Below are 71,309 nucleotides of genomic sequence, written 5' to 3' on the forward strand. Positions count from 1 at the left end.
TACCACCGGGTTTATCAGGGAACTGTAAGAAGAAAGAGCGTATCAGTCTGGGGGCATGAAGATCACAACTGCGCACCCACGACCGCTCCTCCGGGCCATACCCCTTCCAGTGCACCAAAAATGACAGCCGACCCCGAACCACCTTGGAGTCAAGAATCCTTTCAACAACAAACTCCCTCTGGCCACGTATCAGAAGAGGGGAAGGTCTTCCACTGGAAGAAGGATTACTAATCGCCTGTTTTAAAAGGGAACAATGAAATGTTTTATTGATACCCAAAGAACGGGGCAGATCTAACTGAAATGCCACCGGATTGATAACCCTGGTGATCTTATAAGGGCCGATGAACCGGGGCCCTAACTTATGAGATGGCTGTCTCAACTTCAAATTCTTGGTAGACAACCAGACGAAGTCTCCTAATTTGAAGCTGCAGGGTCTTTTCCGCTTATCAAAAACCCTTTTGGTCACTAATGACACAGACACAAGGGCTTTGTTCACTTTCCGCCAAATACCTCTAAGGACCAAAACCACAGAGGAACCACCAGGCGTGGAGTCCAGGGGGTCAAAAGAATTGGCCTTAGGATGATGCCCATACACACAAAGGAAGGGAGAGATCCCTGTAGCAGAGTGAGCCGCGTTGTTATAGGCAAACTCCGCCATGGACAGATGAGCAACCCAGTCAGTCTGACACTTGGAGACATAACACCTGAGGAACTGCTCCAAGGACTGGTTCACCCTTTCAGTCTGCCCATTAGACTGCGGATGGTAGCCTGACGACAAGCTGACAGAAATCTGGAGATCGGAACAAAATGCCCTCCAGAATTTGGCCACAAACTGGGATCCGCGGTCAGAGACCACATCAAGTGGCAACCCGTGGAGACGCACAACATGCAGCATAAATAATTCAGACAGGCGTCTGGCTGATGGCAGCCCAACCAGTGGAACGAAGTGCGCCATCTTCGAAAACCTGTCAACGACAACCCAGATGGCTGTCATCCCCGAGGATTTGGGCAAGTCCACCACAAAATCCATTGAAATGTGGGTCCATGGCTTAGATGGGATAGAGAGTGGATGTAATGGGCCAACAGGAACCCCTCTAGGAGTCTTATTTCGGTCACAGATGTCACATGCCCGAACCCACTGATCCACATCCTTAGCCACCGAGGGCCACCACACCGCCCTAGATAGCAACTCCCGAGTTCTGGCAATACCCGGGTGACCTGCCGACTTCTTGGCATGGAATTCCAGGAACACTCGCTGTCTTAACCTAGGAGGCACAAACAAAAGACCTACCGGAAGGTCTGGAGGAGCCTGCTCCTGTGCTCTAAGGACTTATGATAAGAGGTCCTGGGTAATGCCCACTTTAATACATGATGGGGAAACAATGGGCAACGGCTCCTCGGTGGTCTCCTGGATTGGAGCAAAACTCCGCGAGAGCGCATCAGCCTTGATGTTTTTTGACCCAGGGCGATATGTTATCAAAAAATTAAAGCGAGCAAAAAACAAAGCCCATCGTGCCTGCCTGGCATTGAGACGCTTCGCTGACTCTAAATATGCCAGATTCTTATGGTCAGTGAGAATTGAGACCACAAACTTAGCCCCCTCAAGCCAGTGTCTCCACTCCTCGAGTGCATCCTTAATAGCCAACAATTCCCGGTTACCCACGTCATAAATCATCTCGGCAGGCGAAAATTTATGGGAAAAGTAAGCACAGGGATGAAGGCGATTATCAGACACTCCCATCTGAGAAAGCACTGCCCCAATACCCATCTCAGAGGCATCCACCTCCACCACAAAAGGACGCTCTGGATCTGGGTGTCGCAGCACCTTGGCCGAAACAAATGCCCTTTTGAGACGGGCAAAAGCCGCTTTAGCCTCACAAGACCAGTGAGCAACATCCGCCCCTTTCTTAGTGAGTGCCACCAAGGGCGCCACTATAGACGAAAATCCAGCGATAAATCGTCTATAAAAATTCGCAAAGCCCAGGAAACGCTGAAGCGCCTTCAAACTAGTGGGCTGCACCCAATCCAGGACTGCCTGTACCTTGGAACCCTCCATTTGGAAACCTTCTGGGGAGATAATATATCTTAGAAATGCGATTTGCTGAACTTCAAATTCACACTTCTCCAGCTTCGCCCCAAGCCGGTGGTCTCTGAGTTTCTGGAGGACTAAGCGTACATGCTTCCGATGTTCCTCCAGGGAATGGGAGAAGATTAGGATGTCATCTAAGTATACAACTAAGAATCTATCCAAATATTCCCTGAGCACATCATTCATGAAATCCTGGAAGACTGCCGGGGCATTACAGAGGCCAAAAGGCATCACCAAATATTCATAATGCCCTGAGTGGGTATTAAAGGCAGTCTTCCATTCATCCCCCTCTCTTATTCGGATTAGATTGTACGCACCGCGTAGGTCAATCTTAGAAAAAATGGTGGCAGTACGAAGCTGGTCAAACAAGACCGAAATGAGAGGCAGTGGGTATGAGTTTTTAATCGTGATACGGTTCAATTCCCTGAAGTCGATGCAGGGTCGCAACGAACCGTCCTTTTTACCCACGGAGAAGAACCCCGACCCAACTGGAGACTGTGAAGGTCTGATAAATCCCTTAGCCAAGTTCTCCTGAATGTACTCTGCCATAGCCTGAGTCTCAGGACGTGACAGGGAGTACAACCTGCTCTTGGGAAGCTTAGCATTTGGCAACAAATCAATGGCACAGTCATAGGGGCGATGGGGAGGTAGTACCTCTGCAACTTTTTTGGAGAACACGTCCGCAAAATCTGCATAACACCCTGGCAATCCTGGCAAACTTAGCTGCGAGAGCCTGACTGGAAGGCTCAAGCAACTCCTGAAACAATCAGTACCCCAACTAAGAATCTCCCCAGAGACCCAGTCAAATTGAGGATTGTGGGCCCTTAACCAGGGTAACCCCAACACCAATGGGGCAAAAGTACAGACAGTCACATAAAAGGACAATTTTTCAGAGTGTGTGGCTCCAATAAACAAAGAAATCTGGCTAGTGCAAGAGGTAATTTTACCTTGGGATAATGGTTCCCCGTTTAACCCACAAATCTCAATTTCCGATGCCAAGGGTACTAAGGGAACAGAGTGTTTCAGGGCGAATTGGCGGTCCATAAAAACCCCGTCGGCCCCACTGTCCACAAAGGCCTCAGTCTTGGCAGTTTGACCGAGGATCTTCAAGGTCACCGGAATGATAAAAGTCTTCTTGGGAAATTCTGACTTCTGGCCTGACAGGATATTTCCCATCACCCTCAGGCCCTGAAGTTTTCCGGCTTTTCTGGGCATGATACTACCACATGACCTTTATTCCCACAGTACAAACACAACCCCTGCTGTCTCCTCCGCGTCTTCTCACGCGAGGAGTGTTACGATTCCTGTACCCCAGACTGGGGAAGATCTTATGGCAGGGATCTGAGCACAGGAACCATATACAGGTTGTGGGAGCTGGAAAGCCTAGTAACCCCTGGCACCCTAACTCCGTTGTCTCGCCCGTGTTATCAGAAATCCCCTGCGAGACTATGGTTGCTTGAGCCCATGGCAGCCGCGTTCGAAGGGCGGATTATGTCTGCCCAACCCCGATGCCCCCGCAGGTCTTAATGGGAGACAAGGGGAAGTCCGAGACAGGGTGATAACAAGGGGCCCTCTGACTAAGCAACCAAGCCAGGGGTTACAAGCTAACTTAACTAAATCAAAAGGTATGTGCGGACTAGCCGCCAGGGAAAAGGACAACCAAAGATCCACTGATCCGACACTCCTATCCGGCACCGCTGGACACCAGAGTGGATCTTGTGGAAGCGGAATCCTCCGCAAAGCTCCAGAACACAATATAAACAAAATAATAAATAATAGCGGACAAGCCGCAACACACGGCTGCGCCGCGACTCACGAACACCACCAGATGTTAAAGGTGCTTGATCAGACTCCAGGAACAGATGGTAACTTCCGAGTACAGGATCACTGAGAACAGGAACAAACGGGTAAACCGGGACTGGGAACTTTCTCTGCAGCAGACACAGGCAAACAGGAAGCTATCACCGGCGTCTGTGAGGAGTCCTGGGAGTGCTTTTAACAGAGAGTCTTCCAATCAGCTGTTTGGAGGCTGATTGGATTTAAATGCTATGCAGCTGACAAGCTGCATGGTCAGGGAAACAGATGAGTGATAATTACAACATGCCATGCAGCTGCATGCTACACAGCCAGGAAACCAGTGAAGATATAAACTTAGACCCAGCAACGGGGAACACGATCCGACAGTGGCGTCCCCGTTGCTAGGCGCCGGCCGCACTGACGAGCGGACCCTCGGCGCCTAACAGTACCCCCCCCTTGAGGAGGGGTCAAGGAACCCCTAAATCCGGGTTTCTGAGGAAATTCTTGAAAAAATGCCCTTTTGAGTCTTGGGGCATGAAGATCCTCATCTAGGACCCACGACCTTTCCTCAGGACCATAACCTCTCCAATGGACCAAAAAATAGAGCCGACCCCGGGACAACTTGGAATCGAGAACCTTCTCAACCACGAACTCCTGCTGACCCTGTACATTAACTGGTGATCTCCCCTGAGGTTTTTTACGAGGAAATCTGCTAGATGAAACATATGGTTTGAGCAAAGAGCAATGGAAGGTATTTCCGATCCGTAAAGTTTTTGGTAGCTGTAACCGGAAAGCAACTGGATTGACTTTTTTGATAATGAGAAATGGTCCAATAAATCTAGGACCCAATCTGGCTGAGGTTTGTCGAAGTTTGATATTGCGAGTCGACAGCCACACCCTGTCTCCTACTTTAAAAGTGCACGGCCGCCGGAGCTTGTCAGAAAATTTTTTTTCCCTGAAAGCTGCTTTTCTGAGAGCAATGTGCACTCTTTTCCAAATAAGTTTAAGATGAGAGGTCAGGGCCAGAGAGGAGACAGAGGAATGTTGAAAAAATGAATTAGCTCTGGGATGGAAACCAAAAACTGCAAAAAATGGAGATACATTGGTGGAGGAATGACAGGCATTATTATAAGCAAACTCTGCTAATGGAAGAAACTCAGACCAGTCATTTTGGAGTTTGGCCGAGTACAAACGTAAATATTGTTTCAGGGATTGATTCACTCGCTCAGTCTGTCCATTTGATTGTGGATGATAACCGGAGGTTAATGATAATTTCATCTTTAATGAAGCACAAAAAGATTTCCAAAATTGTGCAATGAATTGTGGACCCCTGTCAGAAACAATATCAGTGGGTAACCCATGGAGTCTGAAAACATGACGGAGGAACAAGACTGCCAATCCCTGGGCAGATGGCAATCGGGGAAGACCAACAAAATGAGCCATCTTACTAAAACGGTCCACTACCACCCATATGACTGTGCATCCAGCTGACAGAGGGAGATCCACCACAAAATCCATGGAGATATGCGACCATGGTCTAAGAGGAACATTCAATGGCATGAGTTGACCAATAGGCAAAGAGCGAGGAACTTTATGCTGTGCACAGACCTGACATGAAAAAACAAATTCTTTAATGTCTTTAGAAAGACCAGGCCACCACACTGAGCGGGATACCAATTCCAAAGTTTTAGCGACTCCCAGATGCCCTGCAACTTTGCTATCATGAAATTCCTCCAAAACAGTTGCTCTCAAAAACTCAGGAACAAAAAGACGACCAGCAGGAGTATTTCCCGGAGCTTGATGTTGAAGCAGCTTCAATTGAGAAAAAACATCCTGTGTGAGACCTGCCTGAATGACTGAAGGCGGAAGTATGGGAGTAACAGGACTGTTGTCTTGAACGGGAAGAAAACTGCGTGAGAGGGCATCTGCCTTGGTATTCTTGGAACCAGGTCTGAAGGTGATAATGAATTTGAAACGAGTAAAAAATAAAGCCCAACGAGCCTGTCGGGCATTCAGTCGCTTAGCTGATTCAATGTATTGAAGATTTTTGTGATCCGTCAAAACAGAAATGGTATAGCTCGCTCCTTCAAGCCAATGTCTCCACTCCTCAAAAGCCCATTTAATAGCCAGCAACTCCCGATTACCAACATCGTAGTTGGATTCAGCAGACGAGAACTTCCTGGACATAAAGGCACAAGGATGTAACTCAAGGGAATCTGGATCCTTCTGAGAAAGGATAGCCCCTACACCAACCTCCGAGGCATCTACCTCAACGATGAAAGGCAATTCTGGGTTGGGATGTCTAAGGACAGGGGCTGAGACAAAGGCTTGTTTCAAGGCCTGAAAAGATGCTTTAGCTTCACATGACCAATTGGTAGGATCTGCTCCCTTCTTAGTGAGTGCCACAATGGGAGCAACTAGGTCAGAGAAAGAGTGAATAAACCTTCTATAGTAGTTTGCAAACCCTAAAAAGCGCTGAATAGCTTTTAAGTTAGTGGGTTGCGCCCAACTCAGGATGGCTTGGAGCTTCTTAGGTTCCATTCGGAATCCCCGAGGGGAAATAATGTACCCTAAAAAGGATACCTCCGTGACGTGAAATTCACACTTCTCCGGTTTGGCATACAAGTGATTTTCACGTAATTTCTTAAGCACCTGACGCACCTGGGTAACATGTTGTTCTACAGAGTCAGAATATATCAAAATGTCGTCTAAATAGACCACGACGAATCTTCCCAGAAACTCACGGAGCACATCATTAATGAGATCCTGAAAGACTGCCGGAGCGTTAGATAGGCCGAATGGCATGACCAGATACTCATAGTGGCCTGATTGAGTACTGAATGCCGTTTTCCACTCATCCCCTGACCTGATTCTAATGAGATTATATGCTCCTCTCAGGTCAATCTTAGAAAAAATAACAGCCGAACGTAGCTGATCAAAGAGGACAGAGATCAGTGGCAGGGGGTAAGTATTCTTTACTGAGATCTTATTCAAGGCTCGAAAGTCAATGCAGGGTCTGAGGGAACCATCCTTCTTCTCTACGAAGAAGAAACCTGCACTTAAAGGGGATTTAGATGGCCTGATAAACCCTTTCTCAAGACTTTCTTTCACATACTCATTCATGGCCACCGTTTCAGGACCAGACAAAGCATATAACCTTCCTTTAGGCAACGTGGCACCAGGAATTAACTCAATGGTACAATCATAAGGCCTATGGGGAGGCAAAATATCAGCATTGCCCTTGGAAAACACATCCAAAAAATCCTGGTATTCTCCAGGAATATGTGCGGACCTGGCAGAAGCTACTCGGATAGGAAGTGTAATACATTCTTTATCACAGATGGTACCCCATTGTAGGATCTCCCCAGACTGCCAATCTATGATGGGATTATGGAAGGCCAGCCAAGGGTGACCCAGAACCACAGGAACTGCTGGACAATGGGTAAGAAAAAACTCAATCTTTTCTGAATGTAGAGCTCCCACCGAGAGCAAAACTGGAGGTGTACATAGAGAAATAACCCCATTGGATAAGGGACTCCCATCTAAACCATGCATGGTGACACACCTACCTAAGGTTAGCTGAGGAATACCTAAGGCCTTGGCCCATGTTAAGTCCATAAAGTTTCCTGCAGCTCCACTGTCCACAAAAGCAGAGACCGAGGAACAGAGGCTGTCATAAGAAACTTTAGCAGGAACCAACAGTGAATTATTCGAGGAGATGAGCTGTAGACCAAAGTGAACCCCCTCACTATTCACTTGGTCAGGAAGTTTCCCGACTTGTTTGGGCAACTACGGGCAAAATGTCCCTTACCTCCGCAGTACAAACACAGACCCGAATTTTGCCTCCTGGTTCTTTCTTCCGGAGACAATTTGGAGAGACCAATCTGCATAGGCTCTCCCATGTCTACAGGAACGGAAGGAACACAGGGAAAAGAAACTACAGATGCCCCTTTTTCAGTCCTCCGCTCTCTGAGCCGACGATCTATTTTAATAGAGAGCTCCATGAGTTTATCAAGGGTCTCAGGAGCGGGATACTGAAGGAGGCTGTCTTTTATAGATTCAGATAAGCCGAGGCAAAACTGACTGCGCAGGGCAGGGTCATTCCAGCCACAGTCGTTCGACCAACGGCGAAACTCCGTACAATAATTCTCTGCAGGATTCCTACCCTGTCTCAGAGCACGCAACTGACTTTCTGCGGACGCCTCTCTATCAGGGTCGTCATACAATAGCCCCAAAGATTTAAAAAAGGCGTCTACAGACGATAAGGCCGGATCGTCTGTCTTCAAACCAAAAGCCCAGGTCTGAGGATCCCCCTGAAGCAGAGAAACTACAATCCCAACCCGCTGAGCCTCCGTACCTGAGGAGACTGGTCTCAAACGAAAATACAGTTTACAAGACTCTTTAAAATTAAAAAACTGTTTTCTATCCCCAGAAAAACGGTCAGGCAGATGCATTTTTGGTTCAGGGACGACCCTCGGGGAAGTCCGTAACAGATCTTCCTGTGAGCTCACCCGGAGGGACAGATCCTGAACCATCTGGGTAAGTTCCTGAATCTGACTAACTAGGAACTGGCCAGGGTTTGGCCCAACACCGGTGGGATTCATGAGGCCGACAAAAATTCTCCCAACTGGATCAGTGAAAAAATTAACTCCTGTTGAAATTTTTTCTTTTGGGGCCGGTGATAATGTTACGATTCCTGTACCCCAGACTGGGGAAGATCTTATGGCAGGGATCTGAGCACAGGAACCATATACAGGTTGTGGGAGCTGGAAAGCCTAGTAACCCCTGGCACCCTAACTCCGTTGTCTCGCCCGTGTTATCAGAAATCCCCTGCGAGACTATGGTTGCTTGAGCCCATGGCAGCCGCGTTCGAAGGGCGGATTATGTCTGCCCAACCCCGATGCCCCCGCAGGTCTTAATGGGAGACAAGGGGAAGTCCGAGACAGGGTGATAACAAGGGGCCCTCTGACTAAGCAACCAAGCCAGGGGTTACAAGCTAACTTAACTAAATCAAAAGGTATGTGCGGACTAGCCGCCAGGGAAAAGGACAACCAAAGATCCACTGATCCGACACTCCTATCCGGCACCGCTGGACACCAGAGTGGATCTTGTGGAAGCGGAATCCTCCGCAAAGCTCCAGAACACAATATAAACAAAATAATAAATAATAGCGGACAAGCCGCAACACACGGCTGCGCCGCGACTCACGAACACCACCAGATGTTAAAGGTGCTTGATCAGACTCCAGGAACAGATGGTAACTTCCGAGTACAGGATCACTGAGAACAGGAACAAACGGGTAAACCGGGACTGGGAACTTTCTCTGCAGCAGACACAGGCAAACAGGAAGCTATCACCGGCGTCTGTGAGGAGTCCTGGGAGTGCTTTTAACAGAGAGTCTTCCAATCAGCTGTTTGGAGGCTGATTGGATTTAAATGCTATGCAGCTGACAAGCTGCATGGTCAGGGAAACAGATGAGTGATAATTACAACATGCCATGCAGCTGCATGCTACACAGCCAGGAAACCAGTGAAGATATAAACTTAGACCCAGCAACGGGGAACACGATCCGACAGTGGCGTCCCCGTTGCTAGGCGCCGGCCGCACTGACGAGCGGACCCTCGGCGCCTAACAAGGAGAGGCGGGTAGCCCCAATCTGCATAGGCTCCTCAGAAAATTCCTCAGAGTCTGAGGTTCCCTTGGGAAGGAAGGAAATCTCAGTCTCCCTTTCAAGCCTACGCTCTCTCAGCCGTCTATCCACCCGGATGGATAACTGCATGAGCTGATCCAAGCTATCAGGCAAGGGATATTGTACCAGTTGGTCCTTTATCTGGTTAGAAAGACCTCTTCGGTACTGGTGTCTCAGGGCTGGGTCATTCCACTGGGTATCATGGGCCAACCTCCGAAACTCCGTACAGTAAACCTCAACTGGCCTTCGCCCTTGCTTAAGGATCGAAATCTGAGCCTCGGCTGAGGCCGTCTTGTCAGGGTCATCATACAACAAGCCCAGTGCCGTAAAAAAAGCATCAACACTTTTAAGCGACGGACAGTCAGGCTGCAACCCATATGCCCAGACCTGTGGGTCTCCTTGTAGCAAGGAAATCACTATGCCCACCCGCTGAATCTCCGACCCAGAAGACTGAGGCCTAAGCCGGAAGTATAGCTTGCAGCTCTCCTTGAAACAAAAGAACTGCGAGCGATCTCCAGAAAAACGATCCGGGAGATTTACTTTCGGCTCCTTAACCCCTGCAGGTGCTGCTGCTGCGGGAGCTCCGCCAGCAGCCTGGGAGGTGTGCATTTTAATGGACAAATCATTAAATTGTCGAGTCAGGACCTGCACCTGATCGACCACCTGTTGCAACGTATTTTGAGGGGTATGCTCCATATTCCCACAAAATTTCAACAGGAGTATTAGGCTGCTGAATATGTTATGCACACCAGTGCCTGCAGGAAAGTACTGGTGTCAGAACTGTTATGCACTCCAGTGTCTGCAGGAATGTACTGGTGTTTGAACTGTTATGCAAAACAAATGGACTCACAGACAAACTGGGGAATATGACATAACGAACACAGGAGGTAATAGGGTAACAAAATACACACAAAGTGAACAGGGAAGCCCAGAGGCTAAGGAACTGGGTATCTCCCTTGTATTAGAACTGCTCAGATGTAAAAAGCAAGATGTTGTGTTTTAATACGTAGAGAACCCGAAATGCTGTTGCTAAGGGCAACAGCAAAACCCTAAAGGGTTACCAACGGGTGTGGCAGTAAACTCCTTGGTCAGAGATGGAATGATAGACACAAGGAGAGTCTCCACAATCCTATTTCTCACTTGCAGTGCACAGGTTTTAGCTTACTGCCACTAAACTGACCCCTGACACCTAGCAGAGTGAGACAGGATTATACAGGCAAGTCTTAGAATACAGCCGCAAACTTGCTAGGTTCACAGAGGAGTAACAGAACCCCAGCAAGCTAAACGACTGACTCCAGTCTTACTGCTAGGTCTGGATTGGCAGAGTGTAATACCAAATCCCCAGGCCTATTTGCAGTAAGCAACAAACAAATACAAAGCTACACAGTACTGGCCAACTTTCATGAACTGACTAACCAACAAAGATTCAGCAGCATCTGCTTACCCTGAAAAGAGGCCTTATAAAGCAGGTGCTGTCCACGTCCCACTCAGACCTCACAGACTGTGAGCACAAAAACCAGCACCGGATCCCCTGCCGTGCACAGAGCCTATAACCACTGCACAGCAAAAGACCCAAACCGGAGTATCAGCTGCGCTCAGGTTACTCCACTAGCACTTGTCTCCCGGTTGCCATGACGACGTGGCAGCACAGGGCAGGAGACCCTAACACTAGTATATGCATGCTCATTGTATAGTATATACATGCTCATTGTAAGTATATGCATGCTCATTGTAAGTATATACATGCTCATTGTAAGTTTATGCACGCTCATTGTAAGTATATACATGCTCATTGTAAGTATATTCATGCTCATTGTAAGTATATACATGCTCATTGTAAGTATATGCATGCTCATTGTAAGTATATACATGCTCATTGCTAGTATATGCATGCTCATTGTAAGTATATACATGCTCATTGTAAGTATATACATGCTCATTGTAAGTATATACATGCTCATTGTAAGTATATACATGCTCATTGTAAGTATGCACATGCTCATTGTAAGTATATGCATGCTCATTGTAAGTATACACATGCTCATTGTAAGTATATGCATGCTCATTGTAAGTATATACATGCTCATTGTAAGTATATACATGCTCATTGTAAGTATATGCATGCTCATTGTAAGTATATGCATGCTCATTGTAAGTATATGTATGCTCATTGTATGTATATAAATGCTCATTGTAAGTATATGCATGCTCATTGTAAGTATATGCATGCTCATTGTAAGTATATACACATGCTCATTGTAAGTATATACATGCTCATTGTAAGTATATGCATGCTCATTGTAAGTATATGCATGCTCATTGTAAGTATATGCATGCTCATTGTAAGTATATACATGCTCATTGTAAGTATATACATGCTCATTGTAAGTATATACATGCTCATTGTAAGTATACACATGCTCATTGTAAGTATACACATGCTCATTGTAAGTATATGCATGCTCATTGTAAGTATATACATGCTCATTGTAAGTATATACATGCTCATTGCTAGTATATGCATGCTCATTGTATAGTATATGCATGCTCATTGTAAGTATATACATGCTCACTGTAAGTATATACATGCTCACTGTAAGTATATACATGCTCACTGTAAGTATATACATGCTCATTGTAAGTATATGCATGCTCATTGTAAGTATATACATGCTCATTGTGTTCTGTTCTGTTGTGTTTTTATGACTAATAATGTTTTTTTTAATTCTTCATAAAGTTAGCAATGTTCCTTTCCTCCTGGTGTAGTATCTATGGATTTCCCCACAGCTGTAAGTGGATATTGTGTTATTTAATAGACTGTGAGGAATGTTTTGGTAATATATTTGGATGTTGCTTTTTAAATGTGTATTTCAGTTGGTGGCGGCAGCATACCTGAATGCCTTATCCGGCCAACTTCAACCTGCCCCTCATCCTCAAAGGCAACGGAGGCATGCAAGGCCTAGTATCTTCCGTACCCGTGTCACCCTTTTTGGAATGCCAGATAATGAGGTGGTGCGGCGCTATAGGCTGCCCCCTAGGGTGTTTCATTTTGTAAGGCAAAAAATAAAATGTAAAATGTTTGCAGACTTTGCTTATGCCCTGAGTCTTAGTGATGTAAAAGATATATATGCCAAATTTCAAGAAGATTGGATAAAATTTAGAGGTTGCACACTTTGATCAGTTTTGTAAAAGTAGGCAAAAAATAAGATTTATCAATTAATTACTTTTATTGGGAAAACTACAAATCACAAACTTAAAATAATACTAAAACTAGACACTAAGATTAATAGGTAGTATAATAGGCAAAAAATGTGTTATATCAATCAACTTTGAACAATGTAATCCCTTTTGTTCATTTGGTGATGACTTTTCTGTGATGCTCGACTACTCTCAACAAGAATTGTTTTTGTTGTTCGTCGCTGACCGATTTGTTAAACTTTTTTATCAGAGCAATTCCTCTTTCTGCGGTATCACTGACCACCTTAAGAGCATTCACATGGCTTAATAGAGAATCACTGCAGTATTCTGTCACGTCATGGATCCCAAACAATTCAAAGAACATCTTTGTTTTATTAGTAACGAAATGGCTCAGGTCTTTTCCTTCAAAAACTAGGTTTTTACCCTCTAATCGTTTCGTATCCTTTTTCTTTGCAGGTTTGGTTTCTAAATTTTCATTTATCTTTTCCTTCTCGGCCTGAGTAATACGCTCGTCCAAAAAAGCCAATCCTATGTTTGTTTCTGATACCAAAGGAGTCTCTTAGCAAATGTGAGAGCGCTGTTTTTGACGTCTGCATCTGTGTAAGTGCTCAGAAGCTGTAGCATATCCAAATCATTCTTTGGAGCCCATCGACTTACAATTTCCTCATGCCAAAAGCGAACATATATGCGGCTGACAAAATGTGCAACCCGTTTCATTCCTTTCAATTCTCGTTGAGGAATATTCACCTGTTGACTACAATATCTATGACTTGAACGTAATTTTTTCATTGCTGGAGGCAAAAACTCTTCCTCACTAGGTGCTGATGATGGAGATGAGTCTTTCAGTGTAACTGTCTTATTTATTTCAGCGATAGCTCTGTAATGTTTATTCTTATATGAATCATTTTTGTCTTCTTTTGTAACTTTGTTCTTATTTTGGAGGCGAAAACCTTGTCTACTCCACTCATTGACGAACTCATACGATCTTGTCTTTGTGACCTAAGAAATTCTTTATCTTTTTGTGATACGCTAGTCATGTCCATCACATTTTGCCGGGAAATCTCAAATAACTCAACGAGATCACCTTTCCAAATCTGTGATTTCACATTTGCTTTATCCGTGTTTCTCGATTTCTCTTTACCCAGATCTTGGTATTCTTTGTTCAGCTTCTGTATACCAGCACGGATATTCTCCTCCATCTTAACAGGGATATTTGCTTTCCTCCACACTTCTAGTAGCTTAGTACTGGTAGATTTAGCAGCATCCAAAAGTGTTTCTTTCATTTCCTTGTGATGGTAAATTAAAACTAAAAGTACTTGTTCCTTTGCAGGGAGCCGAGCTCCTAAAAATTCAGCCCTAGGTACATGTTCTAGCTTCCAAATTCCTCTTTTGGTTCCCATTTTAAAGTTCAATTACCTGCAGAAGATGAAAAAATACATGAGAAGCCCATTAGTACAAAGCACTTCAATATTAGAAATGTCACTAGTTTGAGATAATAGTGATCAATGTGTGCAACCCCTAAATATTATCCAATCTTCTTGAAATTTGACATATATATCTTTTACATCACTGAGACTCGGGGCGTAAGCAAAGTCATCACATCTTTGGAAAAATTAAACACTCTAATGGTAGTGTGCCGCCGACGTGACACCGTGCTCAGAGCTCTGGAGTGCAGGCCACTTGCAGATCACTGTAGCGCCACTGTAGGTGCCGCCCCCAAATGACCTGCGCTGTGTGCAAGGCACATATCACACACTTTACGCCCCTGATATTCATCATGCCCACTCGATATAAGTCCATTAACTAGTAAAGGAAAGTACATACTGTATTCACTATAGGATGACGTTTATGTGCAGGATAAAGAGAAACGCTGTAACTGAATGTGTCATTTACATCTCTTTATAGAACAGAATCATTGATGTCCTGAGAAATAATTAGAATCTAACCAGCAATTTACAGGACGGGGGGGGGGGGGGGGGGCTATAATTCCTTTATTGGAAGAGAACAGAAAGTAGCAGTGTCTGGGTGTAAGATATAGTCCTATTTTATAACATCTTTTCTAATCTACTTTTTCTTACTTTTAACATATTTAGTTTTGGCTGTATAATTTTAAATGATGATAAATAAAGATATATTTTATTAATTCACTAATTGTAAAGTTCTTTGTGCACCCAGAAAATGGCTTTCTTTTATGTGTGTTTGTGTTATAGTCTGTCAAGCTTCGGGTAGAACTCCCAACCCTCAAAAAATATAGGTGTTAATATACACCAGATAATACACGGGATAAAAGGGAAAGAACATTCTAGAGAAATTGTCCGTACTGCTGCGGGAGTATTCCTTGCTTTGTTTAACATACAAAGAAACGTGTAGACGTGATTATATCCACAGTGAAAGAAAGAAATAAGAAGGAACTTTTGAAGGTTAAAGACAAAAATGAGCCTGAAAATAACAAATTTCAGTGGCCATTTATTACCGAATTCTCTAGTGAACAGAAGGCAATAATTATAAAAAAACATTGGGGTGTATTAAAAAAGACCCCATGGGGGGGCGTGGCCTGACTGGAGAGAAGGCTGGAAGCAGGGATTCAGAGCTCCTGCTCATTATATTAAAAACAACGTCTGCTACTGAAACTATTAGCCCCACACTACCCTTATAACCCACCTCGTGGCTCGAGGTGCCTGCGTGCCTGGTCGCGGAGCCGGGAGATCATTTTTATGGTCTCTGCGGGTTGTGGCCTGCACCGGACGCCGGAGCCGCGGGCTAAATTTCTACAACTGACCCGCCGAGAAGCTCCAAGAGGCGCGCTGACGCCGAAGCTACTCACGGCCGCGGAAGAAACCCTGGTCAGCCCTGCAGCCTATTAAGAAGACTCTGGGACCCTACCTATATCACTACTGGACCCCAGTGAGGCGAGATTCGGGACCCGGCGCTCGAGGACGGAGAGAAGCCGCGGACCCGCACTTCCGGTGCTGCGGCGGCACAGATCTCCCTCAGCCTGTAGCGGCTCTCAGCAAGCGGCGGAGTCACCTTCCCTGCACTCCTCTCCCCCTGGAAGCAATAATCGTTGAGGCAGAGGGGAGTTGTGAAGGTGAGGGGAACTATAGGTGCTATACCTATATATGAGACTGGGGGTGATTAATGGTCTTTCATGTTACTCTCACATACAATCAACAACACCACAGTCCTTTCAAACCATACCTCCCCCCGTCCTCTACTGCTTCTATTTATACCTTACGATTGCTGTCTCCTGGATGATGTCACAGTGAAGCTGGTTACTCTCATTTCCACTACGATTGATCCTTAAAACTAACGCCATTTCTCCAGTCCGTTGCCACAAAGTGAATTACGACAACTATTCTCCCCCTCCCTGTCGCCACATGTGTGGGAGGTGAGTGTGATTATCTTCATACCTACTAATTCATTCTCAGCTGGCGTGTTTATACGGTGATGCCGCGGGCCGGATTGCCGTTATAATTGAAATACTACATTAGCGATATTATTTACCATGCTCTCCATATTTCGCTGCTTAGTCTCCCATATACAGTGGCGATAGCAATTTCATACCTGGTAAACACAATTGCATCTCTCTGACAACTTGGTGAACACAGCTTTCCATAAATGGATACATTTGACAACCCTATGTGAATTCACGCCACCCGCAGCTGTGATGTAGACATAACCCTGCTTTTCTAACCAACGGCAAGTCGTATCATCAGTCCGACCCTCATGAGCTCATAGTTCTTATTATGGACAAATTCTTTAGTTCTTCTACACCAAAACCCCAAAGATATAGGAGTGGTAGTAAACGCGGGGAACCGAGCACCACCTCTCTGCCACTATCCTCCCATCCTGTCTGCCTAGATATCGCGGTTGAAACACCACCTACCTTGGCCCCAAAGGCTCCCCCCGCTCCACCTTCCTATTCGGAAATAGTGAAAGCGATTAAAGAAACGGTGGAACCTTTATTGCAAGCTCAGGCAGATAAATTTATGACCGCAATATCAGACCTGAAATCAGAACTCGGCTCTATGACCCGCAGAATCTCGGTGAACGAGAATAGAATTGGAGCTAACTTTAAGGAAATAGAAGATCTTAAAGAACAAGTCGTATCTTTACCAACTTCACGCCAACATATGATGATGAAGATGGACGACCTGGAAAATCATTCGAAACGTAACAACCTGAGAATTGTGGGCCTTAAAGAATCACTGAAGGGCCCTGATCTTCTGAAATTTCTCCTCTCCGACTTGCCAGACCTCCTGGGTATTCCCGAAGAACTCTCCTCGATGGAAATTGAACGAGCTCATAGACTGGGCCCCCCACGTGACTCTAACCAATCTAGACCCCACCCGGTCATCTTTAAATGCTTAAATTTCAGACATAAAGAACTGATATGGTCTGCGGCTCGAAGCAAAGGACCACTCCAATGGGATCGGCAACGGCTGTTCCTCTTCCAAGGCTATTCCGCGGAAGTCTCTAGAGCTAGAAGGGAAATGTCTCCAATATGCTCTCAACTGGTGAAAAGCGGTATTCGATTTGCCCTTCTCTATCCTGCGCGGCTGCGCATTTTCACCCCACAAGGCCCGAAAGATTTCACTTCAGTAGACTCGGCTAAGGGCTTTGTAATGGAGCTTGGAGGACCCACGCGGTCACTCCTGGCCTCACATCCATCCTCCCCAAGCAGAGCTGATGATAATGATTGAAACCTGATACCGGGACTTAATCCATGTTCTTATACTGGTTGATATAGTTCACAACTCTCCTCTATTGCGAGGTGAGTTAGGTTTAACTCCTACCATGACCGTTTACGAAACACTTCATTTTCGGTATATAAGGGTCATTAGGACGTTTACTTAAGTTTATTACCTTCATATTGCCTGTTGGTTATTTTGTTATTTTCATTGTTCTACATTGCAGCGGGTTCACGCTGAAAGTCTATACTGATGTATGCTGGTGTAGACACTCTCATATGTTGTCTTTGTCTTTACCTTTCTTTCTTTCTTCTTTCCGACTTCTTTCACTCTCCTTTCCGTTTCTTTTTACCTGCAGATGCTTGGCCGGATGGGGTGGGGATTGTTTATGTTTATGATACTCTGGATTATTTACATGAGGATGTTTCTCTTCACAAGATCTCTTCCTATCCTACTCTATTCCCCTGCTGATGTTATAAATGTCACAACTTAATATAGTGTCGTGGAATGGTAGAGGTATTAATTCGCCTATCAAGCGGAGACGTATCCTTACCTATTTAAATAAGATAAAAGCTGACGTCTCTATGCTCCAGGAGACGCACTTGACCCCTCCTGACCATGTTAAACTTACCATGCTTAGACAAGAGATGGTAGCATCTTCTTCATTCTCTTCTAAGGCGAGGGGGGTCGTTATCCTCATCCGTAAGGGGGTGGAGTTTGACATACATCATCAGATTATTGACCCTCTAGGCAGATACATTGTCTTAGATGTCACCTTAGAGGGCACCAGATTAACCTTATGCAATATCTATGCCCCGGCTGTCTATGATAAATCATTTTATCTGGAAGTAACGAATGTTCTCCGCCCATATTCGCATACCTCTCTCATTGTTGCAGGGGATATGAATAGGGTGTCTTCTTTGCTTTTGGACAGGAAGGGTGCCCCGGCTCAAAGGGCCCGGCTACCCAAGATTAACCTGTATTACATGTCTGCAAAACTGGGATTGGTTGATATATGGCGTCTCCATAACCCTGTAGAATTGGACTATACTTACTACTCCGCTACCCATAACTCCTTCTCACGTATTGATTATTTTCTTGTTTCCACTGATCTGTCCCCCAGGATCATTGAGGCAGCTATTAACCCCATAACTATTTCAGACCATGCCCCTATATCGCTTGTCCTTCAAGGTAGACTCACGTTGGGTAATAATACACATTGGAGATTCCCTGCCAAGATGGCAGCTTCTCTGGACTTTAAATCTATGTTGCTGAATTCCTGGGACTCTTATACTCTTAACAACTCTGACCATTCTTCTGACCCTGCCTTGTTTTGGCAGACTGCTAAAGCTGTTTTACGAGGAGATATAATTGCATTCATGGCGAAATATAGACGGGACCAAGACGCCGCATATAGAGCAGCACAATCTACACTCACTTCCTCATTTCAAAATTTTAAATCCTCACCTACGTTAGCCAACAAGCAGAAATATAGAGACGCTAAGACCCAATTTGATCATACTCTGACACATATGGATAATAGATTCCTCATTGCAGGTAAATATAAATTTTTTCAATATGGAGATAAGCAGAGCCGCATGCTTTCAAATTTACTTAAATCCGATAAGGGACCCCAACATGTGACAGCTTTGAGGGATTCGACCTCAGCTGTGCAATCTGATGGGAAAGTAATCGCTGACATCTTCCATTCCTTTTTTAGTGATCTCTACTCACACGGCAATGTTGACCAAACTACCCCTTCTGGGAAACATTACAGTTACCTCAGATTTCCCCAGATCAATCAGACTCCCTTACGGCCCCTGTTACTGTCACTGAAGTGACGGAGGCTATTAAAGCCCTTAAACCGCTGAAGACCCCAGGCCCTGATGGCTTATCTGGGGAATTCTTTAAATTGCTCTCCCCTAAAATAGTAGACCCTCTGACAGCCTTCTTTAATTCTATTTTCTCCAACCTTACTATCCCACACTATTTTAACTCGGCACTGATCCGGGTTATAGCCAAACCCGGCAAAGACCCACTCCTCCCGTCTTCTTACCGCCCTATCTCCCTACTTAATGTGGACTACAAATTGTTTACTAAACTGTTAGCGGACCGACTAAAATTTATCCTGCCTGGAATAATCCACAGTGATCAAACTGGTTTTATCTCAGGCAGACACTCGGTGACCAATATCCGTAAAGTCCTAACGGTTCTACAATCCCTGAGGGGGGTGGAGACAGGTGATCCCACTTTCCTATTGTCATTGGATGCTGAAAAGGCATTTGATTTGGTAACGTGGGACCACCTGTTTGAGACGCTCCGACGTTTTGGATTTTCTGACCGATTTGTGGACATTTTACACACCATATACCATAATGCATCTACACAAGTATTCACTAATCGATACCTGTCTCAACCCTTAACGATTCATAGGGGGACCAGACAAGGCTGCCCCTTATCCCCTTTGCTCTTTGCGGCAGCTTTGGAGCCCCTGGCTATAGCACTGAGACAATTACCAGCCTTCTCGGGGATATCTGTAGGAAAAAGGGAAGTTAAACTTGGACTATTTGCAGATGATGTCTCTAACCCCCGTATTTCGATACCTGCTATTTTTGACACTATACACTGTTTTAGTACCTTTGCTGCTTATCGCATAAATACCCATAAATCTGAACTACTCCCTCTGACTAACATACAGGACCCTCTTCTCTATACAGACTTCTCTTTCCAATTCACATTGACTCCTACCAAACTAAAATACTTAGGTATTTATATTCCCTCAGAACTCTCCCGACTATATCAATTTAATTATACACCCATTATACAACAAATTAAAACACGCTTATACTCCTGGAAAGATCTCAAGCTTTCTCTGTTGGGTAGGATAGTGGTGATAAAGGCGGTTATTTTCCCAAAACTGGCTTATTTGCTTCAAATGCTCCCCCTCACGATCACTAAACAAGACTCCCTATTCTGCTCGCAAATATTTTCAAAATGTATCTGGAAAAACTCAAGACCTCGCATGCCCAAAGCCCAAACTTATGTTAACAAACAAAAAGGAGGACTGAGTATGCCCAATGTAACGATGTTTGCTAGATCAGCACTATTTAAGTTTGCCTCAGATTGGCTCCTTCGGTCAGATCTATCCACGAACCTGGAACTGGAAGAGGCACTGTTTTCCCCTTACTCTCCTGCAACACTGCTTCACACACCGCGGTCTAGACTACCCCAGGAAGTTAAGACTAATATTTTATTTTGGGATACGTGTAGGGCCTGGACCTCCACCCATAAGCTATTTCATACTGACCCTTTTGAGTCACCATACATACCCTTATGGGGTAACCCCAATTTCCCGTCTTCTTTAGATAATCGTCATTTTTACACATGGGAATGTAAGGGGATAAACACTATTAGGGATGTCTTTGATCCTGGGGGACAGATGCTTTCCTTCATACAACTACGCGACAAATTTTCTTTACCCCACTCCAACTTTTTCATGTTTCTCCAAGCGCGCCATTATATTAACTCTCTTAGTGACCCATTAGGCAGAATGGCCTCTACCCGAACAATTCTTGACACTCTCACGTTTTGCAGACAAAATCCATTTAAAATTCGCTATCTTTACAACGACCTGATTGAGGTGTCTGCCCCATCTTGGTCCCCTCTCACTGATTCGTGGCGACGGGAACTCCCAGAAGCTCCTGAGATGGGCGGGGTTTCTAAGAACACTAACGTGGTTCTAAAAGCTCTAAAATCCGCTACATTACAAGAAATACATTTGAGGATTGTAAACAGGATGTATATATCCCCCTCCCAAAGGCAACACTTCCGCCCTGGTGAATCGGGCACCTGCCCTAAATGTGGAGTAAGCGGAGCATCCCTCGCACATAATTTATGGTTATGTGGGAAAATTAAACGCTTCTGGTATAAGATTCTCCAATATTTATCCCGACTACTCAAATTAACTCTTCCTGGACTAGTGGGCCCGTTGTTTTTCGTTGACTTCTCACCCTGGCTGTCACGATTTGACCTCACCCCTGTGATCCCTTTGCTGACTGTGATGGTCACAGTATTCAAACAAAGAGAAGGTGTGATTGAACCCCTGGCGCACTAATCTACTAGATGCCTTTTTAAAATGATGAATGTACTGTTAATAGTACAACAATAACAATATTTATTAAAACACAGTCCCCAGCTGGGAATAGACAATACACAAACAGTAAAATGAACATGTGAACAAAGGTGGTTGATGAAAAGGAAAAAAAAAAAAAAAAAAAAATTGAAATCAGACCCCCTTAGAAGCATTGCAGAAAAACTTAACGTGTTAACACAAAGGGCAGTGGATAGTGGAGCAATCACAGAAAGTGAACAGGAATTCATTAATGTAAGTGATCCCTCCACTCCCACCATCTACGTGTTACCCAAGGTACACAAGGATGTGAACCACCCTCCAGGTCGTCCGATAATCACAGGAACCAACAGCATTACGTCCAATCTCTCTGCAATGGTAGACTCCTTTCTACAGACTATGGTAGTCACCACTAGTGCTTATTTGAAGGATACAGGAGATATATTGAGGAAACTAGAGAAGATATCCTGGGATACCAACAGCACTTTAATCAGTGCAGATGTAAGCACTTTATATACCATAATAGATTGGGACAAAGGAAAAATTGCTGTTGAATATTTTTTAAATAAAAGTGATTTTAAGGAGGAAACCAAATCCTTCTTGGTAGAAGCAATTGATTTTATCCTTCGGAATAATTATTTTTACTTCGACGGGTCTTATTACCTTCAACTCAAGGGAACCGCCATGGGCACCAGGTTCGCTCCCAGTTACGCTAATCTTTACATGGCCTATTGGGAAAGTTTGACCATAGACCATGAGAGGGTGCGGGGAGCGGGCCTGGTGTGCTGGTGGCGGTTTATCGATGACATCTTCTGCATCTGGAATGGAGACGATGAGTCTTTGGAAACTTTTAAAGAGATTTTAAATATTAACCAGTTCAATATTGTCTTAACATACAGCCAGAGCAAGGAAGAACTGGCCTTTTTGGATTTAAAGGTATACATTCAAGATCAAATCATCTGCACAAAGACGCACCGTAAACCGACGGACTCAAATGCATATTTGCACATCAACAGTGAACATCATTTCAGATGGCTCAATAATATCCCGGTGGGCCAGTATAAACGTTTAAAGAGAAATTGCACAGACCCTGTTGTTCTAAATTCTCAAATGGATGAAATGTCCAGTAGGTTCCTGGAGAAAGGGTATGATCAAGCGTCATTGACAGTGGCAAGGAATAAGGTCGATTTAATCGACAGGAGAGATCTTTTGAAAGAGAAGGAGACAAAGGCCAGCGTGGATAATCCCTACCAGTGGGCCTTTATCACCCAGTATGGTGGGAATTATAAAAAGATCGAGAAGATAATTAAAAACAACTGGCGTATTTTACTAGATGACCCAGTTCTGGGGAGTCATCTCCCACCCAGACCTGTTTTCATATACAAAAAAGCCAAGTCCATAAAGGATCATGTGGTACGAAGTAGTCTACAGGAAAGTAGCACAGTGAGGTCGTGCAATAAAGGGTTCCACCGCTGTGGGTCTTGCATTATGTGCAAATCCACCACTAAAAAAGATATTATAAGAAAAACCACCGAATTTGAATATAAAGGAAAGTCATTTAAAATTAATGACTTTATAACATGCCACTCGAAAAATGTTATCTACCTGTTAGAATGTGGATGTGGGTACATCTACATTGGAAAAACATCGAGACCACTTAAGGTGAGAGTGGCTGAGCATGTGTATAATATCCGGAAAGGACTTGATACACATCCTCTATCAGAACACTTTAAAACTGTTCATGGTAAATGTGAACGACAAATAAAGAGGTATTTGGGTATACAACACATCAAATCTAACTGGAAAAGTAATAACATAGAAACTAGACTGGCGAGAAGTGAGATGAAGTGGATATACATGTTAAATTCCATCAGACCAAATGGCCTCAACGTCGACTTTGAGTTGAAATGGTTTTTATGATTTTTTTATGATTATTTATTTACTCACATCTCCTTCTCTATTCTATTTCTTTCTATAACATTTTATAACACCTTTTATATCACATTGTTGATTTTTTAATCTTTGATTAGATTTATCGTTTATTTATTACATTTTATCTATTTCTCTCTCCCCTCTATTTATGTGGATCGATTACATGGATATCAATATGAAATCAAGTATACCCCATCTTGGTAATAGGGATGGACAGGTTGGGAATGAAGTACCACCTAGTTTGGTAGAGATGGGGTATTTTTACAAATGAAATCCTACTAATTGAACATGTAAGTGAAGGAAAAGATGTTCCTATTTACACCCACGATGATGTCCGATCTGCATATATTTATAATTGGAAGAGAATATGACAGAAGTAGCATTGAAACGTAAAAATACAACATCCGGTATTTGGAACGCATTTACCATTTGGTAACTACACACAGATATCAGATTCACCGATGGAACGCAAAAAAACAACATCCGGTGTGGCATTTGGAACGCATCACTTCCGGGAACCACACGTGAATGTTAGATTCATCAATGGAACGCAAAAGTTACATCCGGTGCGGCATTTGGAACGCTCCATTTCCGGTGACTACATACGGATGTTATATTCACAAATGGAACGCAAAAACTACTTCCGGTGCGGCATTTGGAACGCAACTACGTCATTTCCGGTTGACGAATCCGGAAATTACAGGTGTAATGGATCACTGCCCACTTTATGGCAATTAGCATGGAAATAAAAAGCCAGCATGGAAGATATCCCTTATCCAACTTTGAGAAAGGCCAATAAAAGACCGAAACGCGTTATTTGGATAAAGGAAAGAACAGGTGGAGATCCGGGAACCAGTGAACCAGTGATTAAGCTGACACGCTCGCTGCGGTGGTGCTGGGCAATTCAGCCTGGGACCATAGCTACTTCTTCCAAAGCTAGCCCACCGCGGCCGCACATCATGGTGAGAAATTTCATCTGCTTTTATGAAGGACATTAAGCACTAAAGCACTTTATGGTAACACTGGTACTCCTTTTCATCAACCACCTTTGTTCACATGTTCATTTTACTGTTTGTGTATTGTCTATTCCCAGCTGGGGACTGTGTTTTAATAAATATTGTTATTGTTGTACTATTAACAGTACATTCATCATTTTAAAAAGGCATCTAGTAGATTAGTGCGCCAGGGGTTCAATCACACCTTCTCTTTGTTTGAATTCTATGTTGGAGATTTGTGTTTATCTCCATTGTTTTTTGAACCTGGGCAGCACTATAACACTTACTGCGCTCATCTGAAAGTACCAACATTTCTCCACTTGTGATGGTCACAGTGGCAAAACAAGTGATACTGAGGCATTGGATATATAAACTGCCCCATCGGTGGGAGAATGGGAATCCGCTTTATTAGACATACTATTTTGTGAGAGACGAATGGCCACTTTCCAAATTGAAAATGGAGTTATACTCTTCCATAAAAAATGGATAATTTATATAGAGAATTTACCCCCAGCTAGATGCGAATGTATTTGGAGGGTATTCCGTGACACAACGTGGTACTGGACTAGTCGGATAGCGGGAACTATTATTTGATGCTCTGTAATTTGAAGGGTAGGGTTACTGGGTAGGCCCCAATTATGACATCGACTCTCCAAAATTATGGTACTGCACGCTAAAAGTTTCACCCCAAAACCACGATTTACTCTCCCCACCCGGAATGTATATTTGATCAACTCCCCCCCCCCCCCCCCCAGCATTATACATCACCTATCTATAGTATCTCTGTACTATTTCTTTTTCTCTACTTTCTATCTCTATTACTTTTCTTTCCTGTCTCTCCTCCTCTCTAGCAGAGATGGTATTTAGTTTATATATTATGTATGTTGCTTGATGTTGGGGATAATGGGACACCTAGGTGACCCATTCCCCCTGCAATTGCTGCTAGACACCTGAGTATGTATTACTCTATGTGATATGTTTCTGCCTTTCTTTCTTTCTTTCTTACTAAAAAACAAAAAAATCGTACAGCCTTCTATCTTCTTCATTCTATTCATTATTGAATTTGAGTATTTGTCACTGCTGAATATCCCTGTAAACTGATTCCTGGAAAATTATGTTGTGACTCTTTGGCTGTCTAATAAAGAAATTTATAAAAAAAACAAAAACCACCCCATGATCGGTACATTACTGCCTGAAAAACCAACACACATCTACAGAAGAGCACCCAGAATAAAAACAAAACTCGTGTCAAGTGCATTTTTATCTAAACCCAAAGAACCAGCAATCAAGTCCCAGGGCTTCTATAGATGTGGGGGATGCTGGGTTGCAAAAACATCAGTTATAAAGGTATCAGTAAATTTGAGAAAATGATCATTAAGGACATAGATGTCCATATAAAGGACTTTATAACACCCAAGACCCATGCATTGTCACTCCATTTTAAAGAAGTTCACGGGTGCTCTCCATAACACATTGAAGGTTTTTTTTGGAACTCGGTTAGCAAAGGGAAATATAAGGGGCGGTAATATTTAAATAATGTTGGCAAAGATAGAAATTAATTGTATTTATTCCTACAGAACCCTTCAGCCTCGGGGTCTTAATAAAGACTTGGAGTTGAAGTGGTTCCTTTAGGAAAATTTCTGATGCTCTATGTGAGTATTACTGAATGGTTCATGTGTACTAATACCCATCTTTCAGTTTATCTTAGATCCAAGTATGCTATCGACTGGGATACACAAAGGAATCCGTCATTGGGATGAATCCATGCAGAAGTTCTTCTGATCAGGAGAGTATTTGTTACGTTCCTGATGCTCAGAACTGGAGAGATGTTGCGAGGTGAGTTCAGAGCACCAGAACGTGACACTGAACTAAGGAGTGGTACGGGAATAGCCCCTAGCACCCTACCTCCGTTGTCTTACCCGTGTGGTCAATTCACGCCTGAGGGACTATGGTTTCTAGGGCCCACGGCAGCCGCGTTTGAAGGGCGGATTAGGTCTGCCCAACTCCGATGCCCTCAGGTCTTAGAGTGAGACAAAGCGTGAACCGAGACAGGATAATAACAAGGGGACCTCTAACTAAAACAAACAGAAGCAAGGGGCTACTAACTACCCTGAAACTAAATATAGATATATATACACACACATATTCCCCACACCAGAAGGGAATTTGGAAACCAGAGGAAGTCACATGATGTAATTGCAGCTTCCTGCCAGGCCACTGCCCCCACTCCACATAATGCACTGATATAAAATGTCTGCCACTATTTAGTTACACAGAAAGAGACCCCCCCCCCCTGTAATGTCACCTCACTATTCACATGATATGTCACAATCACACATAGCCACAATCACAGGTACATACAGTCACTATTGGTGGTTCTGGGCTCCGGCCAGTTCAAGGGAAATCGCACAGTCACAATGGCAGCGTGTGTACCCACCTTTACACACCAGACGGGATATTTATACACAGCGACACTGATATTATGTGGACACAAAAGTAACAACACAAGTGACACATTAACAGGAAATTGTTTCTGTCACCATAGTGACAATTATCTGGAAATAAGATAATACACAGACACATAAAAAGACTCAATGGAAATCTTTTGTTTTTAAACAACTTTATTTCATATCTTTAATACACAGATTTCTCTCTATATTTTAAACTTAAAAATACTTTACTCTACACAACAGCCTATGGGGGTCATTCAGACCCAACCGCAATAGCGGGCCGCAGCACAGTTTGCTGGTGGTGACAAAATGCACATGCGCAGCGGCCACGCAGACACACACATTGCGGCCGCATCCCTGAGTGTTGAATGCGGGTGGGCCAGGACCATTTTCCGGGGGGCTGCGTGATGTCACCTCTGCGTTCATCTCTGATTAACCCCCTATAAGCTTCCAGGGTGCACCTCATATCTCATCTTTTCCAAGTTACTACAAATGATATGAGATCGGTAGCAGCACTACTTTCAGGATTATTACACAGAACACACATAAAGGCTGACACAGCAAATAACAGTAACACATATAAGGGATTAATTAGAAATAAAGCATAATCATCATTAAGTGTAATTATCAACTGGTTCTGTGCAGGACCCATACACCTCTTTACTGCCTCCAGCATCCCCTGGTACTGCACTGTGACCATCAGCCCCGTCTCCCCCCACTACTGCCACCCGCCCTGTCTCCCTCTACTACTACCTCCCACCCTGTCTCCCCCCACTACTGCCACTGCCCTGTCTCCCCCCACTACTGCCACCATCCTGTCTCCCCCCACTACTGCCACTATCCTGTCTCCTCCCACTACTGCCGCCGCCCTGTCTACACCCACTACTGCCACTCGCCCTGCCTTCCCAAACTACTGCCACCAGGGTCTCCCCCACTACTGCTACCCACCCTGTATCCCCCCACTACTGCCACCGCCCTGTCTCCCCCACTACTGCTACCCATCCTGCCTTCCCCACTACTGCTACCTGCCTTGTCTCCCTTACTACTGCTTCCCACCGTCTCTCCCCCACTACTGCCACCCACCATCTCCCCCCACTACTGCTACCGCCATGTATTCCCCCACACTACTGCCACCCGCCCTGTCTCCCTCCACTATTGCCACCTCCCTGTCTCCCCCCACTACTGCTACCCACCCTCTCCCCCCACTACTGCCACCTGCCCTGTCTCCCCCACCCTCCCTGTCTCCGCCCACTACTGCCACCTGCCCTGTCTCCTTCCACTACTGCCACCGCCCTGTCTACATCCACTACTGCCAGTCACCCTGCCTTCCCCCACTACTGATACCCACCCTGCCTTCCCCACTACTGCTACCTGCCTTTTCTCCCTTACTACTGCTACCCACTGTCGCCCCCACTACTGCCACCGCCATGTATTCCCCCACACTACTGCCACCCGCCCTGCCTCCCTCCACTGTTGCCACCGCCCTGTCTCCCCCCACTACTGCCATTTGCCCTGAATCCCCAAACTACTGCTACCCACCGTCTCCCCCCTCTACTGCCACCCATCCTGTCTCCCCCCACTACTGCCACCCTCCCTGTCTCCGCCCACTACTGCCACCCGCCCTGTCTCCTTCCACTACTGCCACCACCTTGTCTCCCACTCTGAAACCTTAGCTCTGATTGAGGACAAGATTCTCACACAGACACTGCCTCCTGCAGTCCCCACTACTGTCAGCCCCCCTGTGTACCCCCTCTGCCACCTCAGCACTGCTTGGAGATATTACCCACAGACAGTGCCTCTGATACAGCAATAGTGTCACCCACCCTGTCTCCCCCCTGACATATCAGCACTGCTTGTGGATTTTTGGTATTGCCGGTAACAGTTTATCATCTGCAGATGGAAGTAACCAGGGCAGTAAGGAGACAGAAGCTGCTTCTGGTACTTGGCCCTGGTCATGTAGGGCTAGGAGAGTCAGTAAGATTATGTAATAGAGTCACCATCTTACAGGCAGCCGTTGAAGGTAACAGAGAATGGGTGTTATGTGGCAAGTCTGGTTGGTTTGCAAAGCTGAGCTGTAGCCCTGCCCTTTGTTGGTGAGACTACCATAAGGACCTGTTTCACCAGGACTGAGTCACAGCCAACTGGCATCACCCACACCTGGAGCTCAGCTAGACAACCATTTAGGATTGGTACTGGGTTCTCAGTACCCGGAGCAAAGGACAGGTCATCTGCATAGCAGTGGTAGATGAGGGCATGACATCTGATTATTTCACCCAGTGGTAGCATGTATATTGCAAAAAGCATAGGAGATAGGATAAGAACCTTGAAGAACATTCCATGGCAATGACGAGTATACTACAGAAGAATAAAATGGTTCTTCACCTGAGTGATGTCTATTGTGTGAAACAAGAGATGATTTATTTCTCAGAGTATGGAAATGGCCTCTCATCTGTGTGAGTTCTGTGATGTATAACAAGATGTGATTTACTTACACAACATTTCCCACACTCAGAGCAAGAAAATGGCTTTTCACCTGTGTGACTTCTCTGATGTATAACAAGATATGATTTGTGTGCAAAACATTTCCCACACTCAGAACATGAAAATGGCTTCTCACCTGTGTGACTTCTTTGATGTATAACAAGATGTGATTTACTTGCACAACATTTCCCACACTCAGAGCAAGAAAATGGCTTTTCACCTGTGTGACTTCTCTGATGTATAACAAGATATGATTTGTGTGCAAAACATTTCCCACACTCAGAACATGAAAATGGCTTCTCACCTGTGTGATGTCTTTGATGTATAAAAAGAACTGATTTCCGTGCAAAACATTTCCCACACTCAGAGCAAGAAAATGGCTTCTCATCTGTGTGAGTTCTGTGATGTATAACAAGATGTGATTTACTTGCACAACATTTCCCACACTCAGAGCAAGAAAATGGCTTTTCATCTGTGTGACTTCTCTTATGTATAACAAGATGTGATTTGTGTGCAAAACATTTCCCACACTCAGAGCAAGAAAATGGCTTCTCACCTGTGTGACTTCGCTGATGTATAAAAAGAACTGATTTCCGTGCAAAACATTTCCCACACTCAGAACATGGAAATGGCTTCTCACCTGTGTGACTTCTCTGATGTATAACATGATTTGATTTATATGTAAAACATTTCCCACACTCAGAACATATCAGTGGCCTCTCACCTGCCTTACCTGTCTGTTGGTTAATAGGCTTTGTGTTCTGTGTAAAACATTTGGCATCTATAGAACAGGGAAACACTGTATCTACTCTCCGAGCTGTAACAGATGCACCAATATCAGAGTGATCAGGAGAACATTTCCCAGGATCAGAGGGATCAGCTGATAGAGCTGGATGTATAATTGGGGTAATGGGGTTATCTCCTGGAGAATCCTGTCTACTGTCATTATCTTTTATGTCACAATCCGGGGATAACATTAGATGTCCTTCTGAGATATTCCTGCTTGTGTGTCCATCTGCTGGAAATAAAATACATTATGGAAATGTGACATTTTCTGTAACAATATTAATCTTGTAAACAATAGGAGAAGACGACTCTCTGGGACACTTAATTATAAATGTGTGTGCATAATAAAACATAACTTTTAATGAAGGCTTTATAATATTGTCTCAGACTATCATTGTGTCCACCCTCCTGAGAACACTCACAATAACAAATGTAATATTATAATAAGACTTAGATATATCTCTCTTGTACTGGTAACTAACCATGAAGTATAAATGGAGATGTAGTCACTCGCCAAGTCCTATGTCAGCACCAATGTAAAACAATGGATGGGGAACATATCGTATGAATTGGAGATTCTAGATGAACAATAACATCAGTCATATGAGCTGATGGATCAGAGAAATGTCTCCTAACGTTACTCCTGGAAGCATTGGTAAGGTAGCATTCCTTTATGTGTGTGCTCATACGCTGGTAAGCCTGTACATGTGTTACTCACCCTTATATAAGGTATATTGCTACAGCAGAGTAGGTGTGGAACAAGGTATTTTACATGCAATACACCATATAATACACTGCAATCATCATCATCATCATCTGCTAGGTTATAATCCACTCTTACACCCCTATCATCAGTGTCTTACCTCTATACTTTCAATAGTAATAAGGATGCTGTGTGTACAGTAAGTATGATATAGAGAATTACATATCAGAATCTATACAGCTGCCGCCATACTTCTGCTTCTCATACGTGTGCTACTGGCAGCAGTGAACATCTGAGTGAGAGTGCAGGGAAGACAGCAGAGTCTGATGAGAAAGAGATTGGATCTGCCTTTGCAGGGATGTACCACACCTGTCACCCATGTTAGTATATAATAATAAATAAGAGGGGCGTGGTCCATCCAGACGTGCTTTCTGTAGATCTCCTCACTAAGTGGCTTCTTATCTACCCTACCTGATAGCTCTCAGCCGCCGCTGGGACCAAGACCCAATCTATTAATTCCACCACTCCTACTGCCCTAAAGCTGCTCGCTCCGCGCACTGCCGCAGCCTAGTGACGCCTATGAAGCCACGGGCTGTATTCTGGGGCTATGTGTGCCCAGTCTTTCCTGCACGCTCCGGCCACCTGACTTGGAGGTGCTTTTGGCTCAGGCGGGAGCACTTACTCTCCTGCTAACACAGGTGCGCAGCTCCCGTTACTACTGAGGACAGAAGGGTCTGCCCACAGTCACCGGAGCCCTGCGGTGATATTGGGAGGTGAGGTGGCTGCCATTTTGGATCCTGGTACCCGGCCATCGCATGATTTGCCTTCTGCCTTCAATAATGTGTAAAATTGATATAAGCTGCTAAATAAGTGTCCTGGCGGCTGGACCGGGGTCACTACACTAAATTGAAGCAATTGCCTGGAGGTGAAACTACCTTCTATTTATATGGTACCACTATAATCTACTTCCTCTCAGTCTACATGCAGAGCCCAGTATCAAGTATCGTCTGAGTACAGCTCATTACACTCTGATTACAACCTCACAGTATATTATTTTGTGGATTTATCCACTGAATATATTTTGCCATTTGTGTCTCTCTGTGCTGAGTACTTCACGTCTGTGATCACGCTGACCTCTAGTGGAATTTCTCGGTCATTACTGTGTTATTTGACTTGCATTACATCAGGTTTACCTGAAATTTTGGCTCGGATACCCCCGTCACCCTGACTAAGAATGTCATTTTGAACTGAGTCATCTTGATGTAACCACCTGACAGCGTACTACTGCTCCTGTTATTTATAGATCATTTGTATTTTCCTATCTCTGAGAGGTCAGTCTCTTTGTAGCCGGCTTAACATGCCTCCAAAAAAGGTTAAAAGGTACCAAATCTGCCCCACCTGTCCATCTCTTTGGTACTTCGAATTCAGTTGGTCCTTCTGAGACTACTACAACATCATCTGCTTCTTCTTGTCAGATGCACAGCCCAGCTGTAATGGCTGAAGACGTCTTAGGACACTCTAGATGGTCCTGTTACTCTACGCTCTATACATTCTATGTTATCTGCATTTAAGGACTGAACTAACCTCAGAACCTAACTCTAATATTCAAGCTTTGAGGTCCAGTATCAGTGAGATTGGCACTCGTACAGACTAAGATGAAAGAGATTGTTGCGTCTCACAAAGATCTGAGTTCAGCACATGACACCCTTCCGGAAGACATGGTCTCTATTCATGATAAAGTCACTGATTTAGAAGGCTGCTCTCAGAGAAATAATAAGATTTTACTTACCGGTAAATCTATTTATTGTAGCCCATAGTGGATGCTGGGGACTCCGTAAGGACTATGGGGAATAGACGGGCTCCGCAGGAGACATGGGCACTTTAAGAAAGAATTTGGATTCTGGTGTGCTCTGGCTCCTCCCTCTATGTCCCTCCTCCAGACCTCAGTTAGAGAAACTGTGCCCGGAAGAGCTGACAGTACAAGGAAAGGATTTGGGGAATCCAGGGTAAGACTCATACCAGCCACACCAATCACACCGTATAACTTGTGATAACTTTACCGAGTTAACAGTATGAACACAACAGAGCATCAGATCAACCCTGATGCAACTATAACATAACCCTTATTCAAGCAATAACTATATACAAGCATTGCAGGAGAAGTCCGCACTTGGGAAGGGCGCCCAGCATCCACTACTGACTACGAGAAATAGATTTACCGGTAAGTAAATTCTTATTTTCTCTAACGTCCTAGTGGATGCTGGGGACTCCGTAAGGACCATGGGGATTATACCAAAGCTCCCAAACGGGCGGGAGAGTGCGGATGACTCTGCAGCACCGAATGAGCAAACACAAGGTCCTCCTCAGCCAGGGTATCAAATTTGCAGAATTTTGCAAAAGTGTTTGATCCTGACCAAGTAGCTGCTCGGCAAAGTCGTAAAGCCGAGACCCCTCGGGCAGCTGCCCAAGAAGAACCCACCTTCCTAGTGGAATGGGCCTTAACTGATTTTGGCAGCGGCAATCCAGCCGCAGAATGAGCCTGCTGAATCGTGTTACAGATCCAGCGAGCAAAAGTCTGCTTTGAAGCAGGAGCACCAAGCTTGTTGGAAGCATACAGGATAAACAAAGACTCTGTTTTCCTGACCTTAGCTGTTCTGGCTACATATACCTTCAAAGCTCTGCCCACATCAAGTAACTCGGAATCCTCCAAGTCATTACTAGCCACAGGCACCACAATAGGTTGGTTTATATGAAAGGATGAAACCACTTTCAGCAGAAATTGAGGACGAGTCCGCAATTCCGCTCTATCCACATGGAAAACCAGATAGGGGCTTTTATGTGACAAAGCCGCCAACTCTGACACACGCCTAGCCGAAGCTAAGGCTAATAACATGACCACCTTCCACGTGAAATATTTCAACTCCACGGTTTTAAGTGGTTCAAACCAGTAGGATTTCAGGAAACTCAACACCACATTAAGATCCCAAGGTGCCACTGGAGGCACAAAAGGGGGCCGAATATGCAGCACTCCCTTTACTACCATTTGAACTTCTGGTAGAGAAGCCAACTCTTGTTGAAAGAAAATGGATAGGGCCGAAATCTGGACCTTAATGGAACCCAATTTTAGGCCCAAATTCACTGCGGCCTGTAGGAAGTGAAATAAACGGCCCAGCTTCAATTCTTCCATAGGAGCATTCCTGGCCTCACACCAAGCAACATATTTTCGCCAAATACGGTGATAATGTTGAGCTGTCACGTCCTTCCTAGCCTTTATCAGCGTAAGAATGACCTCGTCTGGAATGCCTTTTTCTGCTAGGATCCGGCGTTCAACCGCCATGCCGTCAAATGCAGCCGCGGTAATTCTTGGAACAGACAGTGCCCCTGTTGCAACAAGTCCTGTCTTAGAGGAAGAGGCCACGGGTCCTCTGTGAGCATTTCTTGCAGATCTGGATACCAAGTCCTTCGTGGCCAATCTGGAACAATGAGTATTGTTCTTACTCCTCTTTTTCTTATTGTCCTCAGCACCTTGTGTATGAGAGGAAGAGGAGGAAATACATAAACCGACTGGAACACCCACGGTGTCACCAGGGCGTCTACAGCCATCGCCTGAGGGTCTCTTGACCTGGCGCAATACCGCTGTAGCTTTTTGTTGAGGCGGGATGCCATCATGTCCACCTGTTGCAGTTCCCACCGACTTACAATCTGTGCAAAGACGTCCCCACTCTCCCGGGTCTCTTGACTTGACCAAAGACCCTGGAAGTTTCTTCCTTGTATGACTGCTCCCCAACCCCGGAGGCTCGCGTCCGTGGTCACCAGGACCCAGTCCTGAATGCCGAATCTGCGTCCCTCAAGAAGGTAAGCACTCCACAGCCACCACAGGAGAGACACCCTGGCCCTGGGGGACAGGGTGATTAACCGATGCATCTGAAGATGTGATCTGTACCACTTGTCCAGTAAGTCCCATTGGAAGGTCCTCTCATGGAACCTGCCGAAGGGAATGGCCTCGTATGATGCCACCATCCTTCCCAGGACTCGAGTGCAGTGATGCACTGACACCTGTTTTGGTTTTAATAGATTCCTGACCAGTGTCATGAGCTCCTGAGCTCTCTCTATTGGGAGATAAACCCTTTCCTGGTCTGTGTCTATGATCATGCCTAGGAGAGGCAGATGAGCTGTAAGAACCAACTGTGACTTTGGAATATATAGAATCCAGCCATGTTGCCGTTACACTTCCAGAGAAAGTGATACGCTGTTCCGCAACTGCTCTCTTGATCTCGCTTTTATGAGGAGATCGTCCAAGCACGGGATAATAGTAACACCTTGCTTCCGCCGGAGCACCATCATTTCCGCCATTACCTTGGTGAATAATCTCGGGGGCCGTGGAGAGTCCAAACGGCAACGTCTGAAATTGGTAATGACAATCCCGTACCGCAATTCTGAGGTACGCCTGATGAGGTGGATAAATGGGGACATGAAGGTATGCCTCCTTTATGTCCAGAGACACCCTAAAATCTCCCCCTTTCAGGCTTGCGATTCCATCTCGAACTTGAACCTTTTCAGGTATATGTTCAGGGATTTTAAATTCAATATGGGTCCGACCGAACCATCCGGTTTCGGAACTACAACATGGTCGAATAATAACCCCCTCCTTGTTGAAGGAGGGGAACCTTGACCACCACCTGTTGAAGATACAATTTGTGAATTGCAGTTAACACTATTTCCCTCTCATGGTGGGAAGCATCTCCTCAAAGTCCAGCTTGTATCCCTGAGACACAATATCTATTGCCCAGGGATCCAACAGGGAGCGAACCCACTTGTGGCTGAACTTGCGAAGGCGTGCCCCCACCGGGCCTAGCTCCGCCTGTGGAGCCCCAGCGACATGCGGTGGATTTTATAGAGGCCAGGGAGGACTTCTGTTCCTTGCAACTAGCTGTGTTGTGCAGCTTCTTTCCTCTGCCCCTGCCTCTGGCAAGAAAGGACGCACCTCAGACTTTCTTGTTTCTTTGTGTTCGAAAGGCTGCATTTGATAATGTCGTGCTTTTCTAGGCTGTGCAGGGATATAAGGCAAAACATCAGAATTACCAGCAATAGCTGTGGAGACCAGGTCCGAGAACCCTTCTCCACACAATCCTCAGCCTTCCATATGCCTCTTAAGTCGGCATCATCTGTCCATTGCATATTCTACAGGACACGTCAAGCAGAAATCGACATAGCTTTGTCTCTAGGACCCAGTATACTCATGTCTCTTTGGGCATGTTTTATATATATATCTCTTAAGACAGCATCTTTAATATATATATATATATATATATATATATATATATATATACCCATATATATATCTATATATATCTATATATATATATATATATATATATATACACAAACTAGGGTCTCAATTTCTGCTGATAAGGTACCTGTCCACACTGCTACAGCGCTATAAACCCATGCCGACACAATCGCCGGTCTGAGTAGTGTACCAGAATGTGCACACTATCTGCAGGATCCCTGAGGATAGCTGTTACGTCAGGGCTGCCTTTTGGGCAAACGTGACACCCTAGGGGAAGATTCCCATCATGTATCCTGGCCCTAGTAGGGAAAGCATACTCCCTGAGAATTCTTTGTGGGAAACTGCACCTTCTTGTCTGGAGATTCCCGCTCTTTTTCATCCTGAGAGGAGGGAAATTTACCTCAGCTTTCTTCCCCTTAAACCTTTTTTGCCATTTTGGCTGTAACTTTGCATTATCGTAGTCGACACTGGAGTCAAACTCCGTGTCGGTATCAGTGTTTATTATTTTGGATAGTGATCATTGTGAGACTCTGAAGGTCTCTGCGACATAGGGACAGACATGGGTAGATTTCCTGTCTGTTCTCTAATCTTTTGTGCAATAAATTCACCTTAGCACTTAATTACACATATCCAAACAGGTGTCAGCGTTGTCGACGGAGACACCCTCACACACACATTTGCTCCATCTCCTCCTTAGGGGAGCCTTTTACCGCAGACATGTCGACACACACGTACCGACACACCGCACACTCAGGGAATGCTCATCTGAAGACAATTCCCCCACAAGGCCCTTTGGAGAGACAGAGAGAGAGTATGCCAGCACACACCCCAGCGCTATTAACCCAGGAATAACACAGTAACTTAATGTTAACCCAGTAGCTGCTGCTTTTATTTATTTTTGCGCCTAATTATGTGCCCCCACCTCTCTTTTTACCCTCTTCTACCGTGTAACTGCAGGGGAGAGGCTGGGGAGCTTCCTCTCAGCGGTGCTGTGGAGAAAAAACATGGCGCTGGTGAGTGTTGAGGAAGAAGCCCCGCCTCCTCGACGGCGGGCTTCTGTCCCGCTTTAATGTAAAAGATTTTGGCGGGGGCTCATACATATATACAGAGCCCAACTGTATATATGTCAAACTTTTGCCAAGAGGTCCTAATTGCTGCCCAGGGCGCCCCCCCCCCTGCGCCCTGCACCCTACAGTGACCGGAGTATGTGGGTGTAGTGTGGGAGCAATGGCGCACAGCTGCAGAGCTGTGCGCTACCTCAGTGAAGACTGGAGTCTTCTGCCGCCGATTTTGAAGTCTTCTTGCTTTTTATGCTCACCCGGCTTCTGTCTTCCGGCTCTGTGAGGGGGACGGCGGCGCGGCTCCGGGATCGGACGACGAGGGTGAGATTCTGTGTACGATCCCTCTGGAGCTAATGGTGTCCAGTAGCCTAAGAAGCAGGACCTAGCTTCAGAGAGTAGGGCTGCTTCTCTCCCCTCAGTCCCACGATGCAGGGAGTCTGTTGCCAGCAGAGCTCCCTGAAAATAAAAAACCTAACAAAATACTTTCTTACAGCAAGCTCAGGAGAGCTCACTGAACAGCACCCAGCTCCTCCGGGCACAGATTCAAACTGAGGTCTGGAGGAGGGACATAGAGGGAGGAGCCAGAGCACACCATAATCCAAATTCTTTTTTAAAGTGCCCATGTCTCCTGCGGAGCCCGTCTATTCCCCATGGTCCTTACGAAGTCCCCAGCATCCACTAGGACGTCAGAGAAAATATCAATAATGGGCATTCTGGATTCTCTTACAAATGCTGAGCTTTATGATTATGCTACGGTCCTCTTTTCAGAAACTTCCACCGAAGGCTTCTGCCGCGGACCTTCTTATTGACAGGATCCATAGACTCCCAAAGTCCAAACAGACCCCTATCCAAGCACCGAGGGACACTCTGCTCAGGGTCCACTTTTTCACCTTAAAGAACGCATTCTACGAGCCACTGTCTTCCTCATCCACAGCTGAGTGCCTGGATATTCTGCGCTATTTCCAGAAATTTCTCCTGCGACGCTGGCCAAAAGGCATCTATTCCACCCAAGGAAATGTGCAATACAAATACAAATGGGTATTTCCTACTAAGCTTATTGTAAAGCAAAACGGAGCCTTCACAGAGATACCTTCACCCGAGGATGGCCCTGCTATTCTGAAAAAATGGGACATTCCTGTTGACAGTCCTTCATGACACTTAACCTAAACCAATCCCGGAGGAGTTGTCTTCCATCTTCAAGTAATATGCTAAAGGAGTAAGACTGTTAGAGACACTCAGAGTTTGTTTCCTACTGTAACATGTGCCAACTGGGACTAAGTTACTGGGCATGGATCTATTTTTGGGCCAGATTTATTTGTTCTTGTTATGGGTTTAAAACATGTTCGTTTCTATTTCCTGTGCTATTTAATTGCTATATGGTATATGGTCTGATATTCTTTCTACTCTTACGTTTTGTTATACCTTTCTAGAATGTTTGGGTGTTCAGGCAAAGCATGACTGATCCGTCTAACATCCTGTTGCCCTTATAACAGTGTTGGTAGAACCTACATTGGATATCAGGCCATGTTCCTGGCCTTTACCTCCTTTGGATAGATTGAGATTTGATATTTCTTTGTACAATTGGTACTATGATGACTAGATTTTGCCTCTCGTATGGCAACATTGGGTAGTCAGTGGGTTTTCCTTTTAGGCCCGACCACCACCTTTTTCTACCTTTCTGTCACGGTACCCTAGTGACGGAATCTCTAGCTCCTTTATGGACGCTATTTCTGTTTGTCTCCCATTTTTGTTCCCTATTTTATTTTTTTCTGTTATTTGATCATTTGAAGTATGCACACGCCCTACAGACTCTATTGGACTTTACACAGATGATCCTAGATGGTTCATACCATGATCTGATCTCCATCATGGTGACATTTTTAAGTCTTAATATAAAAGGTCTGAATTCTATTCATAAGAGGTCTTGCAATAAAATATTTCGCTGACCAGAAGGTGGCGGTGGTAGCCACTCAGGAATCACATGTTCCATTGCACTCTGCCCCTCAGTTTACCAATAACTACCCAGCATGCTATATCTCCTGTGGTGTAGCCATCCTTTCTAATAGATCCTGCCCCTTTCACCTGGACAGCAAGTGGGTGGATTGCAATGGTAGATATTGGATTCTAGTTGGGAAGATTCATTATAAATATGTCACCCTCACTTCTCTCTATGCCCCCAATGCCAGACAGCCCCGATTTCTTAAATATTTCTTTGCAAAAGCTACAAGAAATTGCACTTCTCCTTATGGGAGATGTTACTCTTGCTCCAGACCCTCATCTTGATAGATCCACCACTACTGATGAACAGACCAGTAATGCCGCCCGTTCCTTAGCTTCCTCATAGCTCCCTTTATTAGCTGAATTTGTCCTTTGACCTAGTGTGAAGGACATAGTGAGTGGGAAGAGTATACACAGATTTTAGGCTGGCTGATTATAATAAATATATCTTCCTATTATCAGCATCTCAGATGGAAACTGTCTAGTAAGATGTTTGGTGTATTGTATTCATAAGTAGGTGAAAGGGGACAGTTGTCCAGGATAAGATAAAATAAGAATTTACTTACCGATAATTCTATTTCTCGTAGTCCGTAGTGGATGCTGGGGACTCCGTAAGGACCATGGGGAATAGCGGCTCCGCAGGAGACAGGGCACAAAAGTAAAAGCTTTAGGATCAGGTGGTGTGCACTGGCTCCTCCCCCTATGACCCTCCTCCAAGCCTCAGTTAGGATACTGTGCCCGGACGAGCGTACACAATAAGGAAGGATTTTGAATCCCGGGTAAGACTCATACCAGCCACACCAATCACACTGTACAACCTGTGATCTGAACCCAGTTAACAGCATGATAACAGCGGAGCCTCTGAAAAGATGGCTCACAACAATAATAACCCGATTTTTGTAACAATAACTATGTACAAGTATTGCAGACAATCCGCACTTGGGATGGGCGCCCAGCATCCACTACGGACTACGAGAAATAGAATTATCGGTAAGTAAATTCTTATTTTCTCTGACGTCCTAAGTGGATGCTGGGGACTCCGTAAGGACCATGGGGATTATACCAAAGCTCCCAAACGGGCGGGAGAGTGCGGATGACTCTGCAGCACCGAATGAGAGAACTCCAGGTCCTCCTCAGCCAGGGTATCAAATTTGTAGAATTTTGCAAACGTGTTTGCCCCTGACCAAGTAGCAGCTCGGCAAAGTTGTAAAGCCGAGACCCCTCGGGCAGCCGCCCAAGATGAGCCCACCTTCCTTGTGGAATGGGCATTTACATATTTTGGCTGTGGCAGGCCTGCCACAGAATGTGCAAGCTGAATTGTACTACACATCCAACTAGCAATCGTCTGCTTAGAAGCAAGAGCACCCAGTTTGTTGGGTGCATACAGGATAACAGCAAGTCAGTTTTCCTGACTCCAGCCGTCCTGGAAACATATATTTTCAGGGCCCTGACAACATCTAGCAACTTGGAGTCCTCCAAGTCCCTAGTAGCCGCAGGTACCACAATAAGCTGGTTCAGGTGAAACGCTGACACCACCTTAGGGAGAAACTGGGGACGAGTCCGCAGCTCTGCCCTGTCCGAATGGACAATCAGATATGGGCTTTTGTGAGACAAAGCCGCCAATTCTGACACTCGCCTGGCCGAGGCCAGGGCCAACAGCATGGTCACTTTCCATGTGAGATATTTCAAATCCACAGATTTGAGCGGTTTAAACCAATGTGATTTGAGGAATCCCAGAACTACGTTGAGATCCCACAGTGCCACTGGAGGCACAAAAAAGGGGTTGTATATGCAGTACTCCCTTGACAAACTTCTGGACTTCAGGAACTGAAGCCAATTCTTTCTGGAAGAAAATCTACAGGGCCGAAATTTGAACCTTAATGGACCCCAATTTGAGGCCCATAGACACTCCTGTTTGCAGGAAATGCAGGAATCGACCGAGTTGAAATTCCTCCGTGGGGGCCTTCCTGGCCTCACACCATGCAACATATTTTCGCCAAATGCGGTGATAATGTTGTGCGGTCACCTCCTTCCTGGCTCTGACCAGGGTAGGGATGACCTCTTCCGGAATGCCTTTTTTCCCTTAGGATCCGGCGTTCAACCGCCATGCCGTCAAACGCAGCTGCGGTAAGTCTTGGAACAGACATGATCCTTGCTGAAGCAAGTCCCTTCTTAGTATCTCTTGAAGTTCCGGGTACCAAGTCCTTCTTGGCCAATCCGGAGCCACGAGTATAGTTCTTACTCCTCTCCGTCTTATAATTCTCAGTACCTTGGGTATGAGAGACAGAGGAGGGAACACATACACCGACTTGTACACCCACGGTGTTACCAGAGCGTCCCAGCTATTGCCTGAGGGTCTCTTGACCTGGCGCAATACCTGTCCAGTTTTTTGTTCAGACGGGACGCCATCATGTCCACCTTTGGTCTTTCCCAACGGTTCACAATCATGTGGAAGACTTCCAGATGAAGTCCCCACTCTCCCGGGTGGAGGTCGTGCCTGCTGAGGAAGTCTGCTTCCCAGTTGTCCACTCCCGGAATGAACACCGCTGACAGTGTTATCACATGATTTTTCGCCCAGCGAAGAATCCTTGCTGCCATTGCCCTCCTGCTTCTTGTGCCGCCCTGTCTGTTTACGTGGGCGACTGCCGTGATGTTGTCCGACTGGATCAGCACCGGTTGACTTTGAAGCAGAGGTCTTCCTAGGCTCAGAGCATTGTAAATTGCCCTTAGCTCCAGTATATTTATGTGGAGAGAAGTCTCCAGACTTGACCACACTCCCTGGAAATTTCTTCCCTGTGTGACTGCTGCCCAGCCTCTCAGGCTGGCATCCGTGGTCACCAGGACCCAGTCCTGAATGCCGAATCTGCTGCCCTCTAGTAGATGAGCACTCTGCAGCCACCACAGAAGAGACACCCTTGTCCTTGGAGACAGGGTTATCCGCTGATGCATCTGAAGATGCGATCCGGACCATTCGTCCAGCAGATCCCACTGAAAAATTCTTGCGTGAAATCTGCCTAATGGAATCGCTTCGTAAGAAGCCACCATTTTTCCCAGGACTCTTGTGCATTGATGCACTGACACTTGGCCTGGTTCTAGGAGGTTCCTAACTAGCTCGGATAACTCCCTGGCTTTCTCCTCCGGGAGAAACACCTTTTTCTGGACTGTGTCCAGAATCATCCCTAGGAACAGCAGACGTGTCGTCGGAATCAGCTGCGGTTTTGAAATATTTAGAATCCACCCGTGCTGTCGTAGAACTACTTGAGATAGTGCTACTCCGACCTCCAACTGTTCTCTGGACCTTGCCCTTATCAGGAGATCGTCCAAGTAAGGGATAATTAAGACGCCTTTTCTTTGAAGAAGAATCATCATTTCGGCCATTACCTTGGTAAAGACCCGGGGTGCCGTGGACAATCCAAACGGCAGCGTCTGAAACTGATAGTGACAGTTCTGTACCACGAACCTGAGGTACCCTTGGTGAGAAGGGCAAATTTGGACATGGAGGTAAGCATCCTTGATGTCCAGGGACACCATATAGTCCCCTTCTTCCTGGTTCGCTATCACTGCTCTGAGTGACTCCCTCTTGATTTGAACCTTTGTATGTAAGTGTTCAAAGATTTAGAATAGGTCTCACCGAGCCGTCTGGCTTCAGTACCACAAATAGTTTGGAATAATACCCCTTTCCTTGTTGTAGGAGGGGTACTTTGATTATCACCTGCTGGGAATACAGCTTGTGAATTGTTTCCAATACTGCCTCCCTGTCGGAGGGAGACGTTGGTAAAGCAGACTTCAGGAACCTGCGAGGGGGAGACGTCTCGAATTTCCAATCTGTACCCCTGGGATACTACTTGTAGGATCCAGGGGTCCACTTGCGAGTGAGCCCACTGCGCGCTGAAACTCTTGAGACGACCCCCCACCGCACCTGAGTCCGCTTGTACGGCCCCAGCGTCATGCTGAGGACTTGGCAGAAGCGGTGGAGGGCTTCTGTTCCTGGGAAGGGGCTGCCTGCTGCAGTCTTTTTCCCTTTCCTCTACCCCTGGGCAGATATGACTGGCCTTTTGCCCGCTTGCCCTTATGGGGACGAAAGGACTGAGGCTGAAAAGATGGTGTCTTTTTCTGCTGAGATGTGACTTGGGGTAAAAAAGGTGGATTTTCCAGCTGTTGCCGTGGCCACCATGTCCGATGGACCGACCCCAAATAACTCCTCCCCTTTATACGGCAATACTTTCATGTGCCGTTTGGAATCTGCATCACCTGACCACTGTCGTGTCCATAAACATCTTCTGGCAGACATGGACATCGCACTTACTCTTGATGCCAGAGTGCAAATATCCCTCTGTGCATCTCGCATATATAGAAATGCATCCTTTAAATGCTCTATAGTCAATAAAATACTGTCCCTGTCAAGGGTATCAATATTTTCAGTCAGGGAATCCGACCAAGCCACCCCAGCGCTGCACATCCAGGCTGAGGCGATCGCTGGTCGCAGTATAACACCAGTATGTGTGTATATACTTTTTAGGATATTTTCCAGCCTCCTATCAGCTGGCTCCTTGAGGGTGGCCGTATCTGGAGACGGTAACGCCACTTGTTTTGATAAGCGTGTGAGCGCCTTATCCACCCTAGGGGGTGTTTCCCAACGCGCCCTAACTTCTGGCGGGAAAGGGTATACCGCCAATAATTTTTTATCGGGGGAAACCCACGCAACATCACACACTTCATTTAATTTATCTGATTCAGGAAAAACTACAGGTAGTTTTTTTCACACCCCACATAATACCCTTTTTTGTGGTACTTGTAGTATCAGAAATATGTAACACCTCCTTCATTGCCCTTAACATGTAACGTGTGGCCATAATGGAAAATACGTTTGTTTCTTCACCGTCGACACTGGAGTCAGTGTCCGTGTCTGTGTCGACCGACTGAGGTAATGAGCGTTTTAAAGCCCCTGACGGTGTTTGAGACGCCTGGACAGGTACTAATTGGTTTGCCGGCCGTCTCATGTCGTCAACCGACCTTGCAGCGTGTTGACATTATCACGTAATTCCCTAAATAAGCCATCCATTCCGGTGTCGACTCCCTAGAGAGTGACATCACCATTACAGGCAATTGCTCCGCCTCCTCACCAACATCGTCCTCATACATGTCGACACACACATACCGACACACAGCACACACACAGGGAATGCTCTGATAGAGGACAGGACCCCACTAGCCCTTTGGGGAGACATAGGGAGAGTTTGCCAGCACACACCAAAACGCTATAATTATACAGGGACAACCTTATATAAGTGTTTTCCCTTATAGCATCTTAATATGTAATAATATCGCCACAAAAATGCCCCCCCTCTCTGTTTTAACCCTGTTTCTGTAGTGCAGTGCAGGGGAGAGCCTGGGAGCCTTCCCACCAGCAGTTCTGTGAGGGAAAATGGCGCTGTGTGCTGAGGAGAATAGGCCCCGCCCCCTTTTCGGCGGGCTTCTTCTCCCGTTTTTCTGACAACCTGGCAGGGGTTAAATACATCCATATAGCCCCAGAGGCTATATGTGATGTATTTTTAGCCAGCATAGGTACTGTCATTGCTGCCCAGGGCGCCCCCCCCAGCACCCTGCACCCTCAGTGACCGTTGGTGTGAAGTGTGCTTGAGAGCAATGGCGCACAGCTGCAGTGCTGTGCGCTACCTCATGAAGACTGAGAAGTCTTCAGCCGCCGATTTCTGGACCTCTTCTTTCTTCAGCATCTGCAAGGGGGTCGGCGGCAAGGCTCCGGTGACCCATCCAGGCTGTACCTGTGATCGTCCCTCTGGAGCTAGTGTCCAGTAGCCTAAGAAGCCAATCCATCCTGCACGCAGGTGAGTTCACTTCTTCTCCCCTAAGTCCCTCGTTGCAGTGATCCTGTTGCCAGCAGGACTCACTGAAAATAAAAAACCTAACAAAACTTTTACTCTAAGCAGCTCTTTAGGAGAGCCACCTAGATTGCACCCTTCTCGGCCGGGCACAAAAACCTAACTGAGGCTTGGAGGAGGGTCATAGGGGGAGGAGCCAGTGCACACCACCTGATCCTAAAGCTTTTACTTTTGTGCCCTGTCTCCTGCGGAGCCGCTATTCCCCATGGTCCTTACGGAGTCCCCAGCATCCACTTAGGACGTCAGAGAAATTATGTTATACTGAATGACTACTGCACCCAGCATCACAGACCTGAATGTAATATCTGGTAACACAATGTCAGCGTATCCTTGCAGGGTATAAAGTCTAGAGACTTACACATAGCAGGTTAGTTCTGATTGAAGCTAGTTCTGTCTGCAGCGGATATAGACTTCTATAAACCCACCTCAGCTTAATACATTCAGACAGAGTTATTAAAGAGGGACCCTGAGGGCGACTGAACTATGGCCCTCATTCCGAGTTGATCGGTCGCAATGCGAATGTAGCAGAGTTACACACGCTAAGCCGCCGCCTACTGGGAGTGTATCTTAGCATCTTAAATGTGCGACCGATGTATGCGCAATATTGCGATCAAAACCGAGTTAGCAGTTTCTGAGTAACTCCAGACTTACTCTGCCTGTGCGATCAATTCAGTGCTTTTCGGTCCCGGCTGACGTCAGAAACACACCCAGCGTTCGCCCAAGCACTCCCACCGTTTCTCCAGACACGCCTGCGTTTTTTCCGGAAACGGTAGCGTTTCCAGCCACACGCCCCTAAAACGCCGTACATCCGCCCAGTAACACCCATTTCCTGTCAATCACAATGCGTTCTCCGGAGCGACGAAAAAGCCGTGAGTAAAATTACTTTCTTCTTAGTAAAGTTACTTGACGCATGCGCAGTGCGAACATTACGCATGCGCACTAAGAGAATTCTCACTGCGATGCGATGAAAAATACCGAGCGAACAACTCGGAATGAGGGCCAATATTGTTTAAACTACGTAATCGATGACCATCATCTGGGACAGATCATGAAACATCTGAGATAAGAGCTGAGTATTCTAATTTGTTCCTGCTATTACTGTAACTGAGTATAACTTGTTATTTGCAGGGTCTCATTGTTGTAACTTAGAGAAATAAATGCTTATCCTTTATAATATGTCCTGTGTCAGTCTCCATATTTATCACATTGTATCCCAGAACCTGGTCACTTGAATTTTTCTACCGACAGTAATTTCATGGTCTGATCACACCCCTCTGATAGGGTCCTGGTCGCCTTTTCCCACTACTCCTCCTTTACTACCTCGGAGATTGCAGGATTATATATTAATGGATGCTGAAGGCACCAGAAGTTTGCAAGAGGCCCTGTCCTCCTCCTTAGACGTGAACGCTCCTGAAGATACTTCCATTATGAACCATTGGTGTGCCCTTAAGGTCATGGATCAGAAGCCAGAGAAGGCCGTCATCCAAGTGCCAGGGGACAGGTAATCAGCGGGGAATGTGCAGGATCCTCAATGCTGGTTCCCATAGACTAGCTCAATAAATGTATTATATACCTAAGGTGACGGTAGCAAGACTCAGATGCTGCCAACTCAGTAACAGGAGCCGGTCATTAGCCAATTCCCTGAGGCCGGCTGTTACAGGAGCATGTGGATACATGACACAGGCTGCACCAGATATATCCTAAGCATTGTGTCACGTGGCATGAGGAACCCCGAGCCTGTGCCCCAGCAAGCAGCCGCACCATGCCAGAAATAAGTGGTTTATATATAGAACGGCATGTGCTAATAGTGACACTCTCAGGGCATGTAATACCATAGGCAGAGGTACTGCTAGCACACAATATGGCTGCTGGTAACACACAGTGACATGATGTGAGAGGGGAGCAGTATTATAATAGGGGCTGATGGCTCCTGATGTATGAGATACACCAGAGAGTGTGGAGAGGAGACTGGTCAGATCTCTGGGCTGGTAACACACAGTGACATGATGTGAGGGGGAGAGCAGGAGTATAATAGGGGCTGATGGCTCCTGATGTATGAGATACAACAGAGAGTGTGGGGAGGAGACTGGTCAGATCTCTGGGCTGGTAACACACAGTGACATGATGTGAGGGGGGAGCAGGAGTATAATAGGGGCTGATGTCTCCTGATGTATGAGATACACCAGAGAGTGTGGGGAGGAGACTGGTCAGATCTCTGGGCTTGTACCACACAGTGACATGATGTGAGGGGGAGAGCAGGAGTATAATAGGGGTTGATGGCTCCTGATGTATGAGATACACCAGAGAGTGTGGGGAGAAGACTGGTCAGATCTCTGGGCTGGTAACACACAGTGACATGATGTGAGGGGGAGAGCAGGAGTATAATAGGGACTGATGGCTCTTGACTCCACACTGGGAAAATACATATTCCTTATTAGTCTGTACTGACAGAGGAGGGTTTAGGATAAGAGATTGTTGCAGTGACTGAGCAAGGAGAATATGTGACTCTTTTCTGTAATAATTGTTTACTACTCACCTGTGCTGATATCTGTAGGGATCTCCTCTTCCTTACACTGCTGATCACCCCTCACATACGTCTCTTCTTCTCCCTCTGCATCTTCTGCCTTTATATCAGTCACATATGTCTCTTCTTCTCCCTCCATATCAGTCACATACGTCTCTTCTTCTCCCTCTATATCTTCTGCCTTTATATCAGTCACATACGTCTCTTCTTCTCCCTCTATATCTTCTGCCTTTATATCAGTCACATACGTCTCATCTTCTCCCTCTATATCTTCAGCCTTCGTATCAGTCACATACGTCTCTTCTTCTCCTTCTATATCTTCTGCCTTTATATCAGTCACATACGTCTCTTTTTCTCCCTCTATATCTTCTGCCTTTATATCAGTCACATACGTCTCTTCTTCTCCCTCTGTATCTTCTGCCTTTATATCAGTCATATACGTCTCTTCTCCCTCTGTATCTTTGACTTTAATATTATTTAATTGGGCTTCACCCTATGTAAACCATTAATAACAGATTGTAAAATAGTTGATTTCAGTAATAGATTAAACAACACAAATATAATGACACACACAGCTGCTCTACACATTATATAGTGACAGTCAATTTGGGTGAGACCCTAAATCCCACCTACCTGATCCTCCTGTGGGATCCTGTGATTCTCCTCTGTACAATCTTGGGAATACAGAGGACGGGGACATCTCTCTGGGGTATCTCTGTTACTGGGCCCATCTGTAGGAGACACACAGTGACTGAGTACAGTGTATATATGTGATTATCAGATGATGTGTGTATATAGGTGTGACAGGACGGTACCGTACGGAAGCACTCGCCGCTTGCCGCGTCCCGTCAACTGCGCACAGAATGGAAGGTCAAGCCGCACGAGGCCAGACCACATAGGGGATTCCCGCTTAGCGTCAGTAACCGCCTGCTACTGACTCCACCCACTGCGCTGTGGGCGGGTTCTCGCTGCCACCACCAAACTCCTAACCTGCCGTGGCGTTTGGAACCACGGTTCTGCTCTGTATGTGCCGACGCACTGCCTTACCACACCTGTGTAGTGTTGACGAATCCCCACTAGCCACTTGCTAGGCCTCTACCAGTAGCTGGCGGAAGGCGGAGCTTGGAGACGTCAGGTGCTTCCCTGGACAGCCGGAAAACGGGGCTAGGTTTGGCCTAACCCTGTAGGTCACAAGATGAAGCAGTCTTCTTGAGGCAAAGATGCTTATTGCTCAAATAACCTTTAAAAAGTCTCCTCCCTATTGCTAGGGGCAACAGCATACAATCAGATGTTTTCAGCAGAAGAAGATGTTACAATACACACTCCTATGGGCCAACTGCCCTTCTTTTATCCCTCTCCAAGACCCCTTACCACAGGGGGTAAGCCCGCCCTGTGGTGCACAACCAATCAATGTTTACCCATGAGCTGTGCATGCTCTGGTCTCATGCACAGCTTTACATTGTTCCCTATGGACAGTGGGGAGTGGTCGGTCTCCTTTGACTCTCCCATCTTGGAGATTCAGGATACTCCCACGGTGCCGTTCAGTCTGGCTTGGGGGAAGTTTTCCCTCCTAAATCTGACTTCCAGAAACCTGCCCGGGGCCCCTCTCACTGCTTGCAGCCTGGATTTGGGCTCCAGAGCTGGGCAGCCTGGCTTCCCGGTCCAGGTTTCTTGGCACTACGGGTGATCTCCATGGAGCTCCAAGAAACCACTCAGCCTGTTTCCTAGCTGAGCTGCTTCTCTTTCTCCCTGTGCCCCTTGGAAAGGTGAGGCTGGATGGGAAAGCATTACGTTTTTTGGGGAAAAGGTCTTGGAGAATCCATCAGCCTGCACAGCCATGGATTCCCCCCTCCTGGGACACACAATCAAGTAAGTGCAATTTATCTTTAAATACATTACATTTAAATCACACTGTACATGTTTATACATTTAAATACACTCTGAGCCTGCACAGGCTCCACATACCTGGCTTGTTTCAGCGCTGAGGCGCCGGGAGCGTAGCTCCCGGTCCCCAGCGCTCAGCATCCTAATTACACCCCCTCCGCTAGGGAGCCGGCTAGCACGGTCCCCCCTGAGCGGCGCTGACTTGTGGCACATTCAAAAATGCAGGTTTTTTTAACATTAATAAAACACGGCGCCTAGCGCCCAACATATTTCAAATCTGGCGCCAAGCGCCCATTGTCCTTGCAAATGGCGCCGGGCACTAGGGGTTAACCCTTTCAGTGCCGCGGCGGCCATTTGCCTCGTGGCTGGGCCTCTCCGGCCACACTCCTCCCCCCCATTCAAGCGGGTCAACCAGGGACCCATGTCCCAACGATTTGGTCCCTGATCCCGCAGTCCTTAATGAGGCTACCGGGAGTTCTTTGGGGGTTCAGGCTCCTCCTGACGTGACAGTCCATCTGCATTGCTATGAGCCTTGCCTTGCTTGTGGGTAATATGGAAGTCATAAATCTGAAGAGCAAGGCTCCACCGCAACAGTCTGCCGTTTCCCCCCGAGGTGTGCTGGAGCCACCGTAATGGATTGTGGTCCGTTACCACCGTAAAATGGCGGCCATACAAATAGGGCTGAAGCTTCTTCACGGCCCAAACAATAGCCAAACACTCCTTTTCAATTGTGGCATACCCCACCTCCCGCGGGAGCAGCTTTCTGCTCAAATAGGCCACAGGGTGCTCCTGTCCATCCGGCCTCTCCTGGCTCAGTACTGCCCCGAGTCCGTACTGTGACACATCAGTCTGTACAACAAAGTTTTTACTATAGTCCGGCGCCATCAGCACTGGGGCTTGTTCTAGAGCGGTTTTCAACGACTGGAATGCCAACTCACATGCGGTCGTCCAGTCAACTATCTTGGGGAGTTTCTTCTTCTGTTGAAAAGGAGAGACAAGACAAAAAACCCTTGTTTGGGAGCACTCGTTTGTAATAATTTGTATGATGTAAGTAGAGTGAATGATGAGTAAAATAAAACTTAACCTTTAATTGTTTCTTGAATAAAAGGAAAAAAAGGGGGTTATGAGAAAATTAATTAAAGGACTCGTGTTTCGTGTTCAGCAAAAAGAAACTTGTTTGACCTTTTTAGCAAATGAGGTACAAGTTGTTAGGAGAAGGTGAAAATATCAGAAGTAATATATTGGATGAATGTCAGTGTGTTCTAATGAGATAAATGTATCCAGAACAGTCACTGTACATGCCTCAAACAAAGGTTTCAAAATAGAAGCGTGATATGGTAGCAAGGTTGAGAAAAGCTAAAATTGATCTTTTAAGAGAGATGGAGAGAAAGGGGGCCCACTGCACCTGGTATTCTCAGGGGGATTCCCATCCTGATACTGACCAGGCCATACCTGCTTAGCTTCCGAGATCGGACAAGATCGGGCGCATTCAGGGTAGTATGGCCGTGGGCCTGTGGTAAAGGATGTGGAGAAAGAGATGGAAAGGGATAGAAAATAGAAAATAGAAAATGATCCTATTGTCCGTACTGTATATAAATCAACCATATGTGGTCCGGGAGTGTTTTTCCAGAAACAGACATAGAGGTATAGTCAGCTTTGGAGAATTAAAAGGGGGCCCACCGCACCTGGTATTCTCAGGAGGTTTTCCTTCCTAGTACTGACCAGGCCACGCCTGCTTAGCTTCCGAGATCGGACAGGATCGGGCGTATTCAGGGTAGTATGGCCGTGGGCCAGTGTGAGGAAGATATTGAGTGGAAAGGGAGAATGCACTGCTTTGTGTACTTCACACTCAACCACGACCACTGATGGTCTCAAAATAATATTTCCAGACAGTATCAAGGTGATTTGGAGTGTCTGGGAATGATAGAGATATATTGTGGTTGGAGGAATTTAAGAGAATAATGTAAGGTGTGTGTGTGTATATGTCATAATAATTGTAGTAAAAGCTTGTGGATGAAAGATGTATCAAGAGGTAGAGTGAAGCAGATAAATGACTCAAATTAAATGATGATTCACACGATATTTGCTGGTCCCATGGGGGAAAAAACACAGATAAATGGTCATATATTGGGAGGGAGCTCAAAAGCTGGCTCCCAAATGGTACTCTTAGCCTTAATCTCTGAGTAGAAAAGGTCAAATACCAAATCTCATATCAAATGTCAATTGATTAATGATAAAGTATAAAAAATGCTACCATGAAACACATGCATGTTGAGATCACAAAGAATGTTATAATAAATGCACTTGTGTGTATAAATAAATGTCAATTGATTAATGATAAAGTATAGAAAATGCTACCATGAAACACATGCATATTGAAATCACAAAAAATATTATAATAATAAATGCACTTGTGTGTGTAAATCGCGGTTAGATATCTGTATCTAATAGAAGAACCTTGGAGGCATGAGCGGGTGTCAGGACTAAATACTGCAGATTTATATATATGTGGATCAAATCCAAAGTGCAGTCCGTATTGGGTAATAAAACAACAGTGATTTCTGAGACAGAGGAAAATATGGTGGTATAAATTGGTCTGGTAACCATTACCACTATCTTTGGGTAAGCTGACAACTCTTTATAAACTTATAGTGAGTATAGGCATGATTTTAAACCCTGGTGGTCTAGTGAGATTACCCAGTATAAGTCATAGCAAAGAGGAAACATACAAGCAGCGCAAAAGACAATACAATGTGTAATCAGTGTTAGGCAGGGGATAAATTCCCGTACTGCACTGAGATATAGTGGTGCGCTTGAGACCCTGGTGGTCTAGTGTTAGTTACCCCGGCCGCACAGTATGCGGTGGATGCTCTGTTGATCTCCCCTGTTCGGAGTCCCGCTGGTCCCGCTAGTAGTGACGAGCGCGGCCGCCCGCTTCCGGACTGGGCGTCGCCGCGATGACGTCACTGCTGACGATTCTCTCGACGTACGTTTCACCTTGTTGGCTTGGTCACGAGAGCCCCTCTCTAGTGCTCTCATGTGGCCAGTATATATGGTTGGAGTAACCAATGAAATGCGTACTTTAGTTATGACTGATTGAAAGATGGACCTATCAGATTTCAGATGGGGAGTCCCGTGGAGTCCATTTTGGAAGAGGGAAAAAGAAAGGGAAAAGACGGGAAATGATGGGGAATGTGAAAGGAAGAGAGTGAGCGTGGTGGTGCTGACTGAGAGTGAGAAAGTGGAAATGATGAGTGTATTGAGGAATGAATAAGAGGTGAAAAGTGCAATAAGATTATGGGATTGTGATAAGAGTTTCTTCTTCGTCAGATCAGTCAGGGGTTTGGACACGGAACTAAAGTCGGGGACAAAACGTCTGTAGTACCCTGCGATCCCTAAGAAAGCCAGGACCTGTCTCTGGGTTGTGGGCCGGGGCCAGTCGCGGATCGCCTCCACCTTCGCTGGTTCAGGCTTCACCTTACCTCCCCCCACACGGTGCCCCAGGTACTGTACCTCTGTCATCCCCATTTGGCACTTGTCTGCCCTGATGGTCAGACCTGCCCACCGAATCCTCTCTAACACCAACCCCACATGCCCCAGGTGCTCTTCCCAGGTTCGGCTGAAGACAGCAATGTCATCCAAGTAGGCCTGGGCGAACTCTCGGAACCCCTTCAGCAGGTCATCGACCACACTCTGGAAGGTGGCCGGCGCATTCTTCATCCCAAATGGCATGGTTTTGAACTCAAACAAGCCAAAGGAGGTGATGAAGGCGGACCGTTCCTGAGCCTCGGGAGTCATTGGTATCTGCCAATACCCCTTGCTCAGGTCGAACGTAGAGATGTACTTCACCCCAGCCAGCTCGTCTAACAGTGCGTCAATGCGGGGTAGGGGATTGGCGTCTGATTTGGTTACTTCGTTCAACCGGCGGTAGTCTACGCAGAACCTGGTTGTCCGGTCCTTCTTGGGAACCAGTACAACGGAGGCGGCCCAGGGACTGTTGGAGCGCGTGATTACGCCTAGCGCTAACATCTCCTGCACCTCTTGGTAGATACTCGCCTGCGCTTCTGGTGAGACCCGATACGCGGGTTGCCGAATCGGCCTATGCTCACCAGTGTCTACATGATGGGCACGTAGGGAAGTCAGGCCGGGCTTCCTGCTGAACTGGGCCTCAAAGGACTGCAGCACTGACTCCAGCTGCTCCCTCTTGTGGTTACCAAGCTCACTGCTCCAGCTAACTTCCTCTACCCCACCCTCACCCTTGGCATCCGCGAGGAGGTCAGGAATGGGATCTTTTCCTGATTCCTCCATCGGCAGGCGGCAGGCAGCACACAGCGGCTACCGACTCCACACGCTCGTGGTATGCCTTCAACATGTTTATATGGTAGGTACGCTGTCTCCTACCATCGCTGTCAAATGACACCACGTAGGTGATGTCGCTTAGGCGTTTTGCGACCGTGTACGGTCCCGCCCAGGCAGCCTGGAGCTTGTTCTGACGTGTGGGCACCAGAACCAGCACCTTCTGCCCTACTCCAAAGACCCGAGCACGCGCGCCCTGGTCATACCAAGTCTTCTGCTTGGTCTGTGCTTCCGCAAGATTCGCTTGCACTAGTCCCATGAGATTCTCTAACCGATCTCTGAGCTTCAACACATACTCCACCATGGACTCATCCTGGTGGATCAGCTCCCCCTCCCAAGACTCCCGGAACAGGTCAAGAGGTCCACGGACTCTGCGGCCATATAGTAACTCGAAGGGCGAGAATCCGGTTGACTCCTGGGGCACTTCCCGATATGCAAACAGGAGGTGCGGCAGGTATCGCTCCCAGTCTCCTCCCTCCGAAGTCACAAATGCCCGTAGCATCTGCTTCAGAGTGCCATTGAATCTCTCGCAAAGTCCGTTAGTCTGGGGATGATAGGGGGCAGTGCGGAGTTGGCGCACTCCGCACTTCGCCCAGAGGCACTGGACCAGATCACTCATGAACTGCGTCCCTTGATCGGTTAGGATCTCACTGGGGAACCCTACTCTACTAAATATGCCTAGCAGAGCGTCCGCTACCTTTTCCGCAGTGATGGCGGACAGAGCCACAGCCTCTGGATACCGGGTAGCATAATCCACCACGGTGAGGATGTATCTCTTCCCCGATCTACTGGGCACAGGTAGGGGACCGACTATGTCCACGGCCACTCGTTGGAAAGGTTCCCCGACTATTGGCAAAGACCTCAGGGGAGCCCGAGCACTGGGGCGTCCCAGCCGTTGGCACACATCACAGGACTTACAGTAGGTCCGGACGTCATCCGACACTCCGGGCCAAAAAAAGTTCTGCGTCAGGTGCCTCAGTGTTCGGTCCCTCCCCTGGTGTCCCGCCAAAGGAATTTCGTGGGCAACTGACATCAGTTGCTCCCGAAAGCTCCTGGGAACCACCAGTTGAACTTGCTCCCGCACTGGCCTATCCCCTTCTACCTTGGCTACCCGGTACAGTAACCGTTTCCACCAGGTCACACTCCCTGCCCCCATCCCAGCGAGGCCGTGGTCAGCTTGGCGCCTCATACCTTCCAGGGATGGGTCAGAAAGCTGAGCTTCCCTAAACTCCTGCCTGCGGCCCTCACTTTCTCCTAAGTTTGGACACTCTACAGGGGGATATTGGGGTCAGTCAAGTTGGGGTCAGTCATGGTAGGGTCGGGGTAGTCACTCATACTCACCGCCGGAGTTGGCAAACTACTAGGGACAGGAGCATCACTGGGCACCCCACAGGATTCAACAAACTGGAACCGACATCCTCTGCGTTGCTAGGGGACGTAGGCCCACCAGAGGCAAGGGGCAGATGTGCTGATCTTGCCGCTGTGGTCTTTTCCTCTGGGATGGCTGACGCTGTGGTTGGCGGTTGTTCAGCCGCTGTGGTCTTTTCCTCTGGGCTGGGCGGTGCTAGCAGAGACGATGAAGACTGTAGTCTGGCCGCTTGACTCCGGGTGATGGCGTTCGCGAAGGCAGTAACGATTCCTCCACCGAGATCATTCCCCAAGACGACATCAGTTGGGAGGCCATCCATTACGGCAACATCTCTTAGCTCTTGTCCAGCTCCCCAGTCGAGGTAGACTCTGGCCATGGGCACTTCTCGCTCTAGCCCATCAGCCACTGTAACTTTTGCAGTGCAACCCTGCAGTACAGCAGCAGGGTCGACCAGGTGGGGGCTTACAACGGTTATGGAGGCCCCAGAGTCTCTTAAGCCTTCGCCCTGCAGGGATCCCACTTGGACCGGCTGCAGGTGCCGCCACATATTGGGTGGGGGCTTCTTAGCCATACAGGTGACTCTTTCCGTGGAGTCCACCTGTTTCTTGCCACACTCCATCGGACTGACTGGAGGGGGTACAGTCTCTGGAAGCTCATCTTCACGGGTTAAGCAAGCAATCCGGGCTCCAGCACTCAGATTTGGAGCACGAGTCTGGGGTGCTTGGGATGTAGGACAGTTCATCCTCAGATGTCCGATCTTCCCACAGCCATAGCATTTTTTGTCCAGGCGTGGCTCCGATGGCCTCTGATTACTGGCAGGGGCACTGCGGGGCGGTTGCTGGCCAAAAGTACCCGGGTTGGAAGATGCTTGCTTTGGGGGGCGATGAGCTGAAGAGGGGTGTCCCCCTGGTTGTACAGTCTTTTGGGGCTGGCTGCTGGTTGGGCGCTTCTGCCCCTGCGGCCGAATTGCCACATACTTGTCTGCTAACTGGGCAGTCATCTTTAAGCTGGGTGGCTCCCGATCTAGCACCCACTCCTTCACTTCTGGGGCGCACCTGCGGTAGAACTGCTCCCTGCAGATCAGGTCGATCAGTGCGTCCCACGTAGTGGCTTCCGAATCCTTCACCCACTTCACCACGTACTGCCGCAGCTGGGTGGCGAACTGCTCATGGGTGCTGCTAGGATTCTTGGGCAAGTCTCTGAATTTCTTCCTGTAAGACTCGGGAGTGATGAAGAATCGCTGGAGGAGGGCCTTCTTGACTTCGTCGTAGTTCCCACAGTCCTCCGCGGCCACTCCTCGATAGGCCTCCAAGGCCTCTCCATGCAGAGTGGGCACAAGGTGTCTCACCCACTCTGACTTGGGTAGATCATGTAGTTTACAAGTCCTCTCAAAGACTTGCAAATGTCCATCAATGTCCCCATCACTGTCTGCAAACTTGGCAAACTGTATACGTCCTGATCTGTGTACAACAGCTGACAACGGCTCCCGGGGTACCACGGCTTGTGATGCCCGCTCCGCATGCCACATCCGAATGACAAGCATGCGTTCTTGCTCCGTTGCCCTTTCCCCCAATTCCGCTAGCCGATCTGCTAGGGTATCCGGGTCGCCCCCCCTGGGACGTTGGGATCCTGGCCCTGCTAGGGATTGCTGGGAAACATGGCTGTTGTGAGAGAGGGCGGGGCTTGTGGATCTCACCGGTTCTGTACGAAGGGCCACTGTTGGGTCGTCCTCTGTGATGCTGACGTCGTCAGTGTTTTCCACCTCTACCCGATGAGACTCTTCCCAGCTCTTGAGCGCCACCTGCATGACGCTCCTGGACGCGTTGAAAGGGATTTCCACACCCTTCCCCTGGTATACGATATCCAGATCCTCCTTGGACATTCCGCTGAATTCCGCCATCTTGTGCGTTCTCCTGCGCTGCAGTTACTCCTCTCCTGAGTAACTCGGCTTCTCCAATCGGGTGATGAAAAGCCGCCTGGGATTATCCCACCACTATGCCACCAATTTCTGTGACAGGACGGTACCGTACGGAAGCACTCGTCGCTTGCCGCGTCCCGTCGACTGCGCACAGAATGGAAGGTCAAGCTGCACGAGGCCTGACCACATAGGGGATTCCCGCTTACCGTCAGTAACCGCCTGTTACTGACTCCACCCACTGCGCTGTGGGCGGGTTCTCGCTGCCACCACCAAACTCCTAACCTGCCGTGGCGTTTGGAACCACGGTTCTGCTCTGTATGTGCCGACGCTCTGCCTTACCACACCTGTGTGGTGTTGACGAATCCCCACTAGCCACTTGCTAGGCCTCTACCGGTAGCTGGCGGAAGGCGGAGCTTGGAGACGTCAGGTGCTTCCCTGGACAGCCGGAGAACGGGGCTAGGTTTGGCCTAACCCTGTAGGTCACAAGATGAAGCAGTCTTCTTGAGGCAAAGATGTTTATTGCTCAAATAACCTTTAAAAAGGCTTCTCCCTATTGCTAGGGGCAACAGCATACAATCAGATGTTTTCAGCAGAAGAAGATGTTACAATACACACTCCTATGGGCCAACTGCCCTTCTTTTATCCCTCTCCAAGACCCCTTACCACAGGGGGTAAGCCCGCCCTGTGGTGCACAACCATCAACCAATCAATGTTTACCCATGAGCTGTGCATGCTCTGGTCTCATGCACAGCTTTACATTGTTCCCTATAGACAGTGGGGAGTGGTCGGTCTCCTTTGACTCTCCCATCTTGGAGATTCAGGATACTCCCACGGTGCCGTTCAGTCTGGCTGGGGGGAAGTTTTCCCTCCTAAATCTGACTTCCAGAAACCTGCCCGGGACCCCTCTCACTGCTTGCAGCCTGGATTTGGGCTCCAGAGCTGGGCAGCCTGGCTCCCCGGTCCAGGTTTCTTGGCACTACGGGTGATCTCCATGGAGCTCCAAGAAACCACTCAGCCTGTTACCTAGCTGAGCTGCTTCTCTTTCTCCCTGTGCCCCTTGGAAAGGTGAGGCTGGATGGGAAAGCATTACGTTTTTTGGGGAAAAGGTCTTGGAGAATCCATCAGCCTGCACAGCCATGGATTCCCCCCTCCTGGGACACACAATCAAGTAAGTGCAATTTATCTTTAAATACATTACATTTAAATCACACTGTACATGTTTATACATTTAAATACACTCTGAGCCTGCACAGGCTCCACATACCTAGGCACTGCATGTTTTACACAATGTCCTGTTCTGTAACTACTGTGCCCAGCGCTCAGCGCTGGGCTTCCCTAGCCCTGCAGCCTGGCTGCTAGGGCTCTCTCTTAGTGCTGGAGGTATGGGGCTGGCTTCCCCCATCCTCCAGCCTGCCTTCCTGCCTCTGGGGTTCCAGGGAGCTGGCTCTCCCTGTCCCCCCAGTGTGGCACTAACTCCGTGGCCTCGCCGCACGCAGCGGCGCACCCCCCTGTACTGAAGCCCGGCGGCCCGGGACACTTGTCCCGGCCGCCCCCCAGCGCTCAGCATCCTAATTACACCCCCGCCGCTAGGGAGCCGGCTAGCCCGGTCCCCCCTGAGCGGCGCTGACTTGTGGCCTCGCCGCAGCGTCCGGCGGGGAGCCGGGCTGCGGCGCACCCCCCTCGCCGGCTAGCAGCCCGGGACGTCCGTCCCGGCTGCTGCGGCTGGCCACCCGTGCTGGGCTAAGGCCCAGCGGTGGCTCTCACAGAGAGCACTGCAGCGGGAGCCGAGCTCCCAGCCGCAGCGCTCACCCTTCTCCCCGGCGTGCACACTCGAGTGCGCCCGGGGCTACACTGACCGCTGCCGGGAGCGGAGTTCCCGGCCTCCGGCGGTCAGCGGCTCCCTCTCTCCACCGGCGCGCACACACTGCTGAGCGCGCCGGGGGCTGTCCTTCCTGCCGTGGTCTCCGGAGGGGTCCGGGACCACGGCACATTCAAAAATACAGGTTTTTTTTAACATTAATAAAACACGGCGCCTAGCGCCCAACATATTTCAAATGTGGCGCCAAGCGCCCATTGTCCTTGCAAATGGCGTCGGGCACTAGGGGTTAACCCTTTCAGTGCCGCGGTGGCCATTTGCCTCGTGGCTGGGCCTCTCCGGCCACACTAGGTATCCCCATACCTGCTCTGCCCTGTACAATACATGATAGTCTCCTCTTACCCAGTGATGTGAGAGGCCGGTGATTCTCCATCATCACGTCCTTGTACAGACCCCTGTGTTCCTCTATACACTCCACCTCCTGCATGGAGACATAGACAGTGACATCCTGACACCTTATAGGAACCTGACACACACAATGATACAGTCATCACCCAGACACGTCCCCTGGTGTTACTGTATAATGCCCCTTTCCTGGCAGTCACCACTCCAGTCAAACACCCAGACACGTCCCCTGGTGTTACTGTATAATACCCCATTCCCAGCAGTCACCTCTCCAGTCATCACCTAGACACATTCCCTGGTGTTACTGTATAATGCCCCATTCCCAGCAGTCACCTCTCCAGTCATCACCCAGACACATTCCCTGGTGTTACTGTATAATGCCCTATTCCCAGCAGTCACCTCTCCAGTCATCACCCAGACACATTCCCTGGTGTTACTGTATAATGCCCCATTCCCAGCAGTCACCTCTCCCGTCATCACCCAGAGACATTCCCTGGTGTTACTGTATAGTGCCCCATTCCCAGCAGTCACCTCTCCCGTCATCACCCAGACACATTCCCTGGTGTTACTGTATAATGCCCCATTCCCAGCAGTCCCCTCTCCAGTCATCACCTAGACACATTCCCTGGTGTTACTGTATAATGCCCTATTCCCAGCAGTCACCTCTCCAGTCATCACACAGACACATTCCCTGGTGTTACTGTATAATGCCCCATTCCCAGCAGTCACCTCTCCAGTCATCACCTAGACACATTCCCTGGTGTTACTGTATAATACCCCATTCCCAGCAGTCACCTCTCCAGTCATCACCCAGACACATTCCCTGGTGTTACTGTATAATGCCGCATTCCCAGCAGTCACCTCTCCAGTCATCACCCAGACACATTCCCTGGTGTTACTGTATAATGCCCCATTCCCAGCAGTCACCTCTCCCGTCATCACCCAGAGACATTCCCTGGTGTTACTGTATAGTGCCCCATTCCCAGCAGTCACCTCTCCCGTCATCACCCAGACACATTCCCTGGTGTTACTGTATAATGCCCCATTCCCAGCAGTCACCTCTCCTGTCATCACCCAGACACATTCCCCGGTGTTACTGTATAATGCCCCATTCCCAAGCAGTCACCTCTCCAGTCATCACCCAGACACATCCCCCGGTGTTACTGTATAATGTCCCATTCCCAGCAGTCACCTCTCCAGTCATCACCCAGATACATCCCCTGGTGTTACTGTATAATGCCCCATTCCCAGCAGTCACCTCTCCAGTCATCACCCAGACACATCCCCCGGTGTTACTGTATAATGCCCCATTCCCAGCAGTCACCTCTCCAGTCATCACCCAGATACATCCCCCGGTGTTACTGTATAATGCCCCATTCCCAGCAGTCACCTCTCCAGTCATCACCCAGACACATCCCCCGGTGTTACTGTATAATGCCCCATTCCCAGCAGTCACCTCTCCAGTCATCACCCAGATACATCCCCTGGTGTTACTGTATAATGCCCCATTCCCAGCAGTCACCTCTCCAGTCATCACCCAGATACATCCCCTGGTGTTACTGTATAATGCCCCATTCCCAGCAGTCACCTCTCCAGTCATCACCCAGATACATCCCCTGGTGTTACTGTATAATGCCCCATTCCCAGCAGTCACCTCTCCAGTCATCACCCAGAGACATTCCCTGGTGTTACTGTATAGTGCCCCATTCCCAGCAGTCACCTCTCCAGTCAGCAACTGAATTATTCTGTTGGTGAGTTCCAGGATCTTCTTGTCATTGTGTCTCTCATGTGTCAGTGAGTGAGGTGGAGGCACCGTGATTGGGCTCTGGGTTCTACTCAGTCCTCCTGATACACGGGGATGGCTGCTTGGTGTCTCATACTCATTGGATGTCTTCTTCACTATTGTGTAATTCTGTGTAATGGTGGAGACATCATATATCAATATATACACTCTCAGATCACTTCACCTCCCCAGTCATGTCCCTGTATTATTACTATAGAAATAAGTGACGTCACTGTGACACTCCCAGATTCCCTCACCTCCACAGTTATGTCCCTGTATTATTACTATAGGTATGTGATGTCACTGTGACGCTCCCAGATCCCCTCACCTGCCCAGTCATGTCCCTGTATTACTACTATAGATATGTGACACCACTGTGTCACTCCCAGATCCCCTTACCTCCTCAGTCATGTCCCTGTATTATTACTATATATATAAGTGACCTCACTATGACGCTCCAATTTCCTCATCTCCCCAGTCATGTCTCTGTATTATTACTATAGATAAAAGTGATGTCACTGTGACACTCTCAGATCACCTCACCTCCCCAGTCATGTCCCTGAATTATTACTATAGATATAAGTGATGTCACTGTGACACTCCCAGATTCCCTCACATTCCCAGTCATGTCCCTGTATTATTACTATAGACAAAAGTGACATCAATGTGACACTCCCAAATCCCCTCACCTCCCCAGTCATGTCACTGTATTATTGCTATAGATAAATGTGACGTCTAAGTGATTCTCCCAGATCCATTCACCTCCCTAGTCATGTCACTGTATTATTACTAAAGATATAAGTGATGTCACTATGACACTCCCAGATCCCCTTACCTCACCAGTCATATCCTTGTATTGTTTCTATAGATATAAGCGATGACGCTGTGACACTCCCAGATCCCTTTGCCTCCCCAGTTATGTCCCTATATAATTACTACAGATATAAGTGACATCACTGTTCTGCTCCCAGATCCCCATACCTCCCCAGTCACGTCCCTGTATTATTACTATAGTAATGCCACTTAGTATTATTACTAAGTGATGCCACTGTGACACTCCCAAATCCCCTCACCTCCCCACTCATGTCTCTGTATTATTACTATAGATATGTGATGTCACTGTGACGTTCCCAGCTATACCCTCACCTCCCCAGTCATGACTCCGTATTATTACTATTGATATAAGTGATGTCACTGTGACGATCCCAGATCTCCTCACTTCCACAGTCAAGTCCCTGTATTATTAATATAGATATAAGTAACTTATCAGTAACTCTTCAAAATCCCCTCGCCTCCCCAGTCATGTCCCTGTATTATTACTATAGACATAAGTGATGTCACTGTGATGCTCTAAGACCCCCTCACCTCCCCAGTGACATCCCTGTATTATTACTATAGATATGTTACCTCACGGTGATGCTCCGATTCCCTCACCTCCCCAGTCATATCCCTGTATTATGACTATAGATATTAGTGATGTCACAGTGACGCACCCAGATACCCTCACCTCCCCAGTCATGTCCCTGTTTTATTACTATAGATATTAGTGATGAGCGGGTTCGGTTTTACTCGGTTCTCAAAACGGCATCTTATTGTCTCACGGATGTCACGTGTTTTGGATAGCCAATAAGATGCCGTTTTGAGAACCGAGTAAAACCGAGTAAAACCGAACCCACTCACGACTAATAGATATAAGTAACATCACTGTGACACTCCCAGATCCGCCACACCTCCCTAGTTATGTCCTTGTATTATTAATTTAGATATAAGTGATGCCACAGTGATGCTCCCAGATTCCCTCACCTCCCCAGTCATGTCTCTGTATTATTACTATAGATATAAGGTCACAGTGATGCTCCCAGATCCTATCACCTCCCCAGTCATGTCCCTGTATTATTACTATAGATATAAGTGATGTCACTGTGACACTCCCAGATCCCGTCACCTCCCCAGTCATATCTCTGTATTATTACTATAGATATAAGGTCACTGTTATGCTCCCAGATCCACTCACCACCCCAGTCATGTCCCTGTATTATTACTATAGATATAAGGTCACTGTTACGCTCCCAGATCCACCCACCACCCCAGTCATATCCCTGTATTATTACTATAGATATAAGGTCACTGTGACGCTCCCAGATCCACTCACCTGCCCAGTCAGCAGGTAGATGATCTCCAGGGTGATTTCTACTATACTCTCAGTCCTGTGACTCCTGTCCTTGTCCATCCTCAGTGAATCAGAAAGAATACAGAACGTGTGATGTGTAATAAAGACTCCGTTCCCCACAGCTGGAGTTCCTTGGAATAAATATAATACATAAAACATATTGCACATGTAACATAGTAAATATGGAATAGAGTGGTCATTAAGTCTCCTATTTCCCCACAGCCATAGAGTCCTGGTCAGTGTCTCCGAGGTTCCTGTGACCCAGCCCCATAAGGCTGTACTGCATAGTGGGACTGATCTAGAGTGTAGCGCTATTGTGGGTGGAGTCACAATGAACTGATGTTCGGTACACCGCTCATGTGCACGACCCGTACGGAGCATGTGCTCTATGTGTCCTGAGTTGTCAGACGAGTATGGCTGCAGCCATGGAGTGGTGTAAGGGTGAGAATTGGTTGTGAAGGGACAGGGTCTCTTGAGGGAAATCTCATGGCCTCATTCATGGAGCTGCGGCGTACAGTCTCCGTGACCTCAGGTTTCACACATCCAGCTGATGGTGTAGCAAAGGCGACAGGAGACAGGCAAGGAAAGGTTGCAGGAGACAGGCAAGGGAAAGGTGGCAGGAGACAGGCAGTGGAAAGGTTGCAGGAGACAGGCAGGGGAAAGGTTGCAGGAGACAGGCAGGGGGAAGGCAGCAGGAGACAGACAGGGGAAAGGCGGCAGGAGACAGGCAGGGGAAAGGCAGCAGGAGACAGGCAGGGGAAAGGCAGCAGGAGACAGGCAGCGGAAAGGCGGCAGGAGACAGGCAAGGGAAAGGTTGCAGGCAACAGGCAGGGAAAAGGTTGCATGCGACAGGCAGAGGAAAGGTGGCAGGAGACAGGTAGGGGAAAGGTTGCATGCGACAGGCAGGGAAAAGGTTACAGGTGACAGGCAGGGAAAAGGTGGCAGGAGACAGGCAGGGGAAAGGCGGCAGGAGACAGGCAAGGAAAAGGCGGCAGGAGACAGGCAAGGGAAAGGTGGCAGGAGACAGGCAAGGGAAAGGCGGCAGGAGACAGGCAGGGGAAAGGCAGCAGGAGACAGGCAGGGGAAAGGCGACAGGAGACAGGCAAGGGAAAGGCAGCAGGAGACAGGCATGGGAAAGGCGCCAGGAGACAGGCAAGGCAAAAGCGCCAGGAGACAGGCAAGGCAAAGGCGGCAGGAGACAGGCAGGGGAAAGGCGACAGGAGACAGGCAGGGTAAAGACGGCAGGAGACAGGCAAGGGAAAGGCGGCAAGAGACATTATTTGTTCTCAGGAGATTGTATAAATTGTTAATCATTTGTAACAAAAGTTAGGTTTTATTCTTTGAGAATATCTCATTATTTCTTCACAAGAGTGCACCCACAAAGAAGTCTACGTTCTTTCTCTTGTCACTGTGACACTCCCAGGTCCCCCTTACCTGCCCAATCATGTCCCTGTATTATTACTATAGATATTAGTGAGGTCACTGTGACGCTCCCAGGTCCCCCTCACCTCCCCAGTCATGTCCTTGTATTATTACTATAGATATTAGTGAGATCAATGTGACATTCGCAGGTCCCCCCACCTCCCCAGTCATGTCCCTGTATTATTACTATAGATATAAGTGATGTCACAGTGACACTCCCAGGAGTGTGATATACATTTGCTTCATACTGCTCCAATTAGCATCTGTTACACATGCCAGGGATATTATGGTCTCTGCCTTAATATATCCTAGAATTTGAGCAATATTTTCAATCCCCACAATTACATATAATAAAATTAATAATAATAATAACAACGACACGAAAGGCTGCACCCCAGTATAAAAATAATAACATATGTCTTTATTAACAGGACACCACAGGCTACTCCCCCTTTATAATCATAACAGGACCCACAGGCTGCTACTCCTGTATTATAATAACAGGACACCAAAGGCTGCTCCCCCTGTATTATAATAATAATAATAACAACAATAACAACACACCACAGGCTGCTCCGCCTGTATAATAATAATAATAACAATAATAAAAAGACACCACAGGCTATTCCTTCCAAATAATAACAGGACACTACAGGCTGCTCCCCCTGTATAATAATAACAGGACACCACAGGCTGCTCCCCCTGTATAATAATAATGACAGGACACCACAGGCTGCACCCCCCCCCCCCCCCGTATAATAATAATGACAGGACACTACAGGCTGCTCCCCCTGTATAATAATAATATCAGGGCACCACAGGCTGCTCCCCCTGTATAGTAAGACGCCATTACCTGATCTTCCTCCGGAAGTAAAGTGGAACGCACAGCCAGCAAGTAGGGAATGATTGGCACAGGCTGCTTCCTGGTTACTGGCCCCTCCCCTACTACACCCCGCCCACAGCCCCGCCCTCTGTAATGACTATTACTATACATGTCCTGAGTGCAGGAGGCCGGCGGCCATTTTCTTGTAGACCAGTCCGGCAGCAGCAATAGGTTCCCTGGCCGTGTAGTGACGTCAGGAGCGGCGGCCATTTTCCCCTGGTCTGAGCTCCGCCTTCCTTCTATCATTCCCACAAGGCAGCAGGAGCAGAGAGCAGCCATTGCTGTGTCTGGCAGCAGGTAATGATATTATTATTATTATTCTATAGGCTGAGCAGCTCTGGTGTCAGGTTCTGTACTACAGGGGGAGCAGCCTCTGGTGCCTTGTTATAGTGCAGCTGGAGCAGCCTCTGGTGCTGCATTATCCCTGTACAGGTGGCTGACACTCTAGTGTCCTATTACTGTAATACAGGTGGAGCAGACCCCGCCGTTACCGTAATATAGGTGGCGCAGACCCCGCCGTTACCATAATACAGGTGGCGCAGATCGTGCCGTTACCGTAATACAGGTGGCGCAGACCCCGCCGTTACCGTAATACAGGTGGCGCAGACCCCGCCGTTACCGTAATACAGGTGGCGCAGACCCCGCCGTTACCGTAATACAGGTGGAGGAGACGCCACCATTACCGTAATACAGGTGGTGCAGACCCCGCCGTTACCGTAATACATGTGGCGCAGACCCCGCCGTTACCGTAATTCTATACACGGGACATTGCAGATGTTGTGTCCTGTGGCATTGTGCTGTACACGGGGAGCGGCCTGTGTTGTCATAATATACAGGGGTAACATCTTGTGTTGTCATAATAGACAGGAGGAGCAGCCTGTGGTGTCCTGTTGTTGTTGTTGTTATTATTATAATATAGAAGGATCAGCCTGTGGCGTCTTGTTATTGTTATTATTATACAGGAGGAGCAGCCTGTGGTGTACAGTTATTATTATTATTATTATTATTATACAGGGGGAGCAGCCAGTGGTGTCTGATTATTATTATTATTATTATTATTATTATTATTATTATTATTATTATTATTATTATAATACAGGGGGAGCAGCCTGTGGTGTCCTGTTATTATTATTGTACAGTAGGAGCAGCCTGTGGTATCCTGTTTTTATACAGGATGAGCAGCCTATGGTGTCCTGTTATTATTATACAGGGGAAGCATTATTATTATTATTATTATTATTATTATTATACAGGGGGAGTAACCTCTGGTGTGCATTTGTTCTTGTTGTTGTTGTTGATAATAATAATAATACTAGTACTACTACTAATAATAATAATATTATTATATAGGAGGAGATGCCTGTGGTATCCACATTATTATTATTATTATTATTATTATAATAATAATAATAATAATAATAATAATAATGTCCTGTCATTATTATTATACAGGGGAAGCAGGCTGTGGTGTCCTGTTATTGTTAGTAAACAGGGGGAGCAGCCTGTGATGTCCTGTTATTATTATTATTATTATTATTATTATAATAATACAAAAGGGAGCGGCTTGTGGTGTCCTGTTGTTGTTGTTGTTGTTATTATTATTATTAATTGGGAACAGCCCGTTGTGTCCTATTATTATTATTTTTTTGCATAGGGAGCAGCCTATGGTGTCCTTTTATTATTAGTATACAGGGAGAGCAGAATGGGGTGTCCTGTTGTTTTCCCACAGGCTATGACAACTAAATCGCCATCGGTGGAGTCTTCAGTTTCTAAACTTTCACTAAAATTGACTATTCCAGTCCCAGGTGCAGCTACGCTTAAAGACCCCTCGGAGAGTAAGCTGGAGGCCATGCTAAAGTCCATGTATACAGCAACAGGGGTGATACTTACACCTGTTTGAGTTGGAGTTTGGGTTAACAAGGCTGTAGTTGCATGGGTGAAACAGTTCAGGTTAGGCCTACAACGGGGTTTTTCCTCAGATCAGCTTATATTTCTTACCGATCACATTCGTGAATTGGTTGAGTATTTAGGTACGGCTTCGTTGTACGTTGGACAAGTTTGTTCTCGGCTTGCAGCCCAACAGCTGCTGTGGTTGCGTTCTTGACAGGCCGGGGCAGAATCAAAATGAGGAATAGAGGCGTTGCCTTCTACTGATGTTATATGGTCCAGAATTGGACAAATGGCATTCTCAGTAAATGAGGGGGGGGGATCTGTTTACCTGCCAACCATGCAGAGGGATGTGGTTTTCAGCAAACCACTAACCGTCGTCAGGACTCAAGCCAGTGGCATGACGGGCTTCCAGCCCATCTTGGCTCTTCAGTTGTGGGAGCACACCTTCAGAAGTTTCCCTTCGCATGGTTTCAGACATCACAGATGGGTGGATCCGCAGTTTTGTTTTAAGAGGTTTCAATGAGTTTGACTGTCTACCACCGATGTGGTTTTTCAAGACAGGTCTGCCTGTGTCAGCAGACAAGTGAGCAGGTCTGCAGACGGCTATTCAGTCTCTTGTATATTCAGCAGTTTTGGTTCAGGTTCCAGTACACCAACAAGGTCAAGGGTTTTATTCCAATCTTTTTGTAGTACCAAATCCGGATGGCTCAGTCACACAGATATGGAACCTAAAGGGGTTCAATCGGTACGTCACTTACTACACATTCAAGATGGAATCCCTACGGTCAGTGATTGCAGGTTTAGAACCACAGCAATTCATGATTTTGCTTTCCAATTTGGCTACCGCATCAGGCGTACTTAAGTTTGCAGTTCAACAAGTGCCTCGGTTATTCACAAAGGTGATGTCTGTGGTGATAGTTCACCTCAGATCCCTGGGAGTGATAATCATTCCGTACTTAGATGACCTTCTCATCAAGGCTTCGTCTCAACAAATACTTCTTAAACATGCCTCACTGTTGTACAGTATACTAGTTCAGTACGGTTGGATTGTCAACTTTAAAAAAAAAAAATCAAGTTGCGTCCTGTGTCAAAGAATTCAATTTTAGGAATGATTCTGATTACGGTGGATCAATGCATTTACCTGCCACAACAGAAAGTACATGCTATTCATCATCTAGTACTGCTAGTGCTCAAACCACGGACAGTCTCGGTGCATTTGTACATTCGACTGGTAAGACAGATGGGGGCATCTTTCATCACACTCCAGTTCGGAAGATTTCACTCAGGTCCCTTTCAGCTGGATCTTCTCGCATAGTGATCTGGCTCTCATCTACAAATTCATCAGATGGTGCGCTTGTCTCCAGGACAATATCATGTGGTGATGTTCGGCCCAATTGAGGATTCGAGCAACCTCTCGCATGGCCATGCGACTTTGAGTCCATCCCCTTTTTGTTGATGTATGCGACTTCTGCTGCGTTGTCCAGCTGAACCTGAACAGTGTGAGACAGATATCAGTCAGTGCAGTGCGGTGCTGTGATGTGCGGCAGCACGCAATACAGACAGCACTAGCTTTCTGACATATGTCCGCGGAGTCTGGTAACAGAGACTAGGATCATGCCTGCTGTGTATTACAGGACACTAAATGCGAGTACTGTCAGTACAGAGGAGCATATAATTGTCCTATGCTATCACTACACGTATGTAATAGCTCTGGAATTGCCCTATAATCTATATAGACATGAGGGATGTGGAACGTAATATTGGTATGAGCATAATACAGATATCATTTGATATCCGCTGAGTACGGACGCATTACCTCTTTTGCGGGGCATATAATACATAAACACATAATAAATAGATCTGATCCCTTTCTGAATGGTTTATGTATGATCAACGTGCAATTTTGCTATTAGTTGAAAAGGTTGCATACAATTAATAACGTTACACACATGTATATATACATATGACGGACTGTATATAGGAAAGACTTCCACTGTGTTTTTCTGCCTATGATAAGAAACTGTATCCCATCTGGAAGAAGTTACTGCAGACCTCCAATGATATGGTGGTACAGTTATAACAGCAAGATACTCTGTTTTAATAAAGTAACAATTGTATCGGTTACAACATTCTGCTGTGTATCAAATGATATCAAATGTATCACCTAGAAGTAACTGTGACTTTTGGCAGGATAGAAACACAGAGGTAATGTCTATATTGGGAATTTTTGTCCCCACTAAACAATATAAGGCTCAAATATAATCAGGAGCAAGTATTGTTAATATTAACAGAATAAGGTTGTTACAGGTTCATGAAGAATTATATTATTAATTAGGGATTGCTATTCCAATCATAAAGAATATACATATATATCCCAATGTTATTCCTCTGAGGAATACAGCAGTGGAATACGGTCTGTACATAAAATATAAATAAATGACAGGCGGCACACGGCTTTGTTTTTAATTTTCTTTATTATTTGACACCAGGACAAAATAAATTCTTTCTTTTTTTTTCTTTTTTTTTGTCCATTTTTCTGATTCACGTCTAATTATCTTCTATTGTTTTTATATTTCACTGTTTACGGCCTATTTAAGGGTCTTAATACTTAATATGGGATACTAATAAAGTTGATACATTCCATATGGGTATTGGTATGTACTATGAATTAAGTGTCAATACATATATATAAAAAAAAGTATAACGACACAGATTTAATATCAGGAATTCTTGTTGGTCCTGGGAGAGAGTGCACCCAGAGAAACTGATCCCCTTTCTTCACCCTTCTTGTACATGTTTTAGGATCAGTGGGTAGCACCAGTCTATAATTTTATATCTGTATTGTATACAGTTATTGAGAGACTACATCCCTACAATTATTACTGAGACAGGAGCAAGTGATCTGCCTGACGCAGAGTGTTGTAAATTGCCCTGAGTTCCAGGACACTGATTGACAGTAATCCTGTGATAATGAGCTGCTGAAACTGGCTTCCTAACACGTAACATGGATGGTATAACCAACTGTGGAATGCCCTCTCGTCTTGAAAGTGGTCTCAACAGCCACCCCGTAAAACGCAGTCGCGCTAAATCGGGGTAAAAGAACGACCCCTGCTGTAGTATAACTTGGAAAACAGTATTTCGGCAAGGCGTGTTGCACAATTGGGTGCCTTGTCATGCAAGCCACCATATCTGGTATTTCATACTGACAGAGCGGAACTTTGGACAAATCCCACTTTTCTACCACAGTTAGTATCTTCTTTCACATCAGTCAACCAATCGTAGTTCCTGTTTTTCAGAAGATTCCGGTACTCCAGCTACTTGGATGTGATACGTGCGCTCCGCGTTTATGTAGCCCGAACATCAACAGTACGTATAACGGATACTTTGTTTGTTCTCTATGATGCAGTCAAGATAGGTTGGCCAGCTTCCAAACAGACCTCGGCCAGATAGATTAACCTGACCATTCGTCAGGTACACTTTCATGCCAGTCGATGGGAACGTCATGGGCAGCAGGCCTTAGAGCTTCTATGACGCAACCTTGCCGTGCAGTTACATGGCCATCAGTGCACACGTTTGTGCGCTTTTACAAGTTTGATAATTCTGCGGCATCAGCTTCTAGCTTTGGCCGTCTAGTGTTACAGGTGCCAAACAGCTCTTCCGCCCAAGGGGGAAACTTTGGTACGTCCCAAGAGTACTCCAG

At 46.7% G+C, this 71,309-nt stretch overlaps 1 protein-coding gene, 1 long non-coding RNA gene and 2 pseudogenes across 5 annotated transcripts in view; 1 reads left to right on the plus strand and 3 right to left on the minus strand.

The window, feature by feature from the left end:
• Nucleotides 1–29,639: 29,639 nt before the first annotated feature.
• LOC134984360 (gastrula zinc finger protein XlCGF71.1-like) lies at nt 29,640–57,222 on the minus strand (the record flags this gene model as incomplete). The annotated part of the gene is made up of 2 exons (XM_063949957.1): nt 57,019–57,222; nt 29,640–29,972 (listed from the first exon to the last, which is right to left on the minus strand). Coding segments are annotated over exons 1-2 (537 nt in total), but the record flags the coding sequence as incomplete, so codon positions are not given.
• On the minus strand, nt 50,991–51,108 carry LOC134984385 (5S ribosomal RNA; annotated as a pseudogene).
• On the minus strand, nt 51,271–51,388 carry LOC134984384 (5S ribosomal RNA; annotated as a pseudogene).
• Nucleotides 57,223–65,970: 8,748 nt separating the features above from the next.
• LOC134984345 (uncharacterized) overlaps nt 65,971–71,309 on the plus strand; it is a 6,059-nt gene continuing 720 nt past the window's right edge. The window contains exon 1 of one of the 4 annotated variants that reach the window (XR_010191736.1): nt 65,971–66,016. This is a non-coding gene — a long non-coding RNA (uncharacterized LOC134984345). The remainder of the gene's footprint in view (nt 66,017–71,309) is intronic. The other 3 variants (XR_010191737.1, XR_010191738.1, XR_010191739.1) reach the window with 3 other exon arrangements.

Source organism: Pseudophryne corroboree (assembly GCF_028390025.1).
Source record: "Pseudophryne corroboree isolate aPseCor3 chromosome 3 unlocalized genomic scaffold, aPseCor3.hap2 SUPER_3_unloc_5, whole genome shotgun sequence".
In the NCBI taxonomy this organism is placed as follows: Eukaryota; Metazoa; Chordata; class Amphibia; order Anura; family Myobatrachidae; genus Pseudophryne; species Pseudophryne corroboree.